We start from the raw sequence: 72,089 nt of genomic DNA, 5'->3' as shown, positions 1-72,089 counted from the left end.
TCAAATCCACAACGTCCTAGATAGCAAAGTAAACAGAGGTAAATACCATGGAGTTTTAAACACCAGATCAGTGACAATGAGGCATAGGTCATGTGTCAAAGCGACAATTCAAGGAACAGCTTATTTCTAATTTTCCTATGTCTGTGGCTTATTCGTTATATTTGATACGGTTTTATATCCTCGAACAAGACTGAATTGTAGGTTCTAATTAGGTTTTGAGTTTCTGGTTTAAGAGCACAACTGTCTCCTAAAATATTAGGATAGCGGTCTCTTGCAGGCTTTGTTTTTTTGTTTCCAGTAACCACCTCCCTTTTTCAACAAAGATTCACTGACAAAAAATAAAGCAATATATCTTTGAAACAATTCATTCCTAAGATAGGGCAACCGAGTATGAACCAGAAATTTCTCACACAGTTTGCATTGTATCATAAAAATGAGTGGGTGTTACTGATCTGAGGAACAGGGGAGGGGCATTTCATTACTCGAAAATATTCTACTCCTTCACATAGGCCCCTATATCATAGTACGCTCGTCATCAATACACCGTTGATTAGTGAGTGCATCAACTCTTTGTAGCATTGTCATGCAAGAAGCCTTGAGTCCCTCGACAGCGACATTAGTTTGGACGTGCATACATCAGAGCCCTCACGCAGCAGTTCCTCCCGCGTCCCGGGACGCGCGCGGGCGGATCCGGGCTGAGCCCGGGCAGAGGGCGGGCCATCTGTGGCCATCCGGGGCCTGAGGAGGCCGGGCTGGGCCACGTCTTTTGGCAGTTTAACCAATTTTACATTACATCAGGACTAAGCGGTAACGGAATAGACGTGAGCTGTATGTATTGATCCTATTTGAATCTCCGTTGGTATTAACCCCTGCACTTGGACTGGTTGTCACATTGTTGTTGAGGTCAAATCGTAACTCTTGTATAATGGGTAAAAGAACCCGGTGATATCAAGGTCACAAACTAGGCAGAAAGCAACGACCACAAACCTCCCAAGTTTGACCGTGATAGATAAAATGCTACAGAAAACAATAGGGGTTGTGGCCACAGCCATAGAGAACACCGAGAGACGTTACTCGCTCCCCCCAAGCATTCTCCCTTTTACCCAAGTAGTAAATACATCTATGACCCTGGACAACTCTTCTGAATCCTTACTTGCAGACTCATATGCAGGATTACCTGGAGTTGCCAACTATGGGAACAGTTCAAAACAAGATCTGGCAATTATTGAACACTCCTGTATGGGTAGTAGGCTCTCATCTACCCCCAGCATGCAGTCACATCTGTCAGATCAAGATTCCCTACTACTCGGGACTAATGATCAGGCAGTCTTGGAAGGTTCAGACATCCAACAATGCAGTGATTCAGTAATTATGGACAGGGTAACCAACGATAGTTCACCAGTTCGAAACAGAGGGAAAAAAGCAAAGAGCAAGCTGAGACATACCACTAATGAACAACCTATAAATAAACAAAGAGGCAAAGCTAGGCGCGTATATCGGAAGGTGACACAAAACGCTGCTGGGCAAAGAAGTGAAAAGGCTATGATCCACTCAAATAATATAGGTGCCCAACCACCGGAGGATAACAGAGCAGGGGGGAATGCAGGTTTTTGGGTCCAAATGGAGACACTGCTTTCCACTCTATTAGGACCTATCTGCCTAAAGATGTCAAACATCGAAACTAGGATAGGTTCAATGGAAGAACAAATAGCAAAGATTACAGAGTGCAGTGATAAACGCGGTACTAAGTCTTGTCCGCTACCACGAGCACCCACTCCAAATGAGGCATTACCAAAGACCACTTCAGATAAAAACAAAGAGGGTGGGAAGGGGAAGGGAAAATTAGACCAAACACATAAGGGGACTATTAGTGCTACAAATATAAATAAGGGCCCATCGTCCGCTGGAGACGACCTTAACAAGGATAATGCCCCGAGTAACAGCAAGGACACCCCACAGGGGGCACAATATACTTTAACCCAGGAGAAAAAGACAACCGCTCAATTGGGGTCAAGGCCACAGGGAAAACTGTCACAGTAGAGAGGAAGGGTTCCTACCTTACAGGAATTACAAAGCGTGGCGACATACCACGGGTAGTGAACCTACCCCCAGAATGTAGCACTTATGTCACGATACTTTGCAATGTACCTAAACTGCGGGAAGGGCAAAAAGAATCGCAAGAAATAAAACCCTCCTTTGGATGACAAACAACTGTAATTACCCTATATTAAGTGCTGAACACATATTACTTACCCAAAGAGTGGGTTGGATAGGCCCAGCCCCCAAGACTTTTGATGGGGATTGTGTAATAATAAGCTTTAGATCACCAAATTGGGAGCACGCAACTTTACTTAACGCCCCCCCCACCATCATGTACAGAGTTTAACATGACACTATTACCTTTGGGGTATTTTTATAAACATTTATGGGCCAATCCATCAGTACCTGCTCATAGAATGCTGGGCCCCAACCTAAATATTAATTACCTACCCTTCCCACGAGTAGGACACTCAATGCGACCCCCCATCCTGCTGTTTAATAGATTTGAATGTTTGACGAGGATGGAGGAAAACAACTGACATAAAGTACCAGAAGTGGTTCCCCTAGAACACAAGGTAGATCTGTTATCAACAAATGGCCCCTTCGAAATAGGTTGTGTGGAAGGAAATAGTACAACTATCAATATAGATGACAATTCGGGGAATAGGGATAACGGCATTAATAAGGATAGTGTGAACTGTGAACATTTTATAGTAACTCCTACTGAGTGCTCACCAAATGGGGGAAAACAGTCAATTGTAAGTTCAATTGTAGATAGGGATGAAGAGGCCGTTGGGGGCTTAGAACATGAAGGGTACACATTAACAACCTGGAATATCGCAGGTTTGAAGAGAAAATTGGCTACCCCTTTCTGGCAGACTTTTATAAGACATGGTAGTGACTTTATCTGTCTACAGGAGACATGGTGTACTGAAGAGGTTGCAGTGGAAGGTTATACTTCTTTCTGTTTAAACGCACTAGCCTCTCAAACAGGAAGAGCCAAAGGCGGGTTATTGTTGCTCATATCAACAAAACTCGTGGGGTGCTAAATCATAAGTTATGCCTCAATTGGCAACTTCAGTCAAGTTCTGAGACTAATGTTCCCGAAGGGCAAAGACCTGGTCTTAATAAATTTCTGTAATAATATTTTTAATAAGGAAAAGCAATCAGCATTAGGCCCACTAGAAAAGGAAATAGATAGAGTATTAAATCTTTCCAGAAAACTTGTAGTTATCCTGTGGGCGGGTGATTTTAACATTCGTGTTTGCTCAAAGGCATTAACCAATTCTTGTAGATTTATGAAGCCTGATACTATTCCCTCCACAGATGATGATAACAATTTACATTTCCCACATTGTGATTATGGGATGGGGACGCTTTGCTGTTTTCCTGTGGATTTGCCTGCCATGACTCTACTTCTTGCGGAACCCGCTCCGGGGGTCCCGCTGCGTGAGGAGTGTTTGCCTGCTGCACGCTGAAGGGGATTCTGAGGGAAGTACTGCCACGGGGCTGAGAGCGAGTGCATGAGCTCCTCTGGGACTGCATCTCCCAGGAGCCCCGCCAGCCCTAAAGACCTACATCTGGGCCGCTCTCCCCGACCCCTCCCACCCTTCCACCGAGCCCTTATCAACTGCTCTCGCTGAGTCGGCGAGTGGGACGCTGTGCTGTTTTCCTGTGGATTTGCCTGCCATCACTCTACTTCTTGCGGAACCCACTCCGCGGGTCCCGCTGCGTGAGGAGTGTTTGCCTGCTGCACGCTGAAGGGGATTCTGAGGGAAGTACTGCCACGGGGCTGCGAGCGAGTGCGTGAGCTCCTCTGGGCCTGCATCTCCCAGGAGCCCCCCCAGCCCTAAAGACCTACACCTGGGCCGCTCTCCCCGACCCCTCCCACCCTTCCACCGAGCCCTTATCAACTAGTCTCGCTGAGTCGGCGAGTGGGACGCTTTGCTGTTTTCCTCTGGATTTGCCTGCCATCACTCTACTTCTTGCGGAACCCGCTCCGCGGGTCCCGCTGCGTGAGAAGTGTTTGCTTGCTGCACGCTGAAGGGGATTCTGAGGGAAGTACTGCCACGGGGCTGCGAGCGAGTGCGTGAGCTCCTCTGGGACTGCATCTCCCAGGAGCCCCGCCAGCCCTAAAGACCTACACCTGGGCCGCTCTCCCCGACCCCTCCCACCCTTCCACCGAGCCCTTATCAACTAGTCTCGCTGAGTCGGCGAGTGGGACGCTTTGCTGTTTTCCTGTGGATTTGCCTGCCATCATTCTACTTCTTGCGGAACCCGCTCCGCGGGTCCTGCTGCGTGAGGAGTGTTTGCCTGCTGCACGCTGAAGGGGATTCTGAGGGAAGTACTGCCACGGGGCTGCGAGCGAGTGCGTGAGCTCCTCTGGGACTGCATCTCCCAGGAGCCCCGCCAGCCCTAAAGACCTACACCTGGGCCGCTCTCCCCGACCCCGCCCACCCCTTCCACCTATTGTGTTTATACTCCTTATTAAGCAACCAGTTTTCCCGCTGCGCGGGAGCGCACGGGAGCGCCGGGAGAAGCCCGGGACAAGGGCGGGACCGTCTGTGGCCGTCAGGGGCCGAAGGAGGCTGGGCTGGGCCCACTCTCTTGATCCCACCTTGCAATACAACCAAGGCAATGCCCTCGCCTCCACCACGGGAAACCCCCTCAAGGGATGGCGCCTCTAGCTCTGGGACTCTGGATAATTACTTTAAACCCACTAAAGGAGAGGCAGACAAGGAAAGCTCGCTTGAGAAACGTAGGGTGGAGCGCAGGCGCTCCATTGAATCTATGAAAACCAGACCTCTGACCGATATCATCCCTTACCCCACCACTCAAGAGGAAGGTACCCCACCCAGCAGTCTAATTAATCCGACACTCGAGGACTTTCCCGTCCTACTAAGGGAAATTCCCTCTACCCCAGCGAAAGCACCTGGAAAAAACACAGAGCTAGCCCCCCTAGAGTTTTCCCATACTCTTGTTAACCTGGTAACCCAAACTCCACCTATGCAAATGGCTAATAAGAGCAAGTCCAAATTAAACGTAGTGGTGGAGTTACATAGGCCCCCACCCAGTAAACATGCTCGGAAAACAGTGGGGGGGCGGGGGAAATCCAAAATATCACATCTTGACTTTGGCAAGAAACGCACTAACACCGTTCTACCGGGGAAGCCTACGGAGATAGTGCCTACCATTCCACCCCCTAAGCCCCCAAACCCCAGTATAACTGCCACCACTAAAGAACCAGAGGTTATTTCTTCAAACCTAAACCTTCCACTCTGCCACGGGGAGCATCGAATTTCTACTCCGCTCCCTTTTGCAGCCCATTAGCGACAGCCTAAAAAAAGTCGAGATTAGGCTCACCCTACTAGAAACTTCTCTTACCACTCTGAACACTCTAGTAAGTAAGCAGACAAAGCTAGTGGGAACCCATTCCTCTGCTGGGGATCCTTCCAAAGTAGAAACTGCAACTAATGCCAATAAAGCCCCCCCCAGAAACCCGCCACCTGCCCCTCCTTTGCAACCCCTCATGGCCATCCAACTCCAGGCACGGCACAATAACCAAAGCAATAGACCTACTCACCCATTGGACCAAGCCCCCCATAGCTCTCAAACAGAGTCCTCTGGAATACATCAAGATCAGGCTAACGCCCCCCCACACACGCCCGTTTGGCCAACCCCCAGACCACGGAGGCCAGACCTCCCGCCTGAAGCCAATAGACTAATGGTGGTCTTAGCTGGTGCCCCCCACTTAAGATCAGGGGAAAACGAGGATTACCAATCCCTTAAGAAAAAGGTAATCAAATGGCTTAACTGGAACCGACCCTTGCCATCCCATTTCAATAACGAAATCATCATGGTGAGAAGGGTCCCATGGCTAGGGAAGACCAGGAAAACCATAGTGGGGGACTGTATTATGGTAACCTTTAAGGATCCGGGCACGGTTCGACACATTTGTGGAGGAGTGAACCGATCCCTCGATTCCACCATACAGACCCTCCCAGTATCTTTCTTCTTCCCCCCGATTCCCAGGCACCAGGTCCCAATACATGATGACTGGACAAGGGTGGAATACAGACGTAAACATAAAGGCTTTGTACAACGCCCGCACTTCCAACCGCCGGACACACCCTTTTGCGATTTTAATCGCTTCAACTGTCTGAACGGTTTAAATGGGGTCGACTGACTTACCGTCTGTAAGCCAGTGCCAGGGGTCTCTGGCTCCTGTGGCCTCCTGGAACTCCCCACTGTATCCTCCGGTTCAATTTCTGGCCCACTGAATGATCCAGCTGCTTCAGATCACGGCAGAACCGAATCTCTTCACCTAGCCTCTGATGGAGTAGTTGTTGGTGAGGGGACATCTATGGCCCCTTTCCTTGTGGGCAATGGTGCGCCGAGACCCCCGGTGCCACATACATCTTTTGCTGCCCCTGCCACAGGCCCCGTAACTGAAGTGGAGCCTGGATTCACCTCCTCCAACACTCACGGTATGGCAACTGCCACCCCCGAACATTTGAAGATAATCTCCTGGAACATCGTGGGATTGGCTAACCAATTGGAAGAGCCGGCCTGGGCAGAGTACATAGAGACTGGTGACATATGTATGTTCCAGGAAACCTGGGCCAGAGAGGACTATGGACATCAAGGCTACTCATCATTTTTCATTCCAGCAAGGTGGGAAGGCAAAGGCCGCCCATCAGGGGGCCTCACGACGTGGGTTGCTGCTCATTTGGGCTGTGTGGCCACACAGCTCCCATTTAACTCTGATGACATCCTAGCGGTCTCATTAACATGGCAAAACAAAGCTAATCTCCTGCTGGTCAACATCTATTCCAGGCCGATGGCAATGGCAAAGGAATCACCGACCTTTGATGAACTCTCGAACTTTTTATCTGAACTGTCGACTGATTCATACTATGTGGTGGGTGGGGACTTTAATTCTCATTTTGAGCCACTTCCCGGCCTCCATGAAGGGTTCTTATCGGAAGAAGAAGCTAGGTGGGCAGTACCATGGGTTGATGCGCCATCTCCGAAAGCTTGGACCCCACTGGCACTGCAAATTACTGCCCTTACGCTAAGGTTTGGACTCAGAGCGTGTAATGGGCGATTGAAATCCGATATACCCAGCAAAAACACTTACAATCGACGGGGGAGAGAGTCTCATTTGGACTATGTCTTGGTCCAATTAGCGAGGTGGTCAACAATAGAGGACTTCAGGGTGATAGACAGGATGGACAGTGACCACAATGCCCTCGAGTTAGACCTTGTCCACCCAGGCCCTCAGGCCCCAGTGACCCACGAGGAAGGGAATCACCCCACGCTCCTCCTAGACAACAGCAGGAGAAGAATTAGGTGGGAGCATATGGTCACAAACAAGGATAAACTCCCACTGCTTTATGCAGAAATTACTCCCATCCTGGAAATTGTTGGGACCCTTGACAGTGTGGCAAATAAAAAAGACATAAGGAGCAAATTGTTTGATGCCCACGAGGAACTTATAAAAGTTGCGGCACCCCACTTCACTCGTAACGTACGAAAGCCAAGGGAGAGGTGCCAAGGTAAAACACAATGGTACAATGCAGCCTGTAGACGGGCCAAAACAGAGCTCCTTGGAGTAATTAAGGAGGGCACAGGAGGGGAACGCCTTAAGCAATGCAGGCAAGCCTACAAGAAGCTTCTTGCTCAGGCTAAAATAGAATGGGAGGAAAACCAGTGGGAAGAACTCACAAAGGCCCTAGCAATACAAGATCAACGCCTGTTCTGGAGGATTGTGAATGGGGGATCAGGGAGTCTCCATTCGGCAGTGGAGCCTAATATAGCTCCTGGAGTGTGGCAGGCCCACTTCCAGTCCCTATATAGTGCTGAGTCCGGAGAACTTCCTGCGCCTATTGACCCGGCGAGGCTGGGCCCTCAGGCGGATCCAATAACACTGAGTGAGGTCACTGCTGCTATCTCAGGTCTGGCTTCGGGGAAGGCGCCCGGACTGGATGGGCTACCGGGAGACCTGTTCAAGCAGGAGCCCACCATCTGGGTGCCTTACCTCGCTGCTCTTTTTAACAGTATCCTCGGTGGGATGGAAATCCCTAGTACTTGGCTGGGGGCTGAGGTGGTCCCAATTTTCAAAAAGGGATCCCCCCTCCTCCCAGCCAACTACAGACCGATCAGCCTGATAGATGTAGCACAGAAGCTGTTCGGTAGGGTTCTCCTGAACAGGCTTCAGGAATGGATAGAGGAGGTGGGCGCCCTCAGTCCCTATCAGGCAGGATGTAGGAAAGGGGTATCGACTGTGGACCAGGTTTTTAGACTGAATCTGATCTATTGGAGGAAAGCGAGGTTCGAGGGCGGTAGTTTGTACACGATTTTCGTGGAACTACGGGCCGCCTTCGACCTAGTGCCCAGGGGAAAACTCTGGATCATCTTGGCAGGGATGGGCGTACCACCAAATATTTTATTGACCTTGCAGAGGCTGCACCATAATAATTATGCCCAGGTGAGGTGTGGGAGGTCGGGGGAACTGACTGATAGATTCCCCGTTGGCAGAGGGGTAAGACAGGGCTGTGTGCTGGCGCCGACCCTGTTTTGCCTCTTCGTCAACGGGGTAATCGCCCATCTTAATGCCACCGACTACACAGATGCTCCCAAATTAAATGGCAACAGGGTGCCCGCAATAATGTTCGTGGACGACACACTGTTGCTATCTAAAACACCTATGGGCATCCAAAGGATACTCAATGCCTTTGTGGCCTTCTGTCAGGATAGAGGGCTGGAAATCAATGCCTCAAAAACCAAATACATGGTATTGAATCCGAGCCCCAAACAGCGCCCGAATCCCCAACTGGGAGCAGTGCGGCTGGAAAGAGTAGCCACGTTTGAATATCTCGGCGTGACGCTCAACGAAACCTTGACCTGGGGGCCCCATCAGAGCAGGGCCAACCTTAAATTAATACAAATTACCAGGGGTATATCCCGGATGATGACCGGCTCGTCCTATCGCCCACTCGGGGCCTTAATTCAGATATACAAGGCCCAGGCCAGGGGTGCGATCATGTATGGGGCTGAATTGTGGGGCCACATCCCATGCCGGAACCTGTCTTCCACAGAAAATAGGTTCATAAGACAGATAGCCGCACTTCCCCCTAGCACTCCACTCCTTCCTCTGAGGCTTGACTTAGGGCTACGGCCACTTGCCGACGAGATAAGTTTAAGACCCATTGACTTCTGACGCAGGCTATGGAGCGGCGATGATCTCGCCGATTATAGGGCGGAACTGGTCGAATTATTAAATCACCCCAAGGGCGCTCAGTATTCCCTGGGTCCAAAACATCCAATCAACTTGCACTGATCTGGGGCTCCCTGAAATGTGGACTGAACCGGCAAATGTAGCACCAAGAATCTCCAAGAGATCCCTGGCGAATCTGTATCATGAACACAAAAGGGCAAGGGCCTTAGCTACCCAGACAGAGGGGTCCCTTTCTTCCATATTCCTGCAAACCAAGGATCTCTACAGATTTGAGAAGGCTTTCGATCCTATATATCCTATACTTACCAGAAAGCTATTTCTCCAGTGGAGATACGGTACATTGCCTTTTCGGTCCTTTTCAAGCACCTGGTCAAAAGTCCCTTCCACCAAGCACTGTCCTCTTTGCGATGATAAAGAGGAAAATGACTTACACGTGGTCTTTTTCTGCCCAGCCTACAAGGCAGCCAGAAAGCATTGGCTGCTTCCTTTGATTAAGAATTTGGGTGGCAGGGAATACACACCTATGTACAGGATTTTAAAATCCGATGTTTCCGGCCCAACTGTTTTTGCACTTTCCAAATTCTTTACGAATGTTTGGTATACGCGTAATCGCCTTTTAAAAAATGCTGGGTAGACTTTAGATACGCTTCAATTCTTAATAACTGTTTTTATTGTCTGTGTTGATCTTAAATCATGTATTGATGTTTTATCAAAATTTGACAGAGTTTATGTGATTTTATTGTATGTGTATCTTTTATGACCAAATGGTCGAAATAAAGATTGGAAATGAAAATGAATGATTATGGGATGGCAATAAACACACTTATGGCAAAATTCGACCTTGGGCTCTTAGATTGTTCGATGACTAAAGGCCACATTAAATGCCCAACATTCACTGGGAGGAATGTGAATAGTAATATAGACCACATTATATTATCTGAATATAGTTGTTTTATTGATTTATGGATAACAGGTCAGGTGGTTAGTGACCACAATAGTATCTCCATAGTACTTCTAGATTGGGGCAGGAAAACACTTAATACTGAGGACCGACTTTTAGACATCGCCCCTGTCCGGCCCAATGAGATGAGAATAAAGTGGACTGGTGTGGACCCGCCAAAGATTCAAGCGGAGGTGGTTACCAGATGCAGGGATGCTATTGATTGTTGCTTAAAGGAGGATGTTACACCTGAAATCTTATTAATTAATTTTACAGAAATAAACAACGTAATTAAGAAGGTACTGACTAAAATTCCCAGAGTGGATAAACAGGGTGGCACGAGGTGGTTCGACTCAAAATGTACCCAGGCTTTACATAAATTTAAAATGGCACTAGGGTCTAAACCTCGTAATCAACTCTTAATCCAGGAACTTCGAAAAAGTTATAAAATAATTTTGCTGACACATAAAAAAGATTTGAGAACTGAAGCCTGGGATAAATTAGATATGGCTGCTAATACAAAAAACAGCAAACTTTTCTGGGAAACCGTTAACAGTCCCTTTTTAAAAGAGAACTGTGCACCCGAATTAACATCCCACTTAAACTGCACCGAATGGATCCAACATTTTTCTAATATTTTTAACCCTGATAGGCTGGTGTTAAACTTATTTTCAGACAACAATTACACGTGACCAAGAATTGCAATTACCGGCCAATCTCATTACTGGACTCTTCCGTAAAGTTGATGAGCAGGGTACTCTTAAAAAGATTGGAAACTTGGGCCACAGATTGTAGTGTATTAACCCCAGCCCAATTTGGATTCCAGAAAGGTATGGGAACGATCAAACAATGTGTAAATTTGGATCTACTCATCAGCATGTACACAGTATCCAAGGAGGGCAACTTGTTTTTGTGCTTTGCTGATTTGAGCAGTGCGTTCGATTTGGTGGGCCATGCCCTGCTATGGAAAGTACTGCTTGAATCTGGAGCCCCCGAGGAGATAGTATTCTTCCTGGTGCGAGTATACGAGAGACTTACATGCAGTGTGCGCTATGGGCCCACAGGCGAGCGAACCCCTTTTTTTCCAGTAAAAAGAGGTATAAGGCAGGGCTGCGTTTTAGCACCCCTGTTATTTTGCCTGTTTATTAATCAAGTAGCCATAATTTTAAATAATATTCCGGCAGATGCACCAAAAATTGATGATACAGTGGTATCTGTCTTGTTATACGCTGATGACGCTGTTCTAATCTCCCGCAACCCTTTAGGCCTTCAGCGACTGATTAATGAATTTACAAATTTTATCAAGGATAGGAAACTTTTAATTAACAAATCAAAGACCTATACCATGGCCTGTGGAAAGAAGAAGAAGACATTAAGGCCATTCTTTCTTGAGGGTTCAAAAATAGAGGCCGTTACATTTTTTTGTTACCTTGGTGTCACTTTTGAATATAATAGCAAATGGGTATGTGAACAAGAGAATATTAAACACAATATGACAAGGAACACAAATGGTATTTTTCGATTTGCTAGTAAACTAGGGGATCGTAGATTGCAAGATATGGTAACCATATACAATGCCAGATGTGTCTCCTCAGCTTTGTATGGGGCCATTCTTCTACAGCCCAACTTCAAAGAAATGAAAATTGCTTCTTAAAACGACTATTGTGTGTCCCGGCTTCGGCTTCTATTGATTTAATCCATCAGGAAACCGGGTTGAACTATATATCGGATCTAGAAGCCTTACGCCCACTACTTTTGTGGCGTTCGATCTGGTATAAGAGTGAGACAGAGTTCACCCAGAAAATAATCAAAGACTGTCTCAAATTAGAGTATGTCTCCCGCATCCCTTGGCTTAGTTATATCATACACTGGTATAGTACATTGTTTGATTTTAATATTTTAACGGTGTCCGAATATACAACCCCCTTTGCAAAGAAGGAAATTAAGGATTCCTTCTTGTTATACAAAAGGGAAGAGCGATTGAAACTAACTAGGACCCAAAAAACTGTTGTGTTTTATAGGCAACTTGAACTCAAAAGTGGGTTTCAGGCTTATTTGCCCGATGTATCTAGACCTTCACATCGTTTTGTTTTAACACGCCTGAGGCTGGGGATCGCTCATCACCTAGTATCCTTCCCTGTAACAGGAGAGAGATCCACTATGTTATGCCCATGTGATAACACCTCTAGCCAGAATTGTTGCCATTTTTTACTTTTTTGTAAATTCTATATATTCTTAAGGAAATTTTATTAGAAGCCCATCTTTTTAAAATGTAATGTTCGTACAACAGCGGACGCAATGAACTTAATATGTGCCCTCGAAAATACAGATATTTGTTTTCGGGTTGCTTTGTATATACTGAAATGCTGAACACTTAGGAAATTACAATTACCAGTTATGATGATTTCTTGATAAAGCACAAGACACTTTATTCTGGGGGGGGAAACGTTTACAGTGTATCATAAGAATCTAAACGTTTACTCAGGCACATGTCACTTTAATGAATAATGAATAATGTTCAAAGCTTTAGCTAAAGTACCTCCTAGCATTATGCACTTTATTGTAATATTTACTTCATTTGCTGCTACTAGTTTGTACTTGAGTGTTTGAACTATTTTTAGTATTTATTAAATAATGCTGTCACTTCGGTGTACTATTTTGTGGGTTAATATATGGAATGCACAGTCAACTTTTCCTACCACAGTAGGGTAACAATTGAATTATGATGATTTTATGTTAAATGTTACTGTATGTTTTTTTTCTTCTGATTTACTGTTGCTTTTATGGTTGTGTCATGCAAACCGAATAAAGCTTTCTAAACTGAACTGAATATCTATTTTAGTGAGACTTGATTTTTTAATTGTATCACTTTACATGTGTGCTGATCATATCTATAAATTCAGTAATGTCTCTGCCTTTGGAATTGTCAAAGTCAAATGTTAAGTGACACCGCTCCCTGTGTCTTTTTTAAATACCTCAATTTTCTATTGATTTTTCATATACAATGAGCATATAACAGGGATGAAGTTTATCAATTCAGCAGAGTCCAAGATACTGTGTAAACTAGAACTTGTGAGAAGACATTGAAAACAGGAAAAACAGTAAATGAAATAAACCCTCTAGATAGAGGTGATGTGGCTCCGAAAATCCCGCAGATGATCAGGGAAGGAGGATGAGGGAGAACACGAGGAGAAGAGACATGAGAACAGGAAAAAAAAATGTCAGGGTGCCAGGCCCCATGGTTGCCTCCCAAAAAGACAACTTCCACTTCAAAGGCCATAGCCAGCTAACTCTTACCGTGGTGGGTTAGATCCTGGAATATTGACATTTTGTGAAGCAAGGTCAGACGGGCCATCAATTGCGGTGCCACCCCTAGGTTGGTCATCAATGTATCCCAAAAGGAGCCCAGTAGCACAAAGTACTGTACAATCCGCAGGAAATGCATGCAAAATGTCACAGGCGAGTGCGCCACACCTTCAGCCCCTCCAGCACTTGGAATCGTCTTCCGTATGTGCTTTATAGACCCACTCCAACCTCCAGTGCCAGTGGTGTAGGAACTTGAAATAACTGAATTTCAACCTGACCTCCTGGAGGAAACTGCTGTGGTCTTTCCAAAAGTTGTGTCCGTCCTGCTCAGACAGTGATAGGCACAGCCTCTGTGCCCACAAACAGCATAACGTGTGGGCAGGGGTGCTCAAAAAAGGCTGTCCACAGCTGTAACATACAATCCCACCATAGTGTCCTTGAATCCTTTCCACATCAGGATATAACGCAACATTGGGGCAGTCTCAAGATCATAAGGGGAGAGAGAGATGGAGCTGAACATATATTGGATCAAGATAATACTCATATAGTAGCAAACCAGGGTGGGAGAGTCAACACTGAACGGGTGGAATTGGTATCCTTGGAAGCAGATATTGGCCCTGTAGTAGCGATCCAGGGTGAGAATGATGTGATCCAGCCGAAAGTAACAACATTCCTGGGAGAAGCAGATGGTCTGGTTGAGGGTTGCCCTTTCCGACTGATCTCATGGAATATAGCTGGCTTCACCAGGAGGCTAGAGGATCCAGTGTGGATGAAATTTGTCGAATCTTTTGACATAATCTGCTTCCAGGAGACCTGAAGCAGAGGGGACCATAGCTTGGATGGATACCAAATGTTTAATGTTCATGCTAAAGCCTCACACGCTGGAAGAGCCAAGGGTGGTCTTACGACAGCTATTTCTGTGAAGTACAATATGATAAAAAGTGCTACATTGGTGGAATCCCCTTGGTATCAAATGCTTATGATTAAGGATTTATTTTCAGTGCCTCTGCTTTTAATTAATTGGTATTACAATATATTTGATGCCCATGACACATCGGTTATTGAAAAATTACAGGATGAGATTGTCAAAGTAACTAATACTGTATGTCCTCTTTTTGTTATGTGGGTAGGTGATTTTAATTGTACTTTGTGCAAATTTAGTGGAACAAGAGTCTGTGGCTTGGTAGATCTAAATGACCATCCATTGGCTCATTTTAAACATTCAAAACAAGGGGATGCTTTGAATAATATCATCATGATTAATGAACTTTGTGTTCTGGATATGTCTAATTTTTCAAGACCTTTGGGCATACCCACTTTCCAAGGAACAGGGGGCCAGATGAGCTTAATCGACTTCGCTATGGTGTCTAGCAGGTATATTCACCTAGTAAATGATTTCGAGATTGAAGTGAACCCTGCTAGTGACCATAACCCTTTAATTTTAAGTTTGAGCACTGCTCTTGAGAGGGTTCAGACCCTGGAACACCCAATAAAATTTAGTCCGAATCAGGGAGTTACCCTAAAGTGGGATAAGATAGACGCAAGGCAGCTGGAGGTGGAAGTTTTTAAAGTAAACAAACTAAGGATAGATGCTTGTTTAACTGTCACCAATGAGCCGGATGTAATAATAGAGAATTTTGAGGCCCTTTTAGGCAATGTAACATCCCATTTCTTAAAAACTGTGGGTGGGAAAAAAGAAAACGGATGCAAATAGTTTGATGCAGAATGTTCTAAAGCACAAACTAGAGTAACAAAGGCACTACATCAAGTCCCACGGGATAGGGAGCTGGTTAGAAAGTCAAGGAAACTTTATAAAGATGCCATTATTAGGCGAAAGAACTTAAGGATAGTAGGTATTTCTGGGAGGTAATAAACCGCCCATTTTTAAAGAGCAACGTAAAGGGCAAAATGTTGGTGCACATATCACTCTTGCACTCTTTTTAAATCTATTCAGAGCAGTTGTGGTAGGGCGTACTCTGCCCTCCTGGCAAGAGGCGGTAGTGGTACGGATATTTAAAAAGGGGGACAAAGCTGATCCGTGATGCTACAGACCGATATCCTTAATAGACGCGTCCTGTAAGTTGATGGGAAGGGTGCTATTGGCACGCTTGGAAACCTGGGCGGAGTCATCAGGTATTATTGTGGACTCCCAGTATGGGTTTAGGAGGGGTAAAGGAACCACTGAGCAGTGCCTTAACTTGGCACTGATTATGGGTAAGTACATGAGGGCCAAGCGTGGTTGTATTCACTTGGCCTTCATGGACTTATCCAGTGCCTTCGACACTGTTTGTAGAGTTAAACTGTGGCAGATGATGGAGACCATGGGGTTCGAAGAACCATTGGTCACCCTTCTCCGCAGACTGCATGCCGCTACAACAGTGAGGATCCGATTTGGCCCAGGTGGGGAGAAGACAAAGCCCATTCCATCGACTGAAGGTGTGCGCCAGGGATGTATCCTAGCTCCTTTTTTGTTTCTGGTGTACACCAACAGTCTGGAAGGTTATTTGTTGGAAACCTCTGCAGACTTTCCCCAGGTTAATGGTAAACGGATACCGATGTTATCTTATGCAGATGACACGGTGTTAATGACCCTAACCGCCAATAGCATGCAAACATCTTTGAATGCTTTTGACGCTTTTAAGCAAGGGTTAGATCTAAGGGTCAACTTCACAAAGTCCTTTGCCATGACCTGCAGCCCTAAAGGGGTAAAATCTCGCAGGTATATGGTGAAAGACTCAAATATTGTGAAAGTCAATAATTTGTATTATCTGGGGAATCTATTTAATAAAACCTTGATCTGGGATCCTCTAATATCAGCCCGTGTTCAAAAGGCCATGCAATCTATAGAGGCCCTCTTCCGTTTTGCAAGTAAACTGGGTCAAAATCCGGCTGCAGAACTAAAAATCCTATATAAAGCAAAATGCATCCCTGTTGCAACTTATGGCGCGGGAGTGTGGGGGATACAAAACTGTAATAAAATACAAATCATGGAAAATAAGTTCAAAAAGTGCCTTTTATCTGTCCCATCTAGTACTTCAAATAGTTTTTGTCATACAGAGGTTGGTCTTGAGTTTGTGAGTGATACTATTCATGTCTCTCCTTTGCTGCTATGGAGCAAGGTTTGGAGATCTGATTCATTGAAACTCACAAAGGAAATCTTGCAAGACTGCCTTAAGCATGACCATTCCATGGAGATACCATGGTTACTATATGTAAGGGAAACCTTTAATAAGATTGGATTGGGACATATATTCCTAAATCCCGAAATTGTTGGCAGGGAGACCAAATTAACAATTAAGGACGCCTACCGTACATGTTTAGGTATGTTAAAAAGTAGTGAGCATGCAGTATATGATAGGGGTAAGCTTCAACAGCAGCCTTATTTGTCATACATTATGCATGCCCAATGGCGTTTTTACTTGACACGGTTTCGTCTTGGTACGTTGCATTTTCTTTTTGCTTTTCCAAAGCAAGCAGGATGGTGTGACTGAGAGACTTCCCGCTTGCCCCTTGTCCTGACATGGTTTTTGGCTCTATTTCGGAGTGATGATGACTTTAAGCTTGCTAACATCTATAATCTGTATTCTTACCTTGTGTTGGTCCTTTTAAGCCCTTTTTTCCAGACCTAGAAGAGGATAGCTGCTTTATATGATGATAGATCCCTTATTCTTGACTCTAATCCATCTATTGCCTATTGGCTTTGACATAATTATGTATTCTTTGTAGTCCTGACTTTATATTACATATTGGTATGGTTTGTGTAGGTATTCTGACATAGCTAAGGGTTATTTCATTCTTCTCAGGCCTACAAGGCCCAGAACTAGAGAGACTCCATTTTGCTTTCTATCCATGCAGAGCTGAGATGCTTGCAGGGTAAAGGTAATGTTTATAGTTAAGCGTGTTGTCTGCTAGGGGAAAACCAGCCAGGACTGGTTCTTATTGGAAGAATGTGTTTGTCTCTTGGGCTCAGACGTAACATGCAGATGGTCACTGCGGTTGCGCGAGGGGCCCTGGAGCTGGCACAGGAATTCGGTGGGAGGCAGCCCTCTGTTGGAAATTTCCATGAGGGAAGAGCATTCCATATTAGTGAAGTGTATGAGTTAGTTAGTTGAGCTGGAGTTGCAGTTAGTTGAGTTGGAGGAGCGGAAAGAGTTCGAGCTGGAAAGAGTTTGAGCTGGAAGCAGTTGAGTTGGATTGAAGCAGAGGAGAGGAGTGGAGTTGCAGAAGGAGTGGAGAATCAGAAAGAGTTTATGTTGAATTGGAGCAGAGGAGAGGAGTGCAGTTGCAGGAGGAGAAGAGACAGAAGATGCTTGGAACAGAGAGAAGACAGACAGACAGTCAGTGAGCTGGAACTGAAGGAAGCAGTCAGAAGCAGTTACTTATCAGGAGGAGTTGTGAATAGCTGGAGTCTGAAGTAATGCCTTTTAGAAGAGACTGAAGTTATATCGTGGATTAATCTGTGGGAGCAGCTGGAGTGAATTGGACATTAGCACAGAGACAATCAAATAGAGTGAAGAAGCTAGTGGAGCGAACGGTTATCAGAGCGGCAGAAACAATTAGACTGAAGTTGGAAGGTGGAGAGAGTTTGTGGGGGAGAGGAATCCAGTGCAGAGTGATCAGCGCAGATGTGTGTCCAAGAGTGCAGGAGAGGATCTAAGACGAGCTAAGGCACAGACGAGAGAGGAGCCCAGATGACAGCTAGAGCAAGACCTCACACCCCTCAGGTGATATCCTTCTGTATTTCCAAACATTAACCTTGTCCTTATACTATATGTCTAATCCTTTTTCTTTCAGTGGTGTGCAGTCTATTTACAGTTCCTGTTAGTTACAGAGACCCCGCAGATCTGTGTATGTGTCTATTCCCATTTTATTGTTATTGTAATAAAGATACCCCAGTTCTTAGTGAACCAGTGTGCATGTGTTGTCCTTATGATAGAGCTAACCTTTTTCAAAAGGAAATAGGAACGTTTAAATCAGGGAATAACTCTTGCATACAGTGTGTGTCTCTTGTTCTTAAAGCGCAGGTAACCTTTCCTTCTAGTCAGGTGTTACAGCCAGAACAGATGCTGCCCCTGATCAGGTAAGTAGCCACTGAATAATTAGGGAAAGAGAGGAGCCCTTGAGCTAGGGAAACAGTCACACACTAAGTAATTCGGCCATTCCATAATATTATTGTAGTAGTGAACCTCTAGTGAATAGTGAGAGAAACTTCCCAACATAGAGAGAGAGAGAGCTGAAGGTATTCATAGGAAAGTGATCATCGTTGGTAAGCGGCGTTAAAGAGAGCATCAGGTGGAAGCCTGATGTGTAGATCCGCCGGATTGCGGATCGGGCTGTGAGTTAGAGAACACTGGGGGGGAAACCAGTGCTTAGGTCCGCCGGATTGCGGATCGGGCTGTGAGTTAGAGAACACTGGGGGGGACACCAGTGCTTAGGTCCGCCGGATTGTGGACCGGACTGTGAGGAAGAGAGCACTAGGGCTGCAGACCGGTGTGTAGGCACGCAGGATTGAGGAGGTGCCGAGCGAGCACTGACTGTAGTCAGTGTGTAATGGTAAATAATCAGAACTGCCCCAGGGTAGATTAGCCTAGACCCATGTGCTTGCGAGACTACGAGGTATGAGTGTGGTGTAGGGCATGGACGTCCTTAGTAATCAGTGAGTATTCCTAGTAATCCCTATAGATTTAATGGTGTTTCTGATGATATGAGCTTGTATATTGCGAGTTCCCCATCCTCAGGTAGGTACCCAGGTGCCTGGACAGATGGGTCCTGAGGAGGGAGGTGGTTACGTTCCGGCTGGGTTGGAGGTGCTCTGAGGAGCTGATCCTATCTGGTTCGAGAATCCGGTCGTTACATCTGGCGTAGTCGACAGCTTCGCACATGTTGCGCAGAGGAGGGTGCCCTGAACATGTATTTGGACTTGAAACCCTTTAAATTTGACATCTGGGAACAGTCTGTGACTTGCATGGTGATGTATAGTGCCTGACCTATGGGCTTGAACAGTTGGAGTGTAAGGAGATTGCAGTACCTCATGGCATTTGACTTATGCAGGGTGGAAGAAATGCTTTTCATCTTGGTGTTTGAACTGTCAGGCTTGAAGGGTGACATTACATGAGAGAGCCAATTCCATCTTGGTGATGATGCAATTGTACATATGTGTGTGAAAAATGCTTTTAAATTGCCCATTAAATTGCTTGCTGCATTTGCTTATGCGTGCAATATGAAATGTGTTCAATGTAATATGACTTGTTGACTTTCTTGTAAATATGGCTTGTACATAGCGCCATGTAAATATGGCTTGTGAGGAGCATGTTCTCATTTTGACTTGCTGTGTTCCTTGTGAATTGCGCCTTGTATATATGCCTTGTGAAGAGCATGTCATTATTTGGACTTGTTGACTTTCTTGTAAATATGGCTTGTGAATAGCGCCATGTGGATATGGCTTGTACAGAGCATGCTATTGTTCCGTTAGGCAGGAGAGAGCTGGATCTCTTTCAAATGCTTGGAGAAAATGTTTTGAAGATGTGCGCACGTGTTATGTGAAAACGTGGAGTGATAAGTTCTTGAATTTCCCATGTACTGCAGACAATGGGGAATGATTGTGTTTGAGCTGCCAAAGGGTTAATTTCTTAGATTGAGACGGCAGTATTTATTTTAACATGCTGTTTAACATGCATGGTTATGTGAGCTGACACTAAAAGTCAGTGATTGTTTAGATGGATGGTGGTTTGATTTGACTTTTTCATTGGTTGCTGGGTCTGCCTATGTGCTTTGTCAGCTTGCTGACAGAATGGTTACATCTTGCATGGAGAGAAAAAAGCAGTGTTCATTTAACATTCTCTTTGAAATGCGTCCACGAATTTGTGTGGGTTTGCCTTGGAACACATGATTTAATGTGTCTGACTCGGAGGTCGGAAAGTTATAAATCAACCAGTCGGATTGAGATAAGGGTTTTCAGCTGTGGATGGTACACGAACCATGTTGTAGAATTAGTGCTTTAACGGTTGTGAAGAACAAAATAAAACAGACCCATCATAGAATGTGCTTTAATTAGTGAAATGCAATCGTGTGCTTTTTAAAAAAATGTGTTCTAGAAAATGTAAATGTTTATTTTCCTGATGCAAGCTGCACTTTTTTCAAATGCAAATGTTTCTGATATATAGCAGACCATTGTGTGAGTAAACCCACTCAGTTAGAAAAAATGGCTATTTAAACAAAAAATGATTCTGGCCCTTTTAATAGGTAGAATAGAAAAGCTTGCGCACTAAATTATGAATTCTTGGTTATGCAATGCAAAATTACATGTTGCCCCTTGTTTAATTTGATGGTGTTTCACATGTTATTTTCAAAAAGAAAAATGAAATGTGTTTGCATGCAATGTTGTTCTAATATTTTTTCCCTTTCAGCAAGTAGCAGTACTTTATGATAGAATTATTTTAAAATGCTAGCATGTGACTTAGTTACAAAAAATATGTCTTTATTAATTTGCTTTTTACCACGTTTAAATCTGCTTCAGTTAGTTAAAAAATAATGGTCAGTCATTCTGGCCTGGGAACGGCTGTATGTTTTCAGTTTGAAGGCATCTGCTTTGACCTTGGCCTATATGAGCCCGGCATCTGTTCGCGGCTCAGGTTTTGAAAGGGTGGAGGCTCCCTGAGAGCAGAGAAAGCCAGCTTGTTATTCTTGGCTATGTTACAATTTCTTTCCGTGGTGAAATGTTTATATAAGGGGGGGGGGGGTTCAAGTCGCTCTTCCTTGCTGTCGGCGCAGACAGCTTCATTGACTTCAGATAAGGGATGCTTGCACATACAGAATAATTGGCAGACGCTTGGCCCTTGGAGTTAGATAAATATAGTAGGCCCAGTGAGCTTCCCTGACTAGAGATTAGAGATGCTTAAACAGAATGGTTGGCAGTAGCTTTGCTCCTGCAATTATATCAGCATTTGGCAGTGATTCAAAATTACATCGCACTGTAGCCCGGTTCCTGCTTATTATGGTTGGAGCTGATTCAAAACTCTGAGCGCGAACATCTTTCTAGAGGGAGGGGCTGTTTCTCAGATGAGTAAGGAGTAGCTAGGCCCCAGCCCTTCTGGCTGTGTATGACAAAATTAGATTTTGCCCAAACAAATTTAAAGAATATGATTTATATAGAATGTTTAAATCATTCCTTGGATTTAGAAGAATTCTTTTCATGAATTAGGAGGTTTCTTTCGAAAATAAAAAGCACTTGGGGTGCTTTTTAAATGGAAAATGTGTTTTTGCAAGATTGATGATGCGTGTTTCTTGTTTCAGATGGCTTTATCGTGTGGGGGCCCTGGATGAGTGTCGTTTTCTTATTTTGGAGTGCTGTGTTTTTTTGTTTTTGTTTATTGTTTTCGGAATGATTGTCCCCAACCCCCAAAACCCCCGAGGCTGAATCCAGGATTAGAAGCAGACGTGCCAGGCTGAATCCAGGATTAGAAGCAGACGTACCAGGCTGACCAGACTGGAGGATGTGCGTCCTTGGCACCGGATATTTATGAAGATGGAGAATCATGGCCTTTGCAAATAGACTTTTCCTGAGAAGAGACCAACTATGAATTGACAGTTGACTGCCTCAGCAGTCAGGCTTAAATTCTAGATACTCAATTTTTGAAAACATTTTCATTGACCTGAAATGTAATTCCTTGGCCTGCATTCTTGAGCCTTGCATTTTTTCCCATGTTTCTATTTCAGATGGACATTATGCCACTTTTGCAGTTACCATATACAGGCCCCACTTGAAAAAAAATCCCAGTCCTGTTCATGGTTTTGATGTTTATGCAGTGCCACATTCATTCAAGATTCATATATATTTTGCTTTTAGTATGCTACGCTATTTCATTATTGATTCACTAGTTTATCTTTCACCTATTTCATAGTTTTCCTGTTTTCTGCAAAACAGTCTTGCCAATGGAAGAGAAATCAGTGTTTTAAATGATGGTGCACACATGTGTTCCACAGCATGATACAGTGAGGAACTAGGTGCAAACTGTTTCCTGATTTCGATGATTTGTGACCTTTACCTATTGCCTTTGGCATGGTTCAAATTTAAGTCTATGATCTTTTAGAAAAATGTATACACCACATTTAGATAATTTTCTTTGACGTATTGCTTGATATGCATAGTGCTACACCAGCTATTTTGTAGGAATGGGGTTATCCTTATTTTCCTGTTATTACACTTTCACTTTGATTGATCAACTCTTAATTAGAACAGTGGGATTAGTTCCAAGGGTGGTCACCCTAGACTTTAAGTTGTCCTGAGAGGTGTGTCTTTTAGTTAGGTTATGTCCTACATCTATTAGTAATGTTTGCCCAGACTTTGAGGACCCTTTGTCATGTTTATTTGTTAGATTTGACCAAATCCTTTCTTAAGTTGACCAAAGTTGGTAGGCCTCATTTAGGCCTATTGTTATTTTCATTTCACAAACATGGCCCTTCACCAATAGATTTCATGACTTATCACTAGAAGTTGAGGTACATTTAGTTCTTAAGTTGACTGAAGTAGGTAGGCCTCATTTAGGCCCCTTGTTGTTTTTATTCCACAAGCATGTCCCTACATTAATAGATGTTATGAGTTATCACTAGGAGTTGAAGCACATTTAGTTCTTAAGTTGACCAAAGTAGGTAGGCCTCATTTAGGCCCCTTGTTGTTTTTATTTCACAAACATGGCCCTACACCAATAGATTTTATCAGTTATCATTAGAAGTTTGAGGCACATTTTAGTTCTTAAGTTGACCGAAGTAGGTAGGCCTCATTTAGGCCCCTTGTTGTTTTCATTCCACAAATATGTCCCTACATCAATAGATTTCATCAGTTATCACTAGAAGTTGAGGCACATTTAGCTCGAGGGTGCTTTGGTTAGTTTCTGTTGTTATCAGATCAATCTTAGTTACATTTCAGCGTTCAGGTCAAGGGTGCTTTGATTTGTTTTCAGTTGGTTGTTAGATTTGTATTACCTACATCAAGTTTTAGGTGGAATTTCCTTAAGTTGTCATTTATTTTAGGGTGTCTTTTGGTTTTTGGTTTTGTTTATAGATTATGTTGACGTTTGTTTATTTGTTTGTTGTTGTTCATAGATGTTCGCAAGATAAAGTCATGGGTGGAATGTCCTGACATGGTTTTTGGCTCTATTTCGGAGTGATGATGACTTTAAGCTTGCTAACATCTATAATCTGTATTCTTACCTTGTGTTGGTCCTTTGAAGCCCTTTTTTCCAGACCTAGAAGAGGATAGCTGCTTTATATGATGATAGATCCCTTATTCTTGACTCTAATCCATCTATTGCCTATTGGCTTTGACATAATTATGTATTCTTTGTAGTCCTGACTTTATATTACATATTGGTATGGTTTGTGTAGGTATTCTGACATAGCTAAGGGTTATTTCATTCTTCTCAGGCCTACAAGGCCCAGAATTAGAGAGACTCCATTTTGCTTTCTATCCCTGCAGAGCTGAGATGCTTGCAGGGTAAAGGTAATGTTTATAGTTAAGCCTGTTGTCTGCTAGGGGAAAACCAGCCAGGACTGGTTCTTATCGGAAGAATGTGTTTGTCTCTTGGGCTCAGACGTAACATGCAGATGGTCACTGCGGTTGCGCGAGGGGCCCTGGAGCTGGCACAGGAATTTGGTGGGAGGCAGCCCTCTGTTGGAAATTTCCATGAGGGAAGAGCATTCCATATTAGTGAAGTGTATGAGTTAGTTAGTTGAGCTGGAGTTGCAGTTAGTTGAGTTGGAGGAGCGGAAAGAGTTCGAGCTGGAAAGAGTTTGAGCTGGAAGCAGTTGAGTTGGATTGAAGCAGAGGAGTGGAGTTGCAGAAGGAGAAGAGACAGAAGATGCTTGGAACAGAGAGAAGACAGACAGACAGTCAGTGAGCTGGAACTGAAGGAAGCAGTCAGAAGCAGTTACTTATCAGGAGGAGTTGTGAATAGCTGGAGTCTGAAGTAATGCCTTTTAGAAGAGACTGAAGTTATATCGTGGATTAATCTGTGGGAGCAGCTGGAGTGAATTGGACATTAGCACAGAGACAATCAAATAGAGTGAAGAAGCTAGTGGAGCGAACGGTTATCAGAGCGGCAGAAACAATTAGACTGAAGTTGGAAGGTGGAGAGAGTTCGTGGGGGAGAGGAATCCAGTGCAGAGTGATCAGCGCAGATGTGTGTCCAAGAGTGCAGGAGAGGATCTAAGACGAGCTAAGGCGCAGACGAGAGAGGAGCCCAGATGACTGCTAGAGCAAGACCTCACACCCCTCAGGTGATATCCTTCTGTATTTCCAAACATTAACCTTGTCCTTATACTATATGTCTAATCCTTTTTCTTTCAGTGGTGTGCAGTCTATTTACAGTTCCTGTTAGTTACAGAGACCCCGCAGATCTGTGTATGTGTCTATTCCCATTTTATTGTTATTGTAATAAAGATACCCCAGTTCTTAGTGAACCAGTGTGCATGTGTTGTCCTTATGATAGAGCTAACCTTTTTCAAAAGGAAATAGGAGCGTTTAAATCAGGGAATAACTCTTGCATACAGTGTGTGTCTCTTGTTCTTAAAGCGCAGGTAACCTTTCCTTCTAGTCAGGTGTTACAGCCAGAACAGATGCTGCCCCTGATCAGGTAAGTAGCCACTGAATAATTAGGGAAAGAGAGGAGCCCTTGAGCTAGGGAAACAGTCACACACTAAGTAATTCGGCCATTCCATAATATTATTGTAGTAGTGAACCTCTAGTGAATAGTGAGAGAAACTTCCCAACATAGAGAGAGAGAGAGCTGAAGGTATTCATAGGAAAGTGATCATCGTTGGTAAGCGGCGTTAAAGAGAGCATCAGGTGGAAGCCTGATGTGTAGATCCGCCGGATTGCGGATCGGGCTGTGAGTTAGAGAACACTGGGGGGGAAACCAGTGCTTAGGTCCGCCGGATTGCGGATCGGGCTGTGAGTTAGAGAACACTGGGGGGGACACCAGTGCTTAGGTCCGCCGGATTGTGGACTGGACTTTGAGGAAGAGAGCACTAGGGCTGCAGACCGGTGTGTAGGCATGCAGGATTGAGGAGGTGCCGAGCGAGCACTGACTGTAGTCAGTGTGTAATGGTAAATAATCAGAACTGCCCCAGGGTAGATTAGCCTAGACCCATGTGCTCGCGAGACTACGAGGTATGAGTGTGGTGTAGGGCATGGACGTCCTTAGTAATCAGTGAGTATTCCTAGTAATCCCTATAGATTTAATGGTGTTTCTGATGATATGAGCTTGTATATTGCGAGTTCCCCATCCTCAGGTAGGTACCCAGGTGCCTGGACAGATGGGTCCTGAGGAGGGAGGTGGTTACGTTCCGGCTGGGTTGGAGGTGCTCTGAGGAGCTGATCCTATCTGGTTCGAGAATCCGGTCGTTACATCTGGCGTAGTCGACAGCTTCGCACATGTTGCGCAGAGGAGGGTGCCCTGAACATGTATTTGGACTTGAAACCCTTTAAATTTGACATCTGGGAACAGTCTGTGACTTGCATGGTGAGGTATAGTGCCTGACCTATGGGCTTGAACAGTTGGAGTGTAAGGAGATTGCAGTACCTCATGGCATTTGACTTATGCAGGGTGGAAGAAATGCTTTTCATCTTGGTGTTTGAACTGTCAGGCTTGAAGGGTGACATTACATGAGAGAGCCAATTCCATCTTGGTGATGATGCAATTGTACATATGTGTGTGAAAAATGCTTTTAAATTGCCCATTAAATTGCTTGCTGCATTTGCTTATGCTGTGCAATATGAAATGTGTTCAATGTAATATGACTTGTTGACTTTCTTGTAAATATGGCTTGTACATAGCGCCATGTAAATATGGCTTGTGAGGAGCATGTTCTCATTTTGACTTGCTGTGTTCCTTGTGAATTGCGCCTTGTATATATGCCTTGTGAAGAGCATGTCATTATTTGGACTTGTTGACTTTCTTGTAAATATGGCTTGTGAATAGCGCCATGTGGATATGGCTTGTACAGAGCATGCTATTGTTCCGTTAGGCAGGAGAGAGCTGGATCTCTTTCAAATGCTTGGAGAAAATGTTTTGAAGATGTGCGCACGTGTTATGTGAAAACGTGGAGTGATAAGTTCTTGAATTTCTCATGTACTGCAGACAATGGGGAATGATTGTGTTTGAGCTGCCAAAGGGTTAATTTCTTAGATTGAGACGGCAGTATTTATTTTAACATGCTGTTTAACATGCATGGTTATGTGAGCTGACACTAAAAGCCAGTGATTGTTTAGATGGATGGTGGTTTGATTTGACTTTTTTATTGGTTGCTGGGTCTGCCTATGTGCTTTGTCAGCTTGCTGACAGAATGGTTACATCTTGCATGGAGAGAAAAAAGCAGTGTTCATTTAACATTCTCTTTGAAATGCGTCCACAAATTTGTGTGGGTTTGCCTTGGAACACATGATTTAATGTGTCTGACTCGGAGGTCGGAAAGTTATAAATCAACCAGTCGGATTGAGATAAGGGTTTTCAGCTGTGGATGGTACACGAACCATGTTGTAGAATTAGTGCTTTAACGGTTGTGAAGAACAAAATAAAACAGACCCATCATAGAATGTGCTTTAATTAGTGAAATGCAACCGTGTGCTTTTTAAAAAAATGTGTTCTAGAAAATGTAAATGTTTATTTTCCTGATGCAAGCTGCACTTTTTTCAAATGCAAATGTTTCTGATATATAGCAGACCATTGTGTGAGTAAACCAACTCAGTTAGAAAAAAATGGCTATTTAAACAAAAAATGATTCTGGCCCTTTTAATAGGTAGAATAGAAAAGCTTGCGCACTAAATTATGAATTCTTGGTTATGCAATGCAAAATTACATGTTGCCCCTTGTTTAATTTGATGGTGTTTCACATGTTATTTTCAAAAAGAAAAATGAAATGTGTTTGCATGCAATGTTGTTCTAATATTTTTTCCCTTTCAGCAAGTAGCAGTACTTTATGATAGAATTATTTTAAAATGCTAGCATGTGACTTAGTTACAAAAAATATGTCTTTATTAATTTGCTTTTTACCACGTTTAAATCTGCTTCAGTTAGTTAAAAAATAATGGTCAGTCATTCTGGCCTGGGAACGGCTGTATGTTTTCAGTTTGAAGGCATCTGCTTTGACCTTGGCCTATATGAGCCCGGCATCTGTTCGCGGCTCAGGTTTTGAAAGGGTGGAGGCTCCCTGAGAGCAGAGAAAGCCAGCTTGTTATTCTTGGCTATGTTACAATTTCTTTCCGCGGTGAAATGTTTATATAAGGGGGGGGGGGGTTCAAGTCGCTCTTCCTTGCTGTCGGCGCAGACAGCTTCATTGACTTCAGATAAGGGATGCTTGCACATACAGAATAATTGGCAGACGCTTGGCCCTTGGAGTTAGATAAATATAGTAGGCCCAGTGAGCTTCCCTGACTAGAGATTAGAGATGCTTAAACAGAATGGTTGGCAGTAGCTTTGCTCCTGCAATTAGATCAGCATTTGGCAGTGATTCAAAATTACATCGCACTGTAGCCCGGCTCCTGCTTATTATGGTTGGAGCTGATTCAAAACTCTGAGCGCGAACATCTTTCTAGAGGGAGGGGCTGTTTCTCAGATGAGTAAGGAGTAGCTAGGCCCCAGCCCTTCTGGCTGTGTATGACAAAATTAGATTTTGCCCAAACAAATTTAAAGAATATGATTTATATAGAATGTTTAAATCATTCCTTGGATTTAGAAGAATTCTTTTCATGAATTAGGAGGTTTCTTTCGAAAATAAAAAGCACTTGGGGTGCTTTTTAAATGGAAAATGTGTTTTTGCAAGATTGATGATGCGTGTTTCTTGTTTCAGATGGCTTTATCGTGTGGGGGCCCTGGATGAGTGTCGTTTTCTTATTTTGGAGTGCTGTGTTTTTTTGTTTTTGTTTATTGTTTTCGGAATGATTGTCCCCAACCCCCAAAACCCCCGAGGCTGAATCCAGGATTAGAAGCAGAAGTGCCAGGCTGAATCCAGGATTAGAAGCAGACGTACCAGGCTGACCCGACTGGAGGATGTGCGTCCTTGGCACCGGATACTTATGAAGATGGAGAATCATGGCCTTTGCAAATAGACTTTTCCTGAGAAGAGACCAACTATGAATTGACAGTTGACTGCCTCAGCAGTCAGGCTTAAATTCTAGATACTCAATTTTTGAAAACATTTTCATTGACCTGAAATGTAATTCCTTGCCCTGCATTCTTGAGCCTTGCATTTTTTCCCATGTTTCTATTTCAGATGGACATTATGCCACTTTTGCAGTTACCATATACAGGCCCCACTTGAAAAAAAATCCCAGTCCTGTTCATGGTTTTGATGTTTATGCAGTGCCACATTCATTCAAGATTCATATATATTTTGCTTTTAGTATGCTACGCTATTTCATTATTGATTCACTAGTTTATCTTTCACCTATTTCATAGTTTTCCTGTTTTCTGCAAAACAGTCTTGCCAATGGAAGAGAAAGCAGTGTTTTAAATGATGGTGCACACATGTGTTCCACAGCATGATACAGTGAGGAACTAGGTGCAAACTGTTTCCTGATTTCTATGATTTGTGACCTTTACCTATTGCCTTTGGCATGGTTCAAATTTAAGTCTATGATCTTTTAGAAAAATGTATACACCACATTTAGATAATTTTCTTTGACTTATTGTTTGATATGCATAGTGCTACACCAGCTATTTTGTAGGAATGGGGTTATCCTTATTTTCCTGTTATTACACTTTCACTTTGATTGATCAACTCTTAATTAGAACAGTGGGATTAGTTCCAAGGGTGGTCACCCTAGACTTAAAGTTGTCCTGGGAGGTGTGTCTTTTAGTCAGGTTATGCCTTACATCTATTAGTAATAGTTGTCCAGACTTTGAGGACCCTTTGTCATGTTTATTTGTTAGATTTGACCAAATCCTTTCTTAAGTTGACCATAGTTGGTAGGCCTCATTTAGGCCTATTGTTATTTTCATTTCACAAACATGGCCCTTCACCAATAGATTTCATGACTTATCACTAGAAGTTGAGGTACATTTAGTTCTTAAGTTGACTGAAGTAGGTAGGCCTCATTTAGGCCCCTTGTTGTTTTTATTCCACAAGCATGTCCCTACATTAAGGCCCCGGTTACTTACCGGTAATCTTCATTACTCCGAGTATAGTCTTCCTCGCCACATGATCTACATAGTGAGCTTTAGCTCCACAACAGAACCCTCCAAAGCAAAAGAAAAAACCTCCCACCCCCTCCCAACATGGCTGACCAGTCACACCTGACCTCTATAAGAGGCGGACCGGCCCCACCAACAGCCTGATCTACCAAGCAAACAATGAAGCCGATAGCCAGACAGGGAGGGGGGGAGGGAACTCATGTTGCGAGGAAGACTATACTCGGAGTAATGAAGATTACCGGTAAGTAACCGGGGCATTACCTCCTCGTAAGTCTTCCTCGCCACATGATCTACATAGTGAGCAAATACCCAAGCCAACAAGGCTTCATTGACCACCAGAAGAACCACACCACACGGTGATGCAGGTAAACCAACATAAGGTTTTAATCAGCATAAAGTAAAGCAAACAGGAATTACAGCAAACCTGAATCCAGACATAACAGAAACACACCTCAAGGAGCCCCCGCTCCCGCACTGAGAACGGCCCCCGCGAAGTCCCCGTGGACAGAACCACCCAAGACAACGCGATAGTGTTCCATGAACATGTGGGGGGATGACCACGTCGCCGCCCGACAAATCTCCGTGGAGACACCCTTGAAGGAGGCCTAGGACACAGCGACACTCCTCGTGGACCGCCCCTGGACCCCCGCCGGAACCCCCGAACCCAGCGAAGCATAGGAAAGGATGATAGCCTGTTTAAGCCAGCGACTCAAGGTGGAAAGAGAGGGCTTGTGGCCTGATTGGACCGGACCGAAAGTTACGAACAGGCTATCACACCGGGCAAGGGGAGATGTGCGTTCAAGGTAAACCAACACTGCCCGCCGGACATCCAGCAAAGCTAAGGCAGGATCCATGTCGGGGGGGAAAGAAGGTAAAGACACCTCCCGAGCCCGGTTCACCAGGGAAGGAACCTTGGGTAGGAACCGTGGGTCATGCCGGAGCAGCAACCGGTCCGGCAACACCCGCAAGAAGGGTGGGGAGCGGAGGAACGACCCCAGCTCGCCCATCCGCCCAGCAGACACCACGGCAACCAGGAAAACCACCTTGAAGGTGAGAAATCGCAAAGCCACCGAGGCCAGGGGTTCGAAAGGAGGACCCTGAAGCGCCCGCAGCACGAGAGGCAGATCCCACGGGGGGGACAGGCAGAGTGACCGAGGGCGACGGAGAAAACAACTCCGGAGCAAGCGAGCCACCAGGGGATCCAGCCCGTCGAAATCCGGACTGCGGAAGGCCCGTAAGGCCGCCCACCGGGCCCTCAGGGAAGAAGGGGCCAAGCCCAAGGAAAACCCCTCAGCCAGGAAATCCAAGACCCGCAAGGGAACAACGGTGGCGGGGTCAGTACCCCGCAGACCGCACCAACGCGTGAAAGAAGCCCAGTGCCGGGCATAGGACGACAAGGTGGAAGACCTGCGGGAGCCCTGCAGCAAATCCACTACCCCAGAAGAACACCCCCGAGCCAGCAGCGTCACCCGCTCAAGAGCCAGGCCTGCAGATGGAGCCGGCGCAACACCGACTCCGGGAGCGGAGGGCACCTCAACGGAAAGGGCAGATCCGGGATCGGCCAGCAGGCCTGAACTGCCAGATCGCAAAGGAGAGGATACCAGGGGCGGCGGACCCAGCCGGGCACCACCAGGAGCACCCTGGCCCTGTCCAAGCGAATCTTGCAGAGGACCCGGGGGATCAGGGGGAACGGGGGGAAAGCGTACAGTAGACCGGAAGGCCAAGCGAACGACAGGGCATCCACTCGCCACACCCCCGGACCCGGGAGGAGAGAGCAGAATCTGGGCAGCAGGGCCGAGTCCCCGTCCGCAAACAGATCTACCAGAGGAAGACCGAAACGAGACACCAGGCGTTGAAACACCCTCGGGGACAGGGAGAGACAAGGCAGCGAAGGAAAGATCCGACTCAGTCGATCCGCCTCCACATTGTCGGACCCCGGGAGATAGACAGCACGAAGCGACAGGACCGATGCCTCCGCCCACGAGCACAACTCCTGAGTCAGCAACCAGAGGGAGCGAACCCTGCACCCTCCCTGATGGTTGACATAGCACCTCACCACCTGGTTGTCCGTCCGCACCAAGACATGGTGACCCTGCAGTGAAGGAGCAAAATGATGGCAGGCCAGGAGGACTGCCTTCAACTCCCGATAGTTCGAGGAGCAGCGAGACTGAAGGGGATTTCAACGACCCTGAATCGACTCCACGCCCAAGGTCGCCCCCCAGCCGAGGAGACTGGCATCGGTCGTGAGCACCCTGGACGGGGATACCAAGAAGGGAAGCCCCTCCGAGAGGTGCGCCTCCACCAACCACCACCCCAACTCCGTCCGGAGCCGAGGGGAGACCGGGACCAGAAGCCCGTAATCCTCTGAGCGGGGGTCCCAGAAGGACAGCAGATGGTTGATCAAAGGATAGAGGTGGAGGCGAGCCCAGGGGAGCACATTGATGGTCGCCGACATTAGGCCCTGAACACGTAACCAAAGGCGAACCGGAGCAGACCCCTGAGCCAGCAGTGACCCCAGATCCCGCCACAAAGTGTCCCGGCGCCCTAGAGGCAAAAACACCTTCCCCAGCACCATGTCCAGACGACCCCCAATGAATGCCAAGTCCTGAGCGGGCAAAAGATGAGACTTCCGCTCGTTGATCAGGAAGCCGTGGGTGGACAGGACCTCGCAGACCCTTCTGACGTGCAGCATCCCCTTGGAAAAAGAAGAGGCAGAAATTAGCCAATCGTCCAGGTACGGAAACACCCTGATCCCCTCCCGGTGCAGGATACCCACCAGGGGGGCCAGGATCTTAGTAAAAACCCGCGGGGCAGACGATAAGCCAAACGGAAGTACCTGGAACTGATAGTGGGAGCCTGCCACGCAGAACCTGAGGAAGGACTGGGAAGTCGGATGAACCGGGACATGGAGGTAGGTGTCGAGGAGATCCAGCGAAGCCACCACCTCGCCCTGCACCAGAAGAGGCAGAATCTCCTGTAGAGAGATCATTTTGAACTTAGTATGAGGAATATAAGCATTCAACCCCTTCAAATCCAACACAGGGCGGAAATCCCCAGACACCTTCCTTACCAGAAACAGGATGGAGTAGACGCCCAGACCCCGCTGTGACGGAGGGACCGGGCGGATGGCCTGTTTGGCCAGCAAGTCCTGAACTCCGGCCAGCAATGCCCGACTCTTGACCAGGGAGGAAGGAAGGGGCGTAGCGCGGAAAAAATCCGGAGGAGGGGAGGAGAAGGTGATGGATAATCCTTCCCTCACAATCCGAAGAGCCCAAAGATCCGTGACCGAAGACTCCCATGCCTGGATGAAGTGGCGGAGACGGCCCCCCACAGGGAGCCCCCCGGAGGGAGATGGCCGAAAGTCAGGACTTTTGGGTGGCCGAGGAAGCGGCAGCCGCCGGCTGAGACCGGGATTTTCCGAAGTAAGGTGCGCCCCGGCCGCGACCCCTTCCACGAAAGGGCGCGCCGCCCCTACCCCTGGAAGCTGAGGGGAAAATCCGGCCGCGACCCGGGAAGCGGGGCCCTGATGACCTGATGGGAGCCAGCAACTTGCGGTCCTCCGCCGACTTTTTAATCATCGCCTCCAGAGGAGGACCAAACAGCTTAGCCCCTGTAAATGGAATTTTCATGAGCAGAGTCTTCTGGGCCGCCTCCGACTTCCAATGCCGCAGCCAGATCTGTCGCCGGGCCTGAATCGCTGCACCCCCCGCGGCAGCCGCCGCACCCAGGGTGTCAAAAGAAATGTCCGATAGTAGGCGAGTCTGCTGTTCCATCAGGGCTAGCGTGGGCACCACATCAGCCCCTTGATCCAGGAGTTCCCCCAAGGACTGGAAGTCTTTTAACAGAGACTGTACCGTGCACGACAAATAGGCCGAGGCCCGGATGGAGAAATTTGCAGCCGCATAAGAGCGCTTCGCGGCAGCCTCCACGCGTTTGTCCACAGGGTCAGAGGGAGAGGCGTCCTCCGAAATGATGGAACCCTGGGACGACAGACCCACTACCAGGGAGTCCACCTTCACAGCCGGAGGGAAGTCCTTGGTAAACTCCTCCACAGCGTAACGTTTCGTCAGATAACGTGGAAAAGCCTGTTTATCAATGTCCAGCCACTCGCCCTCGATGACCTTCTTGATGGAGGCATGCAGCGGCAGGGAGTCCGGCGCCTTGCGCTGATATTGGACAAAGAAATCCTCGGACGCCTCCTCCGCTGCAGGTGGCGGGAAGGCCAAGTTATCCTTAATGTGCGCCAGGACCTCACGCAGTTCCTGGCCCTGTATGTAGCGACCATGGAGATCCTCCTCCTCCCCCTCCGCATCAGAGACAGGAGAGGGGTCCCTGCGTGGACGTTTCGGCGAGGAAGGACCCTGCGCATCTCGTATCGCCAGGGCATCGGCGACCGCTGACTGGATCATCAGCTGTAAGGACTGAGCCGAAATGGGCAAAGCAGAACAGGGGTCAGGTCCCTGACCCGCCGTGACATCCTCCTGCTCCATAGCGCCAGAGAAAAACACCACAAACCAAAGCAAGCGGAGAAACTCAATGACCCCCGGCTTAGGGGGCCTAATAAATCCGCCCGAGGACACAGCTGCAAGTCCTCAACTCATGCGCTGCACCTGGCGCGAAGCCCCGCCCCCAAAAGGCGGGACGCGACCTCGGCCAATCAGGGCACGGCACTGACTCGTGTGCCGTAGCTGAAGAACACCCTGTCCGGCGGCAGCGTCCAGCGCTGAAATCCGCCTCACCCGCCGGTGTCCAGGAGCCCCCGGGGAGTCGACAAGGAAGACCCGGAACCGCCGAGGCGGGAAGACAGTCAACCCCCGGCCCGGCGTACACCGGTAAAATTTTCACCAGCCCCGAGCGGGGAGCGCGGAATCCCGCGAGCGAGACCCCAGGCTCAGGCCAGACGCGGCAGCCCCAGCCACCGCCGAACGGCCCAACGGGGAGACACCCACACGGCGGACGCATCATCCAGCGACCGGCGCCGCGTCTCCCCACCCCCTAGAGGCAGTGACGGGTCCCAGAGCCCGAGAAACGGGCGAGGGTCACCCCAAACGGCCGGTACAGGGAAAAGGGCGAAACCTTAACCCCCCCCGCCGCCCCCCCCCATTCCCCCCAAGAGCCCAGGCACGCTAGAGCAGCACCTCACCCGTCAAATAGGACAGGGGACGGAGGAGGGGGAGGGGGCAAGGTCCCAGGTCCTAGGGTCCGCTAGGGCAGGACCTCCAACCCAAGAGCCACGGACCAGCTAGGGCAGGTCCCATTCTTACCTTACGGCGCTCTGGAGTAGAATGCGCAGAACAAAAAAAACAGGCTGTTGGTGGGGCCGGTCCGCCTCTTATAGAGGTCAGGTGTGACTGGTCGGCCATGTTGGGAGGGGGTGGGAGGTTTTTTCTTTTGCTTTGGAGGGTTCTGTTGTGGAGCTAAAGCTCACTATGTAGATCATGTGGCCAGGAAGACTTACGAGGAGGTAATAGATGTTATGAGTTATCACTAGGAGTTGAAGCACATTTAGTTCTTAAGTTGACCAAAGTAGGTAGGCCTCATTTAGGCCCCTTGTTGTTTTTATTTCACAAACATGGCCCTACACCAATAGATTTTATCAGTTATCATTAAAAGTTTGAGGCACATTTTAGTTCTTAAGTTGACCGAAGTAGGTAGGCCTCATTTAGGCCCCTTGTTGTTTTCATTCCACAAATATGTCCCTACATCAATAGATTTCATCAGTTATCACTAGAAGTTGAGGCACATTTAGCTTGAGGGTGCTTTGGTTAGTTTCTGTTGTTATCAGATCAATCTTAGTTACATTTCAGCGTTCAGGTCAAGGGTGCTTTGATTTGTTTTCAGTTGGTTGTTAGATTTGTATTACCTACATCAAGTTTTAGGTGGAATTTCCTTAAGTTGTCATTTTATTTTAGGGTGTCTTTTGGTTTTTGGTTTTGTTGATAGATTATGTTGACGTTTGTTTATTTGTTTGTTGTTTATAGATGTTCGCAAGATAAAGTCATGGGTGGAATGTCCTGACATGGTTTTTGGCTCTATTTCGGAGTGATGATGACTTTAAGCTTGCTAACATCTATAATCTGTATTCTTACCTTGTGTTGGTCCTTTTAAGCCCTTTTTTCCAGACCTAGAAGAGGATAGCTGCTTTATATGATGATATATCCCTTATTCTTGACTCTAATCCATCTATTGCCTATTGGCTTTGACATAATTATGTATCCTTTGTAGTCCTGACTTTATATTACATATTGGTATGGTTTGTGTAGGTACTCTGACAGAGCTAAGGGTTATTTCATCCTTCTCAGGCCTACAAGGCCCAGAACTAGAGAGACTCCATTTTGCTTTATATCCCTGCAGAGCTGAGATGCTTGCAGGGTAAAGGTAATGTTTATAGTAAAGCCTGCTATCTGCTAGGGGAAAAACAGCCAGGACTGGTTCTTATCGGAAGAATGTGTTTGTCTCTTGGGCTCAGACGTAACATGCAGATGGTCACTGCGGTTGCGCGAGGGGCCCTGGAGCTGGCACAGGAATTCGGTGGGAGGCAGCCCTCTGTTGGAAATTTCCATGAGAGAAGAGCATTCCATATTAGTGAAGTGTATGAGTTAGTTAGTTGAGCTGGAATTGTAGTTAGATGAGTTGGAGGAGCGGAAAGAGTTCGAGCTGGAAGGAGTTTGAGCTGGAAGCAGTTGAGTTGGATTGAAGCAGAGGAGAGGAGTGGAGTTGCAGAAGGAGTGGAGAATCAGAAAGAGTTTATGTTGAATTGGAGCAGAGGAGAGGAGTGCAGTTGCAGGAGGAGAAGAGACAGAAGATGCTTGGAACAGAGAGAAGACAGACAGACAGTCAGTGAGCTGGAACTGAAGGAAGCAGTCAGAAGCAGTTACTAATCAGGAGGAGTTGTGAATAGCTGGAGTCTGAAGTAAGGCCTTTTAGAAGAGACTGAAGTTATATCGTGGATTAATCTGTGGGAGCAGCTGGAGTGAATTGGACATTAGCACAGAGACAATCAAATAGAGTGAAGAAGCTAGTGGACCGAACGGTTATCAGAGCGGCAGAAACAATTAGACTGAAGTTGGAAGGTGGAGAGAGTTCGTGGGGGATAGGAATCCAGTGCAGAGTGATCAGCGCAGATGTGTGTCCAAGAGTTCAGGAGAGGATCTAAGACGAGCTAAGGCACAGACGAGAGAGGAGCCCAGATGACAACTAGAGCAAGCCCTCACACCCCTCAGGTGATATCCTTCTGTATTTCCAAACATTAACCTTGTCCTTATACTATATGTCTAATCCTTTTTCTTTCAGTGGTGTGCAGTCTATTTACAGTTCCTGTTAGGTACAGAGACCCCGCAGATCTGTGTATGTGTCTATTCCCATTTTATTGTTATTGTAATAAAGATACCCCAGTTCTTAGTGAACCAGTGTGCATGTGTTGTCCTTATGATAGAGCTAACCTTTTTCAAAAGGAAATAGGAGCGTTTAAATCAGGGAATAACTCTTGCATACAGTGTGTGTCTCTTGTTCTTAAAGCGCAGGTAACCTTTCCTTCTAGTCAGGTGTTACAGCCAGAACAGATGCGGCCCCTGATCAGGTAAGTAGCCACTGAATAATTAGGGAGAGAGAGGAGCCCTTGAGCTAGGGAAACAGTCACACACTAAGTAATTCGGCCATTCCTTAATATTATTGTAGTAGTGAACCTCTAGTGAATAGTGAGAGAAACTTCCCAACCTAGAGAGAGAGAGAGCTGAAGGTATTCATAGGAAAGTGATCGTCGTTGGTAAGCGGCGTTAAAGAGAGCATCAGGTGGAAGCCTGATGTGTAGATTCGCCGGATTGCGGATCGGGCTGTGAGTTAGAGAACACTGGGGGGGACACCAGTGCTTAGGTCCACCGGATTGCGGATCGGGCTATTAGTTAGAGAACACTGGGGGGGACACCAGTGCTTAGGCCCGCCGGATTGTGGACCGGGCTGTGAGGAAGAGAGCACTAGGGCTGCAGACCGGTGTGTAGGCACGCAGGATTGAGGAGGTGCCGAGCGAGCACTGACTGTAGTCAGTGTGTAATGGTAAATAATCAGAACTGCCCCAGGGTAGATTAGTCTGAACCCATGTGGTCGCGAGACTACGAGGTATGAGTGTGGTGTAGGGCATGGACGTCCTTAGTAATCAGTGAGTATTCCTAGTAATCCCTATAGATTTAGTGGTGTTTCTGATGATATGAGCTTGTATATTGCGACTTCCCCATCCTCAGGTAGGTACCCAGGTGCCTGGACAGATGGGTCCTGAGGAGGGAGGTGGTTACGTTCCGGCTGGGTTGGAGGTGCTCTGAGGAGCTGATCCTATCTGGTTCGAGAATCCGGTCATTACACCCCTGTAATAACAAAGTTTCACAAAATACTGTACACCTCATTTTTTTCTGTAATCTGTATAAAGATCCACAAAATCGGTTCATTAAGCCTGTTCTGTTAACTCTTGGATCCCGCTATTACAAAGAGGGCTATGAACACTTATTATCCTTATCAAATCCAACAATCTGTAGTGCTATACTTAGCTTTACTAGAGTAGCGCTCACTATCAGAAATCGATACTGAATAGCATTATTGTATACCGGTGACTATTATCTGACATTCATGCACATGCACTTTACAATATTTTCTGTTTATATATGTGGTTTTTTACTTTGAATGTATTGCAAATTTAAATTGGATATATAATATGTGTTTTGAATGTTAATGGCTTCTTTTGTCTTAATTATATGTGTAATGTCGTTTTTAATCTGTTTATACTTTTATGATTCTATCTTTAAATCGAAATAAAGTTTCTTGACTTGACTTGACATAAGGAGGAGCACCCAGCATGTGTCGCAAACTATGCAGGAGCTGTCGGTACTGTCAGTGATGCAACTGTGGCAGCCCATAATTACGCATGAGAGTAGCAAAGGGGGCCAACTCCACGTCCCCTACTATATCGTCAACAGAGCGTATCCATCTGGTCTTCCACTGTGTAATCGGAGTTCAGATCATACTTGGCCCCAAGCAGGTCCTTGAGAAGAGTAGGGGTCAGCAGTGCATTATACATCTGAACCAGGTGAAGCATGAGTTCAGTCAACCAACGCTGTTATGCCTCACAGCGGCACTTATAGGCAGCCAAATCATTCTTCAAATTGCCTCTCAGAGGCCTTCCTGCCCTCCCACAGCACCTGTGCATAGGAGATGGACCCAACGTTCTTCACCAAGTACTGGCTCAGATATTGGCACCATCTGTGTTTGTTTTCAGGGGCTTTATACCATGCTGTATACATACGGCAACGGGCCTGAGGGGTTTGCAATAGTCGAAGATTATGGTCGAGTAGCACAAGATCATGATCAGAGGTACTGTTTGGGAGGATCAAGGCGTAAACGTTTACAATGGACGCAGGAGGTGAAAGTGTAGTCCGTGTCCCTCAGGTGCGTCAACCACTAAGGATCCATCAAGGCACGGTCATCAATAATGTCAGAGAGGATGAACCGGGCTCGGGCTGCCTAGTCGTATGGTTTATGGACTTGTCAAGGTGCCATATTCCAGCACCCCACTCATGAATACCCTGGCTGCCCCAAAGGAGAGCAGGAGTTTGGTCAGCCACCGGGGCATAGATAGAGCCCGCACACAAAGACTCATTGAGAATCTGAACCTTGGCAAAAATATATGTGCCCGGTGGTCCCACCATGTCTGCAGTGTGGAAACCTCCAGGAGTTTGTGAAATAAGATGTCCAACCCACTCTCCCTATGTTCCAAAGGAGTAAATGGGTGTGTAAGGGTAGTCTGGATCCCGCTGGCGTGTAGTACCGTACTCATCCAATCCCTTCTGAGTTCATCATGTTCAATAGGTGCAGGTTTGTTTCCTGGAGCAATGCTTCATCAAGGAGGAGCATCTTCAGAAATGAGAGGATTTTCTGCCTCTTGATAAAATGGGTCAGTCTGTTGTCATTAAGGGGCATATTTACAAGGAAGTGGTGGAGCACGGCTTTGGCCTCCTTGGCTTAATGCCACGCTCTCCACTTTTGAAATGCAGGGCTACACCGTATTTACAAGAATACGGTGCAGCTTTGCATTTCACCATGTGCTGGTGCTAAATTTAGCTGACTAGCACTAATGCAGGTCGCCTTGCACCATAGTGCAAGGGTGCCTGCTTTGATGTGAACAGGCCTGCCAAGTACCATGCATCAGGGGTTTGACTACCGCATTTCAATGTGGGGATTCGCATCACCGTATTGAAACGCAAAGTCACACATTTTTATGGCTTTCTGAGCTGTCAAGTGCTGGAGCGATGATATAATAATTAGAAATCAAACTGAGCAAAGCTGGCAGCGCATATTTAGGGGTTCTGGTTTAGCTACGTTCAGGCATGGCACTCCGATCCGTCACGTGAGATATCCTGTGATTCTGGGCAAATAATTCAATATCCCTGTGCCTAACAAAAATGAATGTGTCCATCGTTAACGCAATTGGTGCTCATATAAATCACTATGATCCCCGATACCTCTGGGTCGAGTGCAAGCTTAATGAAACTCCAAACAAATGCAGGGGACATTCTTATTCCAACTCTAATGCTAACCCTATGAAGCACCCTACAACTTTAGGGCTACTTACACAAAGACGGACTGTAATCCAAGTCACAGCGTTTCAAACCCACTACCTGAAGTAAGCCTAAAGGAGGTTCTGGCCGTGCCCGACCAAAAGAACCAGTGGAGGCCAAGTTGCGTGAAGTTTGAGTGGTTTCCGACGGTCAGCTTAAACTGCAGCGGTTTAGGGAACGCGACTCTTCCCCCTTCAAGAGTTTGACAACATCCACTGTCCTAGTGGTTTATTGATTTCAAACACGTTTTTATTGGTTGTTTCCAGGCAAAATTACATACGGTAAATCATATAAAGACATACAAGGATATATACGGAAGGACAAACATCAACTAGTCATATAAGAAAGTAACAAGTGCAATGGTATCGTAGTTAACATCAATGCGCAGAATGGTACAGTAGAAAATCATAGATAAAAACAAAACTAATACATACTTAACACAATTTTGAGGCATATGTAGTGTCAGGGGAGAGTGCCTTAAGGTGAACGACATGACAGTAGCGTCAGAAGGTGTGAACAGATACCCGGTTGGCGAGGCGTATCACAGAGAGCGGGGGGTTAAGATAGCCGGTGCTGCTAGTAGGTCTTGGTGCGATAGTCAGATCTTTGAGGTGAGCCGGCCTAGCGTGATTGAGGTGAATCAGGGCGGTTTGTGTGAGCTAAGATATGAGTCGAGAGTGTCCCACATGTGACTGGTAGAAGATTTCAATGGCGAGTTCTGGAGGGATATATTGTTGGCGCCTCTTAGATTGATGACTCAGTTTAACCAGCAATTAAAGGAGGCTTTTCGTGTGTCTTTACAATTGTTGAGGATAATCTTAATCGCCACAGTTAGAAGTAAGTCTAGGAGTGTCCTGTTCTTTTCAGTCAGTGCTACTGCTCTAAGGAAACCAAAAACTAGTGACGAGATATCTTTACTAGGGGAGTAAGAGAAAAGGTTAGATATGAAGTCGAAGATCTTATCCCAGAATGGTGTCACACAAACGCACTGGAGTACGAGATGATCAAGGTCACCAACTTTGTCCTTGCAATTCCAGCAGATGGGGTCCTCCCTAATTTTGTGTGAGTGGAGTCGGGCTGCTGTCCAGTAGGCCTTGTGCAAGAGCCAAAACTATGTCTGGGAAAGTACCGGGCTAATTTTGTTTCTCAGCGTTGAGGCCCAAGTCTAACTCAGAGATCGGGGAGGAGGACTGCGATCCCCAAGAGGTTACCAACTTCCTAAGGGAAGATTGTTGAGGGCGCATTAGCTTATAGATCCAGGAGACCTGATGACCTAGCCTATTTAACTTCGAGAGATAGTGCGGGAGTGAAGGAGAGAGGAGAGGTAACTTTGCTTTATTTAATGCTGATTTTATTTTAGGAAGTTATATAACTCAATTGATTCTGGGTTATAAGTAGCTTGTATTTCTTTGAACAAGAGGGGATAAGCGCTGTTGAAGAGTTGATGTGGAAAAAAGATGCCCTTGTTAACCCAGGATTCATTGTATAGAGGGTTTCCCTTGTAGAGTATTTTATGATTGTTCCAAAGTGATTCAAGTTTGGAGCTCTTAATACTGTTGTCCAGAAATGTATCGATCTTCAGTAGGGCCCATTTTGTGTTCTTAAACAAGGACTTTGAGCATGTAACCGCCTTGAGATTCGTGATCAGCAGGGACGCAGGGGAGAGACTCATGAGGATTGATTTCTCAATGTCCACTCAAACTGGGGTGTAGTCCTCTGATTTAACGAGCCAATAGGAGCCTTGTTTTGCTAAAAAAGCCATCTGGTAGAGTTTGAAATCTGCAAGATTGATCCCACCCAGTGAATTATCTTATCTAAGTTTCTTCATGCTAATTCTCGCTTTTTTCCCTTTCCACAGGAATTTGGAGAGCAGGGCATCTAATTTATGTTGGGAGTCCTTAGTTAAAAGGAGGGGGAGCGTAGTGATTATATAGTTATCTAGGGGCGAGATCATCATTTTGATGGTCTCAATCCTACCCCACCATGTTATGAATCTTGGGCACCATGCATCAAGGAGACATTTAATTTTCTCTAGGGTGTTAGCCTCATTGCGATGGAGTGTCTTGAGGATCGTACTGCCAAATTCAATCCTCAGATATTTTATGTAACCATGTTGCCAAGCAAGCCCAGAGTCCCCTAACATATCTCAGGTACCAAGGATTTTCAAGGGTTTGACTTCAGACTTGTTGCAGTTTTACATGTATCCAGAGTGACTAGAGTATCTTTCTATGGTGGACATAAGTGCTTTGATGGAATCACTCAGATTCTCTGTAACCATTAGGATATCATCAGCGTAAGCGGACAGCTTCACTATGGTATCTCCGAATGACACATCCTTTATATCGCTATTACGTTTGATATCCATGATCAGTGGTTCCAAGGCCAAAGTAAATAATGCAGGAGAGAGAGGACAGTCCTGTATGGTTCCCTGTTCTAAGCGGAAGGGTTCTGACAGGGTGCCAATAATAGCTATTTGGGCAGTAGGGCAAGAGTACAGGGCCAGGACCATATTGATATATGCCTCACCTAGATTGAAAGATGACATGCATTGTTTGAAAAAAGACCATGATACTCTATCGAACGCTTTGTCTGCATCTAAGGTAATGGCGATGGAAGGGACGGGCATTATCTTAGCTTCTTCCAGGATGTGGAACAGTAAACTCGTATTATCATTAGACAAGCGATGCTTGAGAAACCCCACCTGCGAATTACTAATCACCTTTGGCAGAATCGCCTTTAGGCTATTGGCTAGGATTTTTGCATAGAGCTTGCAATCAAGATTGATAAGCGAGATTGGCCTGTAATTTTTGGTTAAAAGGGATTCCTTACCGTCTTTGGGAATAACGATAATGTTGGCTTCACCCATTGATTTGGTTACACAGCCGTCCTTAGCAATAGAGTTGAACAGTTTTAGTAAGGTGGGTTTTAGTGACATATCAAATTCTTTGTAAAAGGAGGCCGTGAAGCCATCTGGGCCTGGGGCTTTATTACTTTTGAGGGATTTAATGGATATAGAGTTCCTTTTCGGAAATGGGGTTCCATAGCGCTGAGCTCTCAGTTTCACTTAATTTTGGTAGGTTCAATGTCTCTAGATATTTAGTGCATCTCTCTAGATCTATTGTTTGTTTATTTTTGTAAAGGTCCTCATAGAAGTTTTGGAATGCCTTTAGTATCTCGTTATGTTTAGTTTGGACAATGTTCTTGGAATCTCTAATCAATGGGATGGTGAATTGTTTCTGTTTGTGCATGAGATATGAAGCTAACAATTTGCCTGCCTTATTTCCCTCACATAATTTTAGTGCTTTAAATTTATTAATCCACACACCCACGCGTTTACTCATTATCTTGGTGTATTCATATTTCTTCTTGATCAAAAGGTCAAGGATGTCTTTATTATCTATATTCGCAGAGTGTTTTACCTCAAGTGATTTGATTACTTTCTCTAGCGACTCCAGTTCTTGATTTTGTTTTTATTAATTTGCGTCTTAATACTGATAATGATACCTCTAATAGTCGCATTGAGAGCGTCCCATTAAGTAGATGAGCTTGTTTCAGGACGGTCATTTAGTTCAATGTATTCTTTAATTGCGGATTCGATCTTTGTTTTGTTTGCTGGGTCAGAGAGGATGTCATTGTTGAACCGCCATCTCTTTAGGGGAAGAATGGAGGTGTACCTGCCAGTTTGGCGCTAATGCAAGAGTGATCAGAGACTAGTTTGGGGGCTATATCTGTTTCGTCTATGAGGTGTGTGAAAGCACTTGAGAGTAGAATGTAGTCAATCCTAGTAGGAGTTATGAGGCGCTGAGTAAAATATATAGTCTCTTGCGTCTGGGTGTTGGAGACGCCACAAATCCCTTAGGCTATATTTAGAGCATATTTTTTTGAGGATTTCATGTGAGTGGGAGGGCCGGTATTTGCATTTAGATTCTCGGTTTATGTGTGGGTCTAGCGGCAAATTAAAGTCCCCTCCGACTATGATGAGGTCATCCTGCGGAAGGCTCTCAAGATTACTGGAGACCTTCTCCAAGAACTCCGGTAAGTCGGTGTTAGGACCATATATGTTGACTACATGGATGGGGTCATCACCTCCTTGGAGGTGTGTGATTAAAAGTCTACTATCATCATAAAGGGAGCTCGATACAGTTGTGATGTTGGCCTTTTTAGCAATGAGGGTAATCACTCCTTTTTATGTCGAGCCTAGTGCAGCGCATGCGCAGCACTAGGAAAATGACCTCTTGCCGTCAGCACAGCTTTCCTAAAAGCTCATGCATGTGGGGCTCACACGCCATTGGCCTCTGCTTCTGGCTTTAGCATTCAATTGGCCAAAGGTGTGTGGAAATCCCAGCTTCTTTTAAAAGGTTTACTCCCAGAGCGATTTGCTCTCGGGAGCCAGCAGAGGCGTGCAGGGCCATCTGGATTTAATTAGCCGTGGCGCACTTGTTCAGTTTGCTAGAGGGTTTTTGAACAGTTTTAGGCATCTCATCCAAGCGTCCTTGATGCTGTGCACGAGTCTGGAATACTTCGGTACATTTTGCGAACAATCATGCTGCTCCCACAAACAGGTTTGCAAACGTTTCCTTCAATCATGCACTCGTACACTTTAAAGGTAAACAATGGCATGGGATATTTTTCTACAGCTCGGGGAATTGAATCAATCCGAGTTCGCTGGAAGAATTCTCATCCGTGTGGCCGCTTTTCCTCTGCATCGATCCCCTGAGAACTGCAATGGCTGTGTGGATACACAGTCCTGGGAAACGATCTGTTTTAACAGTGGTAAGCCAAGGGTAGAAGCTCGTGCCAATCAGAGAACAGGCTTGTGACATTCTAACATTTAGAAAAAAGTTTTATGCCCCGGAATCTAGATCAAACTAAGAGGCCCCAGACTGAGTAAATCCTTCCCTGTACCTAATGGGACACTTGGAAAATGGAAAATAATGTATTTGTGGTTTATTGTAAATCGTTTTACTCACAATTTGTAGAATGTGAACTATTTAATTTTATTTCACTGGGTTTAATTACATGTTTCTTTTGTTTTCTTCCCAAATTGCAGTAAATTGTTCACTCATTTATTGCTTGACAAGGAGGGTACTATTCGCTTTCTTAAATATTTTTGATTTAGCAAGGTCATAGAAGGAAAGTTGCAAGGCCAAGGAGGTCATGTTAGCATAAGAGTACATGAAACAAGCTTTCGCAGGGCTCAAGTTGAGCCGGTGATTTCCGGTGGCGGCCACCTGTACCTATACATAACGCATCTGATTTTTACCGAGCTGAAGAGAGAAAAACACACAGATCAGAAAGACGAAAGAACCATAACAGAGGGAGAAAGCAGGAACCTTCTAGAGTTAGAGAAAGGGCCAAGGGGGAGGGAAGGGGTGAGGGTGTCTGGTAGGGTATTTAAGGCTACCAGCCTGGCACTTGGCACGTCCACGTTTTATTAAACCGGCCGCTGAGCTTCGGGAACCGGCATACTTTCTTTTACAAATTAAGCACTAGCTTTCAGGTTGTTGCGTTTGACCCAGACAGAAATTATCTTCCTGGTTTCCTGGTGGATGATCAGTTGCTTTTTGACAAATACTCGCTGAAGGGGTGTTCAATATCACATGTCAAGTCAAGTCAAGTCAAGTCAGAGAATTTATATAGCGCACTACATACCCAAAGGGTTTCAAGGCGCTTAGGAAGGGGAAGAGGATTACTTGTCGAATATCCACGTTTTAAGTTGCTTTCTGAATGTTAGGTGGTTCTGGGTAAGGCGAAGGTCAGCGGGTAGTGAGTTCCATGTTTTGGCAGCCAGGTATGAGAAGGATCTGCCTCCCATGGTGGTCTTATTGATGCGAGGTACAGTGGCGAGGGCTTGGCTGGAAGAGCGTAGTTGGCGGGGGGGGGGTGTAGAAGGACAGTCGTGAGTTGAGGCATTCTGGTCCGATGTCGTAGAGTGATTTGTGTGCGTGGGTTAGCAGTCGGAAAGTGATTCTCTTATTGACGGGTAGCCAGTGGAGGTCTTTCAGGTGACCAGAGATATGTTCGTTGCGCGGGATGTCTAAAATGATCCTGGCTGAGGCGTTTTGGATTCGTTGGAGTTTCTTCTGGAGTTTAGCGGTAGTACCTGCGTAGAGGGTGTTTCCGTAGTCCAGTCGGCTCGTGACCAGAGCGTGGGTGACTGTTTTTCTGGTTTCGGTGGGGATCCAGCGAAATGTTTTTTTGAGCATGCGAAGAACGTTGAAGCAGGATGAGGAGACGGCGTTGACTTGTCTGTTCATTGAGAGTGAAGAGTCCAGGATGATGCCTAGGTTCCGTGCGTGGTCTGTCGGGATGGGTGCTTTTCCAAGGGCTTCCGGCCACCAAGAGTCGTCCCATGCAGAGGGGGATGTACCTAAGATGAGGACTTCTGTTTTGTCTGAGTTCAGTTTCAGACGGCTTTGTTTCATCCATTCGGCAACTTCTTTCATTCCTTCATGTAGGTTAGTTTTGGCGGTGCTGGGGTCATTGGTGAGAGAAAGGATAAGTTGAGTGTCATCCGCGTAAGATATGATGTTGAGGTTGTGTTGGCGGGCGATGGCCGCGAGGGGGCTCATGTATACGTTGAAGAGGGTGGGGCTGAGTGAGGATCCTTGTGGTACTCCACAGATGACTTCAGTGGCCTCGGACTTGAATGGTGGAAGGCGGACTCTCTGGGTTCTTCCGGTGAGGAACGAGGTGATCCACTCCAGTGCTTTTCCTTGAATTCCGATGTTACTGAGGCGTTGTAAAAGGGTGCTGTGGCAGACTGTGTCGAAAGCTGCAGAGAGGTCGAGGAGGATGAGGGCGACTGTGTCTCCGTTGTCCAGTAGAGTTCGAATATCGTCTGTTGCTGCGATGAGGGCGGTCTCAGTGCTGTGTTTTGCTCGGAAGCCAGATTGTGAGGAATCGAGTGATTTGTTGGCTTCGAGGAAAGCGGCGAGTTGGTTGTTGACAGCTTTCTCGATGACTTTGGCCGGGAATGGAAGGAGCGAAATGGGGCGGTAATTTTTTAGTTCGGTGGGGTCCGCTGTAGGTTTTTTCAGAAGGGCGGTGAGTTCGGCGTGTTTCCAGTCTTCCGGGAAGGTGGCGGAGTTGAAGGAGCAGTTGATGACGTCTCGGAGGTGCGGTGCTATGACGGAGTCTGCTTTGTTGAAGATGTGGTGAGGGCATGGGTCTGTGGGGGATCCTGAGTGGATGGAATTCATCAGGCGGATTGTGTCCTCAGTGGAGATTGGGTTCCAGTGGTTGAGGGTGTTCAAGGGGGGAGAATGTTCAGCAGATGGTTGGGCGGGTTGGTCTCCGGGTTGGTTGTCGAAGCTGTTGTGGATGTCCGCAATCTTGTTGTGGAAGAATGAGGCTAGGGAGTCGCAGAGGGCTTGAGAGGGGGGGATGTCGTTGGAGTTGGCCGAGGGATTGGAAAATTCCTTGACGATGTTGAAAAGTTCCTTGCTGTTGTGGGCGTTGTTGTCAAGTCGATCCTTGAATGCTGCTTTCTTGGCCTTTCGGATTAGTTGGTGGTGAGTGCGGGAGGCGTTTTTGAAGGCGTCCTTGGTGCTAGTGGTTGGGTCTTTTTTCCAGGCCTTTTCAAGGGAGCGGCAGAGTTTCTTGGACTTCTTAAGATCATCGTTGAACCATGAGGCCTTCTTGCTGCCAGGTTTGCTTTGACGTTTTTTCAGTGGTGCTAAGGTGTCGGCGGTGCTGGATAACCATAGGGTGAGGTTGGCGGCGGCTTGATTTGGGTTAGAAGACTGAGCTGGGGTGTTGAGAAGGAGCGATGCGGAGATCTGGTCGGTGGTGAGATTGTTCCAGTTTCTTTGCAGAGTTGGTTGGAGGTGGTTGGTGGGTTTTGGCTTGTTGTAGGTGAAGTGGACGCAACTGTGGTCAGTCCAGAGGAGATTCGTAGTGTGGCTGAAGGAGACATGATTGCTGGAGGTGAAGATGGGGTCGAGTGTGTGACCTGCGATGTGAGTGGGGGAAGTGACTAGTTGTTTAAGTCCGAGGTTGGCGAGGTTGTCCAAGATGGTGGTGGTGTTGCGGTCGTTGATCTTTTCAAGGTGAAAGTTGAGGTCTCCCAGAAGGATGTAGTCTTTGGAGGGGAGCGCGTGTGGAGTGATGAAGTCCGTGATGTCTTCACTGAATTTTGCGCGGGGACCTGGTGGTCTGTAGAGGAGGGTGCCTCTGAGTGTGGTCTTGGGGTCGATGTGGATTTGGAAGTGGAGGTGTTCGGAGTTGGCGAGGTTGGCGTCGGAGCTGGTTGAGATGCGGATTGATTTCTTATGGACGATAGCGATTCCTCCTCCTGTGTGGCCGGAACGGTCCTTGCGTGTGATCTTGTAGTCTTCAGGGATGGCAATGGTGATGTCTGGGGCGGAGGAAGCGTTCATCCATGTTTCTGTTAGGAAGGCGACGTCTGGAGAGATGGTGTCTAGTAGATTCCATAGGTCAATGGCGTGTCTGTGGACCGAGCGGGTGTTGAGAAGGATGCATTGTAGGTGGTTGGGGTCGGGAGTCTGTGGAGTGGTCGTAGCGGGGTAGTTGTCGGTGCCGCTGAATTTGCAGGAGTAGCAGGAGAAAGGTCCATGGGTGTGTCCAGGAGCTGCTTGGACGCAGTTTGGGGCGCGACCGGAGTTAAGGGCTAGGAGGGTTGCGGCATCGTAGGTAATGCGGGAGGGCTGGGAGGGACGGGGGCCAGGGGGTTTGGCGCTGGGCGCGGTCCAGGCGCGGACGGGCGTAGACGGGCTTACCTTTGGCGCACCTTCGGCGTGACCGTAGCGCGTGGACGCTGCGCGTGGGACCATCTGACATAAATGGACAGGAGGGGCGGAGCGTGGGAGGGTCAGCAGGGAGGCGGTGGTGTGCATGAGGGGCGGGTCATGGGAAAACAACAGCAAAATGGAGGGTCAGAGGGGAAAGGCAGACAGGGGCAGCAGAAACCCAAATGCGTCGAGAGAGAAATGCTAATCAATCAAAAGCACAGACCCAAACAACAATGAGCGAGTGAGCAGTAGAGACAAATGCCCACACACAGCTAAATATTATTCCAATAGCCTGAGTGAGGTCGCGCTGAAATATGCAAATCTTTACAGTGGCGCTATGCGAGTAAAGAGCTATAATGCAGGTAACTACAGTGCTGTTTAAAACGTGCAGAAAACGATACCAGGGCGAGTAGCAGCAGATAGTGAGGAGGAGCGTGGTGGAGCGACCGTACTGAAGCTGGTCCAGGTGGTCACAGTTTGGCCAGAGGAGAGGAGTGCTCGGTAAACGTGGGTGGGAGGGTCAGCAGGGAGGCGGTGGTGTGGATGAGGGGCGGGTCATGGGAAAACAACAGCAAAATGGAGGGTCAGAGGGGAAAGGCAGACAGGGGCAGCAGAAACCCAAATGCGTCGAGAGAGAAATGCTAATCAATCAAAAGCACAGACCCAAACAACAAGGAGCGAGTGAGCAGTAGAGACAAATGCCCACACACAGCTAAATATTATTCCAATAGCCTGAGTGAGGTCGCGCTGAAATATGCAAATCTTTACAGTGGCGCTATGCGAGTAAAGCGCTATAATGCAGGTAACTACAGTGCTGTTTAAAACGTGCAGAAAACGATACCAGGGCGAGTAGCAGCAGATAGTGAGGAGGAGCGTGGTGGAGCGACCGTACTGAAGCTGGTCCAGGTGGTCACAGTTTGGCCAGAGGAGAGGAGTGCTCGGTAAACGTGGGTGGGAGGGTCAGCAGGGAGGCGGTGGTGTGGATGAGGGGCGGGTCATGGGAAAACAACAGCAAAATGGAGGGTCAGAGGGGAAAGGCAGACAGGGGCAGCAGAAACCCAAATGCGTCGAGAGAGAAATGCTAATCAATCAAAAGCACAGACCCAAACAACAATGAGCGAGTGAGCAGTAGAGACAAATGCCCACACACAGCTAAATATTATTCCAATAGCCTGAGTGAGGTCGCGCTGAAATATGCAAATCTTTACAGTGGCGCTATGCGAGTAAAGCGCTATAATGCAGGTAACTACAGTGCTGTTTAAAACGTGCAGAAAACGATACCAGGGCGAGTAGCAGCAGATAGTGAGGAGGAGCGTGGTGGAGCGACCGTACTGAAGCTGGTCCAGGTGGTCACAGTTTGGCCAGAGGAGAGGAGTGCTCGGTAAACGTGGGTGGGAGGGTCAGCAGGGAGGCGGTGGTGTGGATGAGGGGCGGGTCATGGGAAAACAACAGCAAAATGGAGGGTCAGAGGGGAAAGGCAGACAGGGGCAGCAGAAACCCAAATGCGTCGAGAGAGAAATGCTAATCAATCAAAAGCACAGACCCAAACAACAATGAGCGAGTGAGCAGTAGAGACAAATGCCCACACACAGCTAAATATTATTCCAATAGCCTGAGTGAGGTCGCGCTGAAATATGCAAATCTTTACAGTGGCGCTATGCGAGTAAAGCGCTATAATGCAGGTAACTACAGTGCTGTTTAAAACGTGCAGAAAACGATACCAGGGCGAGTAGCAGCAGATAGTGAGGAGGAGCGTGGTGGAGCGACCGTACTGAAGCTGGTCCAGGTGGTCACAGTTTGGCCAGAGGAGAGGAGTGCTCGGTAAACGTGGGTGGGAGGGTCAGCAGGGAGGCGGTGGTGTGGATGAGGGGCGGGTCATGGGAAAACAACAGCAAAATGGAGGGTCAGAGGGGAAAGGCAGACAGGGGCAGCAGAAACCCAAATGCGTCGAGAGAGAAATGCTAATCAATCAAAAGCACAGACCCAAACAACAATGAGCGAGTGAGCAGTAGAGACAAATGCCCACACACAGCTAAATATTATTCCAATAGCCTGAGTGAGGTCGCGCTGAAATATGCAAATCTTTACAGTGGCGCTATGCGAGTAAAGCGCTATAATGCAGGTAACTACAGTGCTGTTTAAAACGTGCAGAAAACGATACCAGGGCGAGTAGCAGCAGATAGTGAGGAGGAGCGTGGTGGAGCGACCGTACTGAAGCTGGTCCAGGTGGTCACAGTTTGGCCAGAGGAGAGGAGTGCTCGGTAAACGTGGGTGGGAGGGTCAGCAGGGAGGCGGTGGTGTGGATGAGGGGCGGGTCATGGGAAAACAACAGCAAAATGGAGGGTCAGAGGGGAAAGGCAGACAGGGGCAGCAGAAACCCAAATGCGTCGAGAGAGAAATGCTAATCAATCAAAAGCACAGACCCAAACAACAATGAGCGAGTGAGCAGTAGAGACAAATGCCCACACACAGCTAAATATTATTCCAATAGCCTGAGTGAGGTCGCGCTGAAATATGCAAATCTTTACAGTGGCGCTATGCGAGTAAAGCGCTATAATGCAGGTAACTACAGTGCTGTTTAAAACGTGCAGAAAACGATACCAGGGCGAGTAGCAGCAGATAGTGAGGAGGAGCGTGGTGGAGCGACCGTACTGAAGCTGGTCCAGGTGGTCACAGTTTGGCCAGAGGAGAGGAGTGCTCGGTAAACGTGGGTGGGAGGGTCAGCAGGGAGGCGGTGGTGTGGATGAGGGGCGGGTCATGGGAAAACAACAGCAAAATGGAGGGTCAGAGGGGAAAGGCAGACAGGGGCAGCAGAAACCCAAATGCGTCGAGAGAGAAATGCTAATCAATCAAAAGCACAGACCCAAACAACAATGAGCGAGTGAGCAGTAGAGACAAATGCCCACACACAGCTAAATATTATTCCAATAGCCTGAGTGAGGTCGCGCTGAAATATGCAAATCTTTACAGTGGCGCTATGCGAGTAAAGCGCTATAATGCAGGTAACTACAGTGCTGTTTAAAACGTGCAGAAAACGATACCAGGGCGAGTAGCAGCAGATAGTGAGGAGGAGCGTGGTGGAGCGACCGTACTGAAGCTGGTCCAGGTGGTCACAGTTTGGCCAGAGGAGAGGAGTGCTCGGTAAACGTGGGTGGGAGGGTCAGCAGGGAGGCGGTAGTGTGGATGAGGGGCGGGTCATGGGAAAACAACAGCAAAATGGAGGGTCAGAGGGGAAAGGCAGACAGGGGCAGCAGAAACCCAAATGCGTCGAGAGAGAAATGCTAATCAATCAAAAGCACAGACCCAAACAACAATGAGCGAGTGAGCAGTAGAGACAAATGCCCACACACAGCTAAATATTATTCCAATAGCCTGAGTGAGGTCGCTCTGAAATATGCAAATCTTTACAGTGGCGCTATGCGAGTAAAGAGCTATAATGCAGGTAACTACAGTGCTGTTTAAAACGTGCAGAAAACGATACCAGGGCGAGTAGCAGCAGATAGTGAGGAGGAGCGTGGTGGAGCGACCGTACTGAAGCTGGTCCAGGTGGTCACAGTTTGGCCAGAGGAGAGGAGTGCTCGGTAAACGTGGGTGGGAGGGTCAGCAGGGAGGCGGTGGTGTGGATGAGGGGCGGGTCATGGGAAAACAACAGCAAAATGGAGGGTCAGAGGGGAAAGGCAGACAGGGGCAGCAGAAACCCAAATGCGTCGAGAGAGAAATGCTAATCAATCAAAAGCACAGACCCAAAGAACAATGAGCGAGTGAGCAGTAGAGACAAATGCCCACACACAGCTTAATATTATTCCAATAGCCTGAGTGAGGTCGCGCTGAAATATGCAAATCTTTACAGTGGCGCTATGCGAGTAAAGTGCTATAATGCAGGTAACTACAGTGCTGTTTAAAACGTGCAGAAAACGATACCAGGGCGAGTAGCAGCAGATAGTGAGGTGGAGCGTGGTGGAGCGACCGTACTGAAGCTGGTCCAGGTGGTCACAGTTTGGCCAGAGGAGAGGAGTGCTCGGTAAACGTGGGTGGGAGGGTCAGCAGGGAGGCGGTGGTGTGGATGAGGGGCGGGTCATGGGAAAACAACAGCAAAATGGAGGGTCAGAGGGGAAAGGCAGACAGGGGCAGCAGAAACCCAAATGCGTCGAGAGAGAAATGCTAATCAATCAAAAGCACAGACCCAAACAACAAGGAGCGAGTGAGCAGTAGAGACAAATGCCCACACACAGCTAAATATTATTCCAATAGCCTGAGTGAGGTCGCGCTGAAATATGCAAATCTTTACAGTGGCGCTATGCGAGTAAAGAGCTATAATGCAGGTAACTACAGTGCTGTTTAAAACGTGCAGAAAACGATACCAGGGCGAGTAGCAGCAGATAGTGAGGAGGACCGTGGTGGAGCGACCGTACTGAAGCTGGTCCAGGTGGTCACAGTTTGGCCAGAGGAGAGGAGTGCTCGGTAAACGTGGGTGGGAGGGTCAGCAGGGAGGCGGTGGTGTGGATGAGGGGCGGGTCATGGGAAAACAACAGCAAAATGGAGGGTCAGAGGGGAAAGGCAGACAGGGGCAGCAAAAACCCAAATGCGTCGAGAGAGAAATGCTAATCAATCAAAAGCACAGACCCAAACAACAATGAGCGAGTGAGCAGTAGAGACAAATGCCCACACACAGCTAAATATTATTCCAATAGCCTGAGTGAGGTCGCGCTGAAATATGCAAATCTTTACAGTGGCGCTATGCGAGTAAAGCGCTATAATGCAGGTAACTACAGTGCTGTTTAAAACGTGCAGAAAACGATACCAGGGCGAGTAGCAGCAGATAGTGAGGAGGAGCAAGAAGGCATCTGTGTATGTTTAAAGTGTACGTAGCAAGGAACCAGGGATAAACTTAGACCAGAAGTAGGCCCGGACACACCAAAAAAGTGTCCCACATTGGTAGATCGCAATTTTTCGCGAACTGTGGCTTTATTAGACCTGAGGGCTAATTTGTGGCAAAGTATTTGATAAATGACAAGCGTTCTTCCCTTAGCTCTGCTCGGCACTACTAATTTCTTCACCTACCCTCATGCAACTCAGTTCTTCACCCACCCTCTTACAACTCTCATTCTTCTACCTTCTGTCCTGCACTCTAGCTATTCATCCCTCTTTTTGCATCGTCTCACCCCACCAGTATTCTCCATTCAGCTTGTGTGTCTTTCCTCCCACGTTGTCTATTCTCCTTTCCTTTTCTCTACCCCCTTCCTGCCCTGTCATTCCCTTCTTGTATTTGTTCTGAGAGGGAAAAAGCTTGCCCTGTTGCTACCTGGTTTTTCTTCGTCCATGTACATGACAGTACCTTTTGCCCACACCACAGCCCCTGATGCTCTTGCCTCCTGACTTCTAACTATTCTTTGTGGTGGGGAAGCTAATTACACTATTGGTGAAGGCTGAAATATATATTTCCGTTCCACAAACGCTAAAATGAGTGGGATTGCCAATAATCAATGCATGATGCCAAAGAATGAACTTTGACACAATAGGTCAACAGAGTTTACTTTGATTTTGCATATGAAACTGTTTTAGAAATTGACTGGACTGCTTTGTAAAATGAGTGACTCCATTTCATATGTGACATCTTCAGTTTTTCCTGTTGTTTTAGCCAACATCACTTTGCATGTGAGGGAATTTGAATCCATGTTTCAAAAGCCAAGACAGATTGATGATTTTACGACATTAGTAGTTTAAAAAGCAACCTAAAATGCTATTTTGATTTTCTAGTTTTCCTCCACCCAGTCATAATTTCTATTTAGGTTTTGTATTAATATGTGGTTTGAAAAGTGACACTTTGTTCATGATAATAACCCTCTACTGATCATCTCCACATTTGCAGTTTTCAGCAGGATCATTTGCACTAATATGGCTTACATCTCTTCTCGGACTGCATTCTCAACTTGGATTGCTCTTCTTTTCAGAATCCTTAATCAGGGCGGTAGGGGAAGGGCAGAGATGACCCTGCAAAGGCGAATCCCATCTCAAAGCTAATGGACAAACGTTAACACTACACCTACCACTCCTCGTGTGTTGACCAGCATTAGCAGCGTAACATACCTCAAGAAACACAGGAAAAGTTCTGTGCTAGGGCAAATTAACCTCCTTAACCACACACTCTAACTTATACTCTTCTGTGGAAGTGTCTCTGCTCAGAGCCATGCTGCAAGAGAGCAGACACAAGCCACACTTTATGTTCTGCCATCCCAGGTCAGCCCATCATACTTCTCAGTATGACACTGAGCCAGCCAGAGTGTGTGCATGTTCAGGGTGGCGGCAGGCTGTTGGACTGCGTGGAAGCTGTGATAGTTGGCCCACACACACAAATCGGGGGAAAAAAGCCCATGGTTAGCAGGCCTTGGGCCTCGGGCCTCCGTCGATTGGTTGACTACCCAATCAGACCCTTCAAGGTGCTTATTTTGGTGGATATACCAAGTTTCCTGGGTAACGTTTTATTGGTTTGTCAGAGGCTGATGAAAGTTAAGGGAGAAACTACCAGTAAAAAGCTGGCGATGGAAAATTGTGTGAGCCCCACTAAATGTCCTTTTTAGGTCTCGCATACGCAGCACACGTGTGCTGCATTGGGAAAAGACCTTTAGCCATCGATTTCGTTTGGCTGCCAAAAACTTGCACGCATTGCAGCAAAAAAAAATGTTAAGACTCCCCCCGCCATTTTTACATAAAAAAGAGTAGACCCAATGGTACTGGGGCCTGGGTGAGAATTGGTACGCTATTGAGTGGCCCCAGTAGCTAATGACAAACTGAAGTTTATAAACTTAGAAACATATAAGTGAAAAGATGAATCTGCAACAATTATGTCATAAGGGAATGTTATTTAATCACATTACATCAAATTCATAGCGAGGGGAGCATTACGTTTTTGTCTTTACATAAATAACAACAAATTTTGGGATTTTCTTTTTGAAAATAAAAATTGCTTACTATTTGTTACAGGGCTCCATCGAAACAAACAATAAAATGCATTGAAAAGAACTGCCTGCTGGGTGGTATTTATAAATTTAGCGGGTGGAGTAGTCTTGTCTTGCCTAAAGTAAAGTCCTTTTTTAGGCCAATGGTGATTGCTCTGTTTGCCAATAATTAAATTGAGCCCCTAACTCATCATTCTTTTTACTACAGGCACAGTTTCACCTCTGAAGATCTGGTTAAAAGGAGTTACTTTTCTCTCTCTCTGGATTTGCCTGCCCTCAGTACCATGTAATGAGTAACTGGTTGAGATGATTCTGCCCATTGAATAATTCATAATACACATGGCCAAAGATTTGAAGCCCTTTCTGCAGTGCAATATTTAAATATGGGCTGTTCCTGCTCATGAATGTAATAATTGCAGGTTACTTTAGCTTTGACAAAAGTTAAAGCTCCACATTTCTATACATTTTGCAGCTTAAGAGCCTGAAATATGAGTCGTCTAAGGGGTTGTATAAAACGTTCAGAGAGGATTCTCCTTCTTGTTAACAGGACAGCATGTGCGCCATACCTCTCATGACTGATAAAGCCTGAGTATGTCTTGCCTGCATTATTGATCAATATGTGAATCAACAATAGTCCAGTATATCATGCACCAGCCCCAGACAGGTGACCTGCCTTCCGGCCTCAATTTGCTGAAGGCATTGTCATCCATAGCCCTCACAAGAAGCATCAGAGTGTAAGTTGTCTTTTGGTAGGAACCAGAAAATGAGAAAGCACTAATCCCACTCCCGCACCATCTTATAACATACATTTTAGGCAGTCACCTAGCCTTGTGAAATTGCACACTTACTTTGTCTAGACTAACTTTACCTTATGACCTGCCTGGGTAGGACCTGGCACCGAAAATGCACATGTTCCTCCTGCAAAAAGTTGCCTCTTGGACCCCAAATCATCAAGCTAATTGCATTCTTTCAAACTCTCACCTTCCCAGTGGCGCTTGCATGCTGTCCTTTGGTAACAGCTTGGCTCCATCCTCAAGTTCTCTGTCCCATGGCACAGCTGTTCAAGTCCCCAACTATGGTGCCAGCCTTTTCACCATTGTTCCTGTACAACACCGAAGTTCCTCACATCACCAACAAGCATCGGAATAGCCAACAGGTCTCGTCTTTGGGACCTTATAAGTGTTTAGCCATGCAACAGTTGAGGTTGTTGCACCAAGGATATTGTGCTGGATAACCAAACACTTTTAAGGTTGCAAAGGCGAGACCTATTAGCTATTCCAATGCTTATTCCTTATGGTCTGCTGGGGAGCATAAGACATGAGGGATCCAGTTATGTTTTATGAAGCCCAAGTCTTCTTCTGAGAGTTTGGTTTCTTGTAGGAGGATGATGTCCCCTTTGGGTTTCGCTCGGTATTTCCTGCGCTTCACTGGATGGTTGAGGCCTTTAACGTTCAGAGATACAATATTAAGATTCTCTGCTACGGCTCTATTCTGCGTCATGTAGGTGTTTGCTGTCGCTAGTTACTGGGCACAAGTAATGGGGCAAGCCTCTCCTGATGGTGACCCAACTCCATTGCCAGCTAAGTCTGTCTGCCTTACAATACCTATCATTCAGGAGAGACAAAATATTATAAAGCCTTCACAGGCGGTGTACGGTCAGAATCAAGGTTGCAGCTTCCTCTGACCCAATGGCTTGGATGTTAACTTTGCCAATTGGACATTAACATTATCTGCATTACTGTGTCTGCGCTGACTACTTGTCCCAATTGTTCCTACTGCTGATATCATAGGCACACTCATCATCCTACCTGTGGACCTACCTGGGCTTTAACTGTATCTATGTGCTAATGTTGACAAGCGCAGTCCCTGGGATCCTTATCGACCTTGCAGCCTACGAGATATAGCTCATTGAGAGTAAGCCTGCCCTTAATCATTGCGTCACCTAGCCATCTCAACCACCTCTTGACTAGAAATGGCGGACAAAGAGAGCAGATCCTCCTACAAGAAAGTGAAACCGGAACAACCATCTCAGAATCACTGATAGAAGCCAGACCAGACCTAAATAGCACAATGGACATGATATTAAAAAAATTAGCAGAAGTCCATGACCTGGCCAAATCAACGAAACAAAACACTGATGCAATGCAACTAGAACTAACCGCAATCCGTGCCGATATGAACACTATGAACACGAAAATTGATGAAGCGGAACAACGAATAAGCGATGTTGAAGACACGACCTCCCAGGCCACCAAAGAGATCAAACACCTTCTCAACATCACCAGTGAGCTTAAGAAACAGAACGCGGAATTGGAAGACCGAAATAGGAGAGGGAACATACGTATTTTCGGTATTCTGGAAGGGTCAGAGTCTGATGCAGGATCATGCGTAGCCTTCCTCGAAGCTTGAATACCAATGATAATGGGGATAAACTTCCAACAGGGCCTGGAACTGGACAGAGCCCATAGAATACCGTCGTTCAACCCTCTAAATAGAAAAGGCTCTCGCCCCATGATCTGCAAACCGCTCCGCTACCAACACACAGAAGCCATCTTAAACTACGCCAGGAAAAATCATCATGTCACCTGGGAAGGCCAACGTATTACCTTTACACAGGATTACTCCAAAGACACAGTTGACACAAGGAAAGGATTCCTACAACTTCGGGACATTCTGAGGAAGAAGAACATTCAATTCTTTTTTGCAGGACCCTTGAAATTCAGAATATTAGAGAATGGAAAACCAAGCATCTTTACAAACCCCCAAGACCTCGCACGTCACCTGGAAGACAACCCTACCCAGGAGATGGACCTTTCTGGCGGTTCGTCAAACAAGCGAAAAACTTGATATCCATTACTTTGTATTCTTTGTCACACAACACTTACACCATTACTTTGCTTTTGCACAAATGTCATCCAAAGAAGCCCTGCATGATGTACTTCTATACAGTTAGACATATTCAGAGGTGTAAGGGTGGTAAGTCCTGTTAATTTTCAAACCCCATGTTAAACCACGACTCTTGCATCTAGAGTTTAGTTTTTGCTCCTGAATTAGCGGTGCCAACACACTGTTATCATTGTCACTTATCACTGGAATTCCAATTCCCAACGTTCAATGTTCGTAAGAAGTGCTACGGCACTTTCTGTTACTCAATTTATATGTACTTAAGGTTTATATGCTTGGGGTTTAAGGTGTAAGCATTGAGGACTAAGAATACTTAATGATGGTCCTGGTTAGACCTGACCAGGCCAGAATAGCCAAAACTAGTCCTCGTGGATCTCTAGGACCAAATACTCTGGTCCTGTGATCGGGGTCGATCAGCAGCCCTAGTTTTGTTGTTTTTGCCTGTAGTGCTCACCCCCATGTCTGCTAAAGGTGGGTTTATGAGAGAGAGTTTAGTGTTCTCTCTCCAGCCGCCTACAGGTGCAGCTGGAGAGGGTCTAGAATAGGTTTGGTTTGCAGGTATGATGAGGGACGGCTGACCTTTCCCATGGAGCGGCGCTGTTAGCAGATAAATGTACACACTCTTGCTGGCAGTACTAACAGTGCCACACAGGGCTTGGCATCACCATCACCGTTCCTTTGTAAATCGTACATGTTTCTATTACTTTCATGTTTTACATCTCAAACCTTGATTTCCAAACCTGTGCTGAATATACCTAGCTGGCAGCCCATATGGACGTGGGAGGAGGTGTCCTGATCTAGTCACTTATTGCAATTGTGAGGATGATTAAGTGGTGATAAACAGGTTCGACATTGAAATCCATCGGCTTTGAGTCTCTGTGCCCTCTCCTTTAAGATTTGACTAACCAACAGTGTTACATCAGGCCCCTCACACCTCTCTGATGAGGAACACCCTAGACCAGTGGTCTTAAAACCTTTTAATGTCACGCCCCCAACCCCACAGCGATCGTCGGGCGCCCCTCAGAATTTTTCTCAATTATTCTATTCAATTGACAATGTTTAAATATGTCTTGACTTATTTAAACATTGCAGTTAAGTACTGTTTTAAGAATGCAATCAAGTACATGATAGCCAAACATACTATTCTGGTCAGACAGGCTTTAATATAGCCTTATGGCCCCCTGCAAGGGCATGCGTCTCGGGGCTGCAACGGGTTCAGGGCCTTTAACGACTGGTATATCCCGTGGCAGAAGGGCTATAAGGCAATTAGAAGATTCCACCCACTGAGGGTAGATTGTTCTAAATTAAAAAGAGAAAAAACATGAAGACAAACATTGGTATGTTGGAGCTCCGGACTTATACCAGCAATTACAAGCCATTTAAGGGCTTTAATACAGTGAAAATGTATCAATACATAACTGTTGGCAAATTGCCATTTTCTTATCATTTTATCCTCCCCTCCGGAGTCAGCAACTAGGTGTTTCAGAAATGTATGACCTTTTTATTCTGTACACTGCAATAAAAGCTAGGGACAGCTGTCTTGTTCATCAATCAGACTACCTTTTAAATTAGTTTGAGCATCCGCGAGCCCGCCACCTAGCTTGAGAAACCAGTTCTCGGTGAACACCCACCATGTCATACAGGACAGGCAGCCAAGTCGATAGGGAGCCATCTCTCTTTAGTTGAATATCATTGGTTCACAAAGCCTTCCATACCAAAAGAGCCATGGTGGATGGAACTCTGGCCCTGTGGCTGTGCTATGCTCTTTCTAGCATTTTACGGTAACTAACAGTTTCATTTCCAAGTTCTGACAGTGACCTCGTCTTATTCTACTGGACATAGAACTAGTGTGCTAGGCTGTATCTCAAACTAGCTTTATAGGCTTTTCGGCTAGCACCTGTTTTGAAGAGAACCAGGGGCAGAAAAAGGTTTACGCAATCAAAAGAACCAAATGCAATTAATTTCATATCACTATTTTTTGTGTCAAATGTTTTGGTTCTCTAAAATTTCCAAATGACTCAGCCTCACTAGCAATTATTTTCAATTGTATAAATATTTAGATATGGTGTCCTGGCTTTAGAAGTGAGGTTCCGTGAATTCTGAACCCGTTTCATAAAGGTGATGGTTTCGTTACGAATTTGATATTAGCGAACCGTAACTAGTTAGTGCGGCAAGTATGAGTGTTTTTATCACGTTAGACCGATGGATTCACTACGTATTTAGGGATTTCGTTCTGAACCCTTGGGTTCCATTTTGTGTATGGGAGTAATTTTGTGGTTGCCCTCACATAGGCCGATGACTGTGGCTGAACTAGTCTTTTTAAGGACATGTACACCTTAGCTCCAGTTCGTGCCGACTCCTGTTTGACCTGAGTGAACTGACCCTGTTGCCTGAAGCTGACCTTGTTAAACCAGTTCCTGCCCTCTAGCTGATCAAGATTAAGGATCAGAGCACAGGACATCGTAAAGTTTTATTGCACACAAATATGCCTTATCCTACTCTCACCTGTTTCTGCTCCTTTCTTTATGGTCTATTTATGATTGGGTTGTGGCCTTTTTTATTATGGGTTCGTTCAACCTGTTTAAAGAAGAATGTTGGGTTTGACCGATGATTGATCATGGGCTGGGCAACTGAAAAGTGGCTTTTACTGTCATGCGATACCTTTGGTGTGAATACATGTGATTGGACAGTTTGTAAATATTAGGTATTTGTCTGGAATGTGATTTTTGGCATAAAAAGGGACGACTTGCTGTGTAAAATTGAGCAGTCTCCTGAGAACTCATACCGTGATGATTTCTAGGATTTCTGTTACTGGCTGCAGCCAATAAATTTGATCTTTGATGCCACCAAGAAGTTTCTGTGTCTCTGTATTCTAAGACAGGTGGAACCCGAAGACTTTGGGCGTACCCCTGGCGCCGCTGGGTATTAAATAACCCGGTTCATCAGTTGGCACTTCCAACGTGGGGCGACCTCAGCGGTACCGGTCCAAGCCTGAAGATCGTGAGGAGCTTCGTTAGGAAATTCTGGAGGACGGCCACCACTTCATCGACCCCGGCATGTCGAATGTGGACTGAAGGTCTTTTCTGCGATGCTTCCTGCTTTCCTGACGGCTACGAAGGACTGCTGCCCTGACTGTCGCCCTGTCTTGGACCCACTTGTGATGCTTTGTATGGCGAGACGATAGACGGGTCTTCTGGTGGCGTGACTGATACCTCAGTTAAGTAAAAGTGGGTCGCCCCCAGTCCTTAGTTTTTGGTTCTTTGGTTCTTAGTTTGTTTGGTCCTTAGTTTTGATTTGAAAATTGCAATTTCCAAAACCGAGGGTCTTGTATATTTACGAGTGTATCAGTAGAGATAATCCCTTGAAGTTTGAAGCTTGATTTGTGAGCGAAGATGCCTAATCGTAGTAAATTTTGTACTTGGTTTGGTTGTGGTTGCAACAGAGATTCCCGATTGGAGGATTCGTGTCCGGTTGGAACTCCGACTTATGAGCTCTATTCTAAACACGGCGTGGGCCCCATTACGTTCAATGAAGTATGGGTCCACTACACTAGAAAAGATGGTGCCTTACAATGGCCCCAACATGGTAGCTTTAATACAGAGATTTTAGACAATTTAGAAACTAAATTATTTAGGAAGAAAGCCCGGCCGGCAATGTTTGACTCCTTTCGCCTTTGGTGTAAAGAAGCCAGACAGCGAGAAATTAAACAAGCTAAAAGAGATAAAAGAGAAAAGGATGTATCAATAATGCAAGCTGCTAGGAAGTTTAAAGAAAACGAAGAAGATAAAGCAATTGAGGTGTCAGATAGGCAACGTTGCATGGCCATAGATAAATGTTATCCGGCCTTGCCGTCTTCTCCTCTGAAAGTGATTGAAGATCTTGAGAAAGATCCTTTGATGTCTCATTTACTGAGATTACCACCTCCTTATGTGCAGGGTGCTACTGCGCCTCCATTACCACCGGTTGTTCCACCCTTTGTTGTTCAACCTCCTGCTGTTGTTCAGCCACCTGGTACTCCACAGATGGTTTTACCTCCTCCTGCACAACCCGCTCTATGGTTGCCAGCTTTGCTATCAGCTTTGCCTCAAACTCCTTTGCCTTCCGCTTCTGCATCTGAGACTCCTACTGTTCTTATTCCTACACCTTCTTTGCCTCAAAACACTTATTCTCCTGTTCTTATGACTGCTTCTTCTCCTTCTGTTCGAAAATGAATGACAGAAACTGTTTCTAGTTTATTGTCTCCATTGTTTGGGTCACTGAATATGACCCCTGTTTCGGAACGTAAGCAGAGTCGTAGTCAGCTTCCTGGTTCCGAGGAACAGGCTGTGTTGGATTTGTTGGCTTGTAAATGGATTATAAATGCCTCAAGGTATAGTTTGCCAGCGGTTATGGATGTTTTCTTTCAGTGGGAACCGCCTAAGCAAAGGTATGTTTTTAATGTGATGTGTATGTTTCTGCGTCAGTAATGGGAAGATAATGATTTGGGTTTGATCCCGCAGGAACTACTTGATGTTCAGTCGGATTTTGCTAAAGGGATGATAGTGGAATCTGATATTACAGATGCCGTAGAGACGATACTGGCTTTTAGATCTAGCCTTCCTCCTCAGACATTGTACGAACCTGATTCCTCTGTTAGACGAAAACCAGACAGTATCCCATGAGAGAAGTTCCTCCTGTATGGAAGGAAGCTGTTCAGGCTAATGTAAATCAGGGTATTGTTGCCGCACCGGCTCATTTTCAGCGAGTATGGGTACATGTGCCATGGAAGAGAGCAGAGGTCTTGGCTCTTAAGCAGACCTTACCTGATCCCCGTTAGAATCCTGCTGGCTATTACAAAGAACTGTCCCAGACAGTTGACGCATGCATCATGAATTTGGCAGACATAGATATGCTGCTGGGTAATGTAGTACCTCAACCTCTATGGGCAAAGATTCGTCATGAGAATCATGGGGTAGAATTAGGAGATACTTGGGCAAATATTATTGCTGCGGATGGTAGACAACAGGGAGGTGCTAAACCTGAACCTTTGGTTACGGAATTGCCAGGTAGAATTATTAATTTAATGAAGACGATGATGCCAGCGTTATGAGTAAATTGGGACAAGTTAGCAGCATGTAAGCAGAAGAAGGACGAAAGTGTATCTAATTTCTTCACTAGATTTAAAGAAACATTTGTAGATCATAGTGGTCAGGATATGAGTACGGAAGGTGGGCAAAGATTGTTCGTAGATAAGTCTGTCTTTAACTTACTTCCTGAACTGTGTAATAAGTTGAAAGATTCTGAGAGTTCTTGGGCTGTTTCCTCGTCGGCCCAGATATTAGCGACTGCACAGTACTACGAGAATAGGGACAAGGACGAGAAAGAAAGAGTAGAGAAAAAGACCAAAGACTTAAAGACAAAGGTTCTTTTGCAGCAGGCGTATCCGCCTCGCTTGAATCAGCAAGAGTCACAGCAACGCCCACAGTTTCAGCAACCTCCCCCATTTCAGAGACCGCCACAGAACACTGGGTATTTTCCTCCAAGACCACCCTTCGGTTTAAATCAGTGTGCGTATTGTAGGGAGGAAGGCCATTATAAACATGAGTGCCCTGTGTTGCGACAGCGCGCGAGTGGTATGACGGCCCGAGAGGCCGTGGTGGTTTTCAGCAAGTGTCTAGGGGTAGAGGACGTGGTGCGTTTCCTCAGAACGAACGTTCCTTTCCCCCACAGAATTCTATGAATTGTTATGATCAACAGAAAATTGCATCTGGTCAGTCGACTCAGTACTATGTTGAGGATTACTACGTTGAAGGTGAGAGTGTTGGTTATAATGATAACTAGGACAGCCATGGACAAAGTAAGGGAGTAGTCTCAGTTCCAGTAGATCAGAGTGGACCGTATGTTGAAGTGATTAACTCAGGTGTGGTAGAGCCTTTTCTTTTGGATACTGGTGCTACAAAGAGTTCTATTATGCACTCTAAACTCCCTGGCGCACCTTTGTCTGGCTTAACTAATGTTTCAGTACGATTCTCTGGCGCCCCAGTTCGTAACCCAGTTTCTAGTCCCTTGTCTCTTTCTATAGGGCCTTGTGAGTTGGAAGCACCTCTCATTTTAACGACAGGTTGTGGTGAGAATTTGTTGGGTTTGGATTTGTTGAAAAGGTTGCATGCAACATTACGTTGTTCTCCTGCGGGAGTACAACTTACATTGGGTAAGAAAGTGATCTCTCCGATGTATTTGTCTAAAGATCGGCTTCCACCGGAATTGCGTTCTCTCCCTGATTTATTTTATTTATTTAATTTGTATAGCGCGTTATAACCATCGGGGCCTCTAAGCTGATAATCTTTGGGCTACAGGTCCTAATGATGTGGGTCTTTTGGTGATTCCACCTTATGTTGTAATGCTTAAAGCGAATGTTAAAATGCTGCTTATTCCCCAATATTGGATTTCTAGCGATGGTGAAAGAGCGCTTTTAGCAATCATTTATGATCTGATTGAGAAAGGTGTGATTAAAGAAACGAGAGGTAATGTGTATAACAGTCCTGTTTTGCCTGTCCTGAAATGCACTGACTCTTCTCAGCCACCTGTTTACAGGTTTGTGATCGATCTTAGAGAGGTTAACAAGATTGTTGTGCCACAGTTTCCAGTTGTTCCGGATATTACTGCTTTGTTGACTTTGATTCCTGCTTCAGCTGCCTGGTTTTCAGTCATAGACTTGAAAAATGCTTTCTTCAGTATTCCAATTGCTGAGGAGAGTAGAGATATTTTTGGCTTCTCTTTAGGAGGCCGAAGCTTCCGGTTTAAGAGAGCTCCCCAAGGCTATTGTGAAAGTCCTTCTATCTATAGTCAGGCTTTGAAAACGCAACTTGATACTCTTGTGTTGCCTGCTGGTGCTGCTCTTATTCAGTATGTGGATGATCTGTTAGTGGCCGCTGATGATGAGAAAACTTGTAAAGAAGCTACTCTTTCTTTGTTGCGACATCTGTCGGACTTGCATCATAAAGTATCGCCTTCAAAGTTGCAATATTGCCGCCAAGAGGTAACCTACTTAGGTCATCTCTTGTCGAAGGAGGGAAGGAAATTGACCCCAGAAAGAATTCAGGTGATTGCGCAAATGAGTGTGCCAACGACACAGAGAGAAGTTCTTGCCTTTTTGGGTATTACATCATATTGTAGACAATGGATCCCTAATTTTTCATTGTTGGCGAAGCCTCTGTTAGCATTGACTGTGAAAGATACTCCGTATCCTCTTCCTTGGTCTGATGAATGTCAGAAAAGTTTTTCAGAATTACGTGATGCATTGTGTTCGGCTCCTGTGTTGGGTACTCCAGACTATAACAAGCCTTTCACGTTGTATGTGCACGAGAGAGAGGGATGTGGGTTGTCAGTGTTGACACAATCTTTTGGGGACAAGCAGCGTCCATGCGCGTATTTTTCATCAACGTTAGATCCAGTTGCTAGAGCGTTGCCGAGTTGCTTGAGAGCTACAGCGGCAGCGGCTGTTTCTATCCGACAGTCTGCTGGACTGGTGATGGATAATACGCTGATTGTGATGGTTCCACATGCAGTGGATACTTTATTAAATCGGACAAAAACTCAACACCTTACTAGTGCAAGGTTGTCGGGTTATGAGTTGACACTTTTGGCTAGTCATGTGCATATTAAGCGATGCAATGTATTGAATCCAGCAACATTGGTGCCGATGCCTGTGGATACAGATGGTTAGGTACAGCACGATTGCTTTCTGAGGACGGAAGAGGAGACGAAGGGTAGGATCGATTTAAAAGATTCTTCTCTTCTGGATCCTGATGGTACGTTATGGGTTGATGGTTCATGCTACAAGCTTCCGAATGGTGACATGACTGCAGGATATGCCGTGACGACATTAAGTACAGTTGTTGAAACTGAACGAGTGAGCTATAATTAAGCACAAGCAGTGGAATTGATTGCATTAACGAGAGTGTGTATTTTGTCTGAAGGAAAGAGAGTGAATGTGTATACCGATAGTCAGTAGGCGTTTGGTGTTGCCCATAGTTTTGGACGTTTGTGGAAAGAAAGGGGATTCCTCACATCCCATGGGACTAAGATTCAGCATGGACAGTTGGTGAATGAGCTTCTCGAGTCACTTACTTTGCCAAAGCAAGTTGCGATTGTGAAGTGTAGTGCTCATCGGAAGGTTTCGGATGATGTTGGCCGTGGTAATGCGTTTGCGGATGAAGTTGCGAAAGACACAGAAAGAAATCTGATGAGTCAAATGTATGTGGCAGGCCCTGCGAGATGGATTGGTGATGTTGGAATGTGCGAAGATACGTTTGAGAGTGTGAAATCGATACAGGCTGAAGCTAGTGAAAGTGAGAAGAATGTTTGGAGAGAAACTACGGGTAGATTGGATTCGACTGGTTGTTGGGTTGAATTGTCAGAACACCAAAGATGGATGTTGCCAGATGCGCACGTGCTTGCAGTGGTTATTATGGCACATGGTTTGCCTCACATCAGTGTGAAAGGGATTTGTAAGTTGTTGGCTCCAGTATGGCAGAATGCTGGAATTCCCAAATGTGCGGAGAATGTGGTCAAGAATTGCATGGTGTGTTTAATGTATAATCCTGGCAAGGGAACCCCAACTCCAGCTGGTCACTTTGCTCCTCCGACGTATCCGTTCGAGGTTTTGCAATTGGATTTCATCCACATGGAAAGGTGCAATAATTTAAAGTATGTCCTTGTAGTTGTTTGCGCCTTTTCTAGATGGGTAGAAGCATACCCCCTAAAAGATAATACTGCCTCGTCCACTGCTAAAGTCCTGGTCAAAGAATATTTCCCTAGGTTTGGGTTGCCAAGGATGGTATGGAGTGATAACGGAAGGTAATTCGTGGGGAAGGTGATGAAGAGAGTGTGTGAAGGGTTGGAAATTCACCAGAAATTCCACACTGCGAATCATCCCCAATCAGCTGGTTTAGTTGAGTGCTATAATGGCATGTTAAAGTTAAAGCTGGCTAAGATTCAAGCGAGCACTGGTCTTCAATGGCCTGATGCTTTACCATTGGCACTTTTGTCGACTAGAACTACAGTACGTTCCCGGATAGGCCTTAGTCCGTATGAGATTGTCTTTGGCCGTCCGTCAAACGTTTGGGGAGTGCCGAGGCCAACGAAGTTTAGTGACATTGAATACCCTATGCTAGTGGACTACTTGTATGACTTGACGACTAAATTGCGTGTCTTACATCAACAGGTTCATGATAAATTGCCGCCAGCTTCTGCAGACCCAGGTCACATCCTCAATCCCGGTGACTGGGTCCTGGTGAAATATTTTCAGCGGACTAAGAATGATCAGCCCCCCTGGAATGGACCGTACCAAGTCCTGCTATCTACGAGGACTTCAGTAAAGGTTTTCGGGAAGAAAAACTGGATCCACGGTGTACATTGTAAGAGGGTGCCGTTGCCTCTGCCGTACGACCAGTGGGTCCGAGAAGGTATTGCAGATTCAGAGACTGAAAGGGTGCCGAAGTTTGCACCGTTTAACGACGCTGAGTTGGTGTGGAGAGGTTCCGACAAAGGAGATGACGATGTCCTTCAAGAAGCTGTGCCTGTGTCTCAAAGATTAGACACTACTGAACCTGAACTGTAGTTTCAGCCTCAAACGAGGCCTAGAAAAGAGCGTTATAATCTACGTCCTAGAAACAATGGACTAATAAAATAAATGAATTCCTTTTTTTTTGATTTTTGGAACTGAACTCTCTCAGGAACTGAACTCTCTCAGCCAAGAAACTTTTTTGGTATATGTTAGACCTGGCACCTTGGCGTGAGTCTCCCTTCCACTTTTTGCTGATGTGCCTCCGATGTTTTGCTGGTTTTCCGATACTCAGGGCACTGCGCCACGGCTGATCCGTGCCGCAGTGCAAGTGCTCCCTACTGTAAAATTGTACATACGATTGGTATCCATGATTGGTTCTTTGGATTTACTGTTAGTCCCTAGTAAAGTGCACGAGAGAGTGCCGGGGCTTGTAGATGCCAATACTGCTGGTGGGCCTGCAGCGCTGGTTGCGCCACCCACCGAAGCAGCCGTAAAGATGTGTCTGGGAACTGCGACCGCAGAACCCGCGTGCGGTCTCGTACTGTCACGCTAGCTGGGCAAGTGTCCCCACTTGCCAGCACCGACCCTTCCCTTGACTACATATTAGTCACCCCTATGGTAGGCCTGCGGGCAGGGTGCGTTGTAGGTGCAAGGTAGGACAAGCCCTGAGATGCGTGGCCTGTCCTAGTAGTGACTTACAACCAAGACCGTATTTCACTATTGAAGGCTACCCGCTCCATTAGGCCAGACTGAGCTGCGAGGATTATTACACCCTATAATCCCCGCAGGCTCAAGGAGCATGGTAGCGAGTCATGTTTAGTATGCCTGAACTCAGGATGATAAAATATTTCTTGTAGTCAAGTTTATTTTAGTATCCTGGGTTTGCAAATGCTACTTTTAGAAAGTTAGCATTTGCTTGCTTAACCATTTCAGCCCGCCTCTGCTGGTATGTGTATCTGACTGTCTGGGATGTGTGAGTGACAGGGCTGGAGGGATGACAGGTGGTGAATGCGCAGATTACACCTTAGTGGGAGGTAGGAGTGCCTCTTGACTCGAACTGTCACTGTGCTCGGCCACCACAATGCTGGCTCCACCCTCCTGGGGAGCGGCGGATGACTCTGCCGGCACCTGGCCCAGGAAGGGCGAAGCCCCCATCAACAAGGTACTCTGGCCACCCCTGTCCGGACAATGCTGGCTCCACCTCCTGTGGGGCGTCTGATGCGCCTGCCCCTCACACTGAAAGCAGAAGCCGGAGTACACCCGCCAGGGTACTCCAGAACTGAGAGTGGCTATGCAAAGGCCCCCCTGGCCTGCGAGAACAAAAGAATTGGCCTATAAAAGAAGGAGCCCGGCTCCTTGAGAATTAGATCCGGTTTGGGCCACAGAAGGACTCGGCCTGACGAGAAGGACCGTGAGAGACAAGGAAGGGTGCTGACTCTTGCCGGTGTCTGGTGCCTTGCTGCTGAAGGAGAGACAGGAGAAAAGACTACGAGAAGACTTTTGCTTTACTTTGTGCCAAACTCTGCTGAAGAGATCTCCAAGGGCTCGCAACTGAACTTGCCCCCTGACCAGCGTCCCAGGACCAGTGGACGCTAAACCCCCCTTGGAAGAAAGCGACTGCGGGTGCTGACCCTCGCCGCAGTATCGACAGAGGAGTCTCCTCTAAGGTGTCAACGTCCTCCCGACCACCGTGACCGGGGCCCAAAGCAACAGCGAGAACAAAGTAAGGACCAGCCGCCGCTGGCCCGAAACACCGTGACCGCCACTGCACCGGGAGCCCGAGAGCAAAGGGAAGGAGGATCCGTCCGGTCAGAGCTCTCGAGGTGACTGCATAGCGAGCAGTCACTCACCTGCAAAGACGGGCAGTTGCCCTACGAGAATCCACAAAGTCGGTAGCCTGCCCGACAGCCCAGCTGTGAGCCCACAGCTGCACCGACATTTGGCTGGGTACGTCCTGCACTTGGGGACCGTACTGCCACTTGTCACCGCCGCACAACCGCCGCCTCCAGGGTCGGAGCGGACGACGAGGAGAGGACCCGGCCGCCACAGAACACCGCTGCCCCGGATGACCAGTGACCTGCTCGGCTGAAGAGCCGCAACGATCAGCGATCCCGGGAAGGCAACGCGACGTGGGACAGATCCCCTGGAAGCCGCCGGCTCCACAAAGAACTTTGGTTAACACCGGCCCACGGGCCTCAAGAGAACTGTATAAGAACTGTGGTAACCCGAATTAAGTAATCTGCAACCGTTTTCGTAAAGTGCATTGACTGTATTCACAAGCCTGCTTAAAATCTATATAAAGATATATTTTTACAGAATACAGTCTGGTCTCGTTGTGTGGTGGGTTGGTTGTAAAGGTGTACTGTTGCAAGTGTTTAACCCTATGTGCCCCAAAGATTAGCCTACGACTGCTTAAGCCACACTACCTAGAGGGTAAGCAGAGGTTGTCTGGAAGGTAACCCTCAGCCCTGACGAGGAAGAGAGAGTCCCTGCTTGTCACTAGTGTTGCACTGCGCCAACTAGAGCCTCCCCCTTCCTACAGTATATTTTTGTGAACTACCATCTGGGTTCAGCTGTAGGGTCACGGTGTAAAGACTAGAGAGTGCAAGCCGAAGACGCAAGGTCGACGGTTCTGGTTGGTCTAAGGGAGTTCCCTGGGCTGACAGAAGCATTCCTTAGCAGAAGAAAACCAACCGCCGTGAACAGCATCGGTTAGAGCAGTGTTTCCCAAACTGTGGTCCGCGGACCCCCAGGGGTCCGTGACACATTCCCAGGGGGTCCGTAGGCAACAGTTTTAAAAGCACAGAAACATTTCTTGTATAATTAGCAGCCTTCCAGCAACAATAAAAGTGTCAAGAGAATGCCAGTGATTAATGTACCTGCTGGAGCTGAGGAGAGTTTTTTTCAGTGGCAGCTTTGATTGAACTAATGTAGCACAGAGGGTTAATGTGCCTACTGCAAAGAACGTGTATCATGCATCTTAAAAAGCTGTATTTTATGTGCATAGGTTCGTGGTTACTGCTTTTGTCACAGAAATTCTTTTGTTACTGTGCACTTCATAAGTGGCAATCATAATCTAGCATATGGACCTATAAACTGTCATCAAAGAGCTGCTTGCAAACTGCATGGTACCAGTTATTAACATATATTTTTTCCCATTCATTATCCTGATGCTGATAAAAATATTTATTTGTGTGTAAATGCATTTTTAATGTTAAAGTCAGTGCTAGCCACTGTGTTATGCTCTGAATCCTGAGTTTGTGCTTTTCCAGATAAGCACTCTTTAAACATTTTATATACACACTGATTTACATGTATGATTCAATGTCTCTATATGTGTGTGATGTAAAGTGCTCTGACATCCTACAATGGTATGAGAGATGCTATAAAACAAATGAAATACATTTGACAGAGGGGCTATTACTTCAATATAAAATACCAAGTGCCAGATGTACGATCTGTTTTGATATGCGCGAACGGGTTCGCAAACCCGTTTATACATGCAAAAACCTATTGAGCCACGTACATAGCCTATTTTGCAAACTGAAGTACTGGGTTTTTAAGAACCCAGCGTTGCCAGGGACACACCCTATGACTTCGAGTCCTTCCTGTTTC

The sequence above is a fragment of the Lissotriton vulgaris genome, chromosome 1_1 (genome assembly GCF_964263255.1).
Source record: "Lissotriton vulgaris chromosome 1_1, aLisVul1.2, whole genome shotgun sequence".
NCBI classification, from domain to species: domain Eukaryota; kingdom Metazoa; phylum Chordata; class Amphibia; order Caudata; family Salamandridae; genus Lissotriton; species Lissotriton vulgaris.
Note: the sequence above shows the minus strand (reverse complement) of the source record.